Source organism: Maniola jurtina, chromosome 28 (assembly GCF_905333055.1).
Source record: "Maniola jurtina chromosome 28, ilManJurt1.1, whole genome shotgun sequence".
Taxonomy (NCBI): domain Eukaryota; kingdom Metazoa; phylum Arthropoda; class Insecta; order Lepidoptera; family Nymphalidae; genus Maniola; species Maniola jurtina.
In genome coordinates, this window is record NC_060056.1 from 664,697 (window position 1) to 716,924 (window position 52,228).

Consider the following 52,228-nt stretch of genomic DNA (forward strand, 5'->3'; position numbering starts at 1 on the left):
TTACATCGGGTAGATGATCATGAAATTAAAAAAATAAAGCGGAATGAAATGTAATAATTATCAAACTATGTGATCGCTATGTGATTTTGCATAGTTACTCAAGTCACATGTTACTTTAAAAATGTAGAAACACAATATATTATAATCTCTAAACTATACCAAAGCCATATAAGGCTAAATATACTATCCCTTTTATAATGCTTCTTGCGGAAAAGGATAGTACCTAATTTATTTAGATTTAGAAACTAGTTTAGAGATGGTGTACTACAAAAATAGCCACACTGGCATGTTATTCTAGGCTAATATAACTGTATCAGTTTGTCCGGTCTGACCTATCGTTTAAATATCCAAGATAGATTAACAGTTAGATAGATAGCAACAGGGCTCTCTCCGTCACTTACTCCATACAATCGTAGTTCCAATTTCATTTGAATATCAAGCCAACCAAACTAATATCTGTGCCTGTGGTGTTTTAGATTTTTCTAAAAATATGTAGTTTCAAAATTACAGGAGCTCAAAGATTTATATGTGAATTTTTAAGACCGCATAACTTTGAAACCGAATATTTTAACGGAAATCTGGAAAACCACAGGCATAGATATTAGTTTCTAGAATGTGTTTGCAATATTTCATGGACTTTGGTTGCTTAATATTCAAATGAAATTGGGACTACGATTGTGTGGAGTAAGTGACGGACAGAGCCCTGTTAATAAACGCTGAAATATTATGGTAAAATTGTTTTTCTGTCGCTTGGTATATTTCAATGTTGTAGTAGGTACGTTTATATTTATGAACTCAGAATTTTCTCCTCTTTCATTTGACACCCCACTCGATACAATAGCTACGTTTGTATGGAGCGAGTGACGGAGAGACCCCTCTTAATTCACACACATAAACAGACAAATTACCATACAAGAGACATCTTAGAATTCCTACCGGACCAACTAAAGTGTCACAAGTTAGTTTATTTTGGACTAAAGTTAGGAGTGGTGTGGAATTGCGGTGTGTGGGCGAAAATGTATCGAAAGGTGTGATTATTAATTTTCAATTTAAATCACACTAATATTATAAAGGCGAAAGTTTGTATGTGTGTGTGTGTGTGTGTGTGTATGTTTGTTACTCCTTCACGCAAAAACCACTGGACGGATTTGGCTGAAATTTGGAATGGAGATAGATAATATCCTGGATTAGCACATAGGATTACTTTTTATCCCGGAAAATAAAAGAGTTCCCACGGGATTTCAAAAAACCTAAATCCACGCAAGCGAAGTCGCGGGCATCGGCTAGTCTTTAATAATCGTAATCTATTAATTTAATTTGAATTGAATTTCTTTAAATTATATTAACTTTCGGAAGATGTGTTTGGATTTTTTTTTAATTTTAATCAAAAAATCGAATTTAAATTATTTTATTTAAATACATAATTATTTAATTACATAATTTAATAGATATCATGTTAATAAGTGAACACTTAATAGGCATATGTACTAATTAGAAATAAGTAGCTAAGTAAAAATGTAAACGCTGTTTGTGTTCCATTAAAGAGAAAAAAATTTTTTTTTGATCACTGTAGGTCTTTATAATGATGAATAATATGCTAGTTTTAATAAACATATTAATTTAACTTTAGTGAAATAAATTTTAAATTAAATCCATCAAAAACAATGTTTAATTGTTAATTCTATCATTTTAGTTAAAACTTTGAGTACAAGAGAAATAGCCACACTGGCATGTTATTCTAGGCTAATATAACTTTATCAGTTTGTCCTATCTAACCTATCGTTTAAATATCCAAGATAGATTGACAGTTAGGTAGTTATAGCTTAATTATTACACACACACAAACAGACAAATGACATACAATGGACATCTTAGAATACCTACCGGACCATCTAAAGTGTCACTACTTAGTTTGTTATTGACCAGATAAGAGTGGTGTGGTGCGACGACCAAAATGTATCGAAAGGTGTGATTATTAATTTTCAATTTAAATTAAAGTCAAAAACAAAGTCATAAATTGGGTACACTTTCTGATTGTCAAAAAATAATGTAGTGATGATAATTAATTACGTAAACTTAAAACTAAAGCTACGAGGGTTCCAAACGCGCTCAAGTCTGAGAAGAGCCCACAACAAATTCAGAAACCGACTTTGAAAAATGGAGTTGTGTTTTTCTATCTATGCATACCGGTATCTCCGAGATTTCTGAACCGATTTGGGTGTTTTTTTTTAATCGATAGAGGAGCTTTGTGACATTGTTCTACAAAAAATTTGGATTCCAACTTTTAAATCCTGATGCTGCAGGGGACCTGACCACCAAAGCTGATGGGATTTGTCTGTCTGTCGTGTTGTCAAGAAAACCTATAGGATACTTCCCGTTGACCTAGAGTCATGAAATTTGGCAGGTAGGTATGTCTTATAGTACAAAAAGGAAAAAATCTGAAAACCGTTGAATTTGTGGTAACAACACAAAAAAAAATTAAATGAGTTCATGAACAAATAATTAGTACATATTTTCAATTTTCAAAGCAAGATAACTAGCCCAAAAGGGGTATCATACATTTTGAAACAGTTTTTTATTTATTTTTGATTTATCATGCAAAATGTCGATAAAAATACCCGAGTACGGAACCCTCGGTGCGCGAGTCTAACTCACACTTTCCCGGTTTTTTTTTATTACCTCTTTTTATCATTATGTTTCAGGCACTAGTGATAGGTAGTATAACTAGTGTATCGTTCGGCAATGGCTTCATCCTGGGTCAGATGGCCAGCCTGGTCCAGTCTCTCCGGAGACGGGAGGAGGGCATAGTGCTGACTGATGCACAGATCTCTATAATTGGTGAGTTCCTTTCCTATTCCTCACTAGATGATGATCGCGACTTCGTCCGCATGGATTAGGTTTTTGAAAATCCCGTGGGAACTCTTTGATTTTCCGGGATAAAAGTTGCCTATGTAAATTTCCGGGACACAAGCTAACTCTGTATCTTTTATAATATCGGTTAAACGGATGGGCTTTTATGAATTCCGTTGAAACTCCTTGATTTTCCGGGATAAAAAGTTGCCTATGTCAATTTCCGCGACGCAAGCGAACTCATAAATCGGTTAAACTCCCGTGGGAACTCTTTGATTTTCCGCGATAAAAAGTAGCCTATGTCCCTTCCCCGGGATGTAAGCTAATTCTGTACCTTTCATTAAAATCGGCTAAATTGTTGGGTCGTGAAAAGCTAGCAGACAGACGGACACACTTTCGCATTTATAATATTAGTATGGATTAAAAGACAGTTTTTTTTTTAAATTAATTATCAAATATTGAATGTTTTACAATCTGCTTTTAACACAACAAAAAAAAAACCACTAAGGTTTACTAAAAAAACCAAATAAATCTAAACATTTATTCAAAGAACATAACTAAAACCCGACTACTACCAGCGAACTGCCTTCAGATATATAAGTACTAATAAAATTGTTTTTCTGTCGCTTGGTTTATCTTAACATTGTACTATTTTATAAACAGCATATTAGTCTGGCCATTCAACGAGGTAACGCAGCCAGCGTTCTGGGCACCCTGCCTCGTTACAGTGATTTGGATGATATTTTTGTTTTATAATTTTTATATTTAAGTATTTTTAACATTTGTGAAAATCTGTATTTTCATAATAATCATAATAAAATATTTTATAAACTCAGAATTTTAATCTCTTTCATTTGACCCCCACTTTTTTGATGTAACATATCCGTTAGGTAATTTTTTTTGTACAAAGTAGGTATAGCCTATGCCACCCGGCCCTTTACAATTTAGTTTAGGCGCTACGGTGAAACACACAGAATCTGGATACAAACATACATATAACATACTGCTAAAATCATAACCCTTCCTTTTAGCTTTGCCGGGGTAAAAAGAATAAACGGTGCGAAAACAGAATATTAAGAATACTATCGAAGATTATGTAAATGATAAAAAGCTTGGATTTAACTCGCTCCAGCAATACACGGCGCTTCAATTGCTTGTATACAGATTGTAAATGGAATACTTGAAAAGAGCAACCGCCGAGTTTCTTGCTGGTTCTTCTCGGTAGGAACGGCATTCCGAACCAGTGGTAGATTATTTTGACGATTCAAAAGCACTTGTAAAAGTTTAATTGAATAAAAATATTTTGAATTTAAAAATAAAACATAAGGTCACCTTTGAACTTGTCGGATTGGTCTCGACAGGTGATTAATTACAAATTATTTAATGTCCGCTAATGAAACAAGTATGTCGCGTATAATCAATCACGGATCCATTAATTTTACATTAATAATGTTAAACTTACACTGTCTATATCAATCAATTATTTACATAATGAATTATTGAATACGTGAACATTACACTGATAAACAAGTGTTTTAAAATTTATAACACCCCCGACAAGTGAAGGTTACAGTAACTAGAAAAAAGCTGATAGTTTTCAAACGGCTGAACCGATTTTCTTGGATTATAGCTAAGAACACTCTCGATGAAGCCACCTTTCGAACAAAAAAAAAAAACTACTAAATTAAAATCGGTTCATTAGTTTAGGAGCTACGATGCCACAGACAAATACACAGATACACACGTCAAACTTTATTTTCAACGACCTTTTGACATTTCATTCATCAAAATCGGCCCAGTAGTTTAGGCACTACGATGGAATACATAGAATCTGGATACACACATACATACATACCATCCATCCATCCATCCATCAGCCTGTAAGCGTCCACTGCTGGACATAGGCCTTTCCAAGAGCGCGCCACCAAACACGGTCCTCCGCCTTCCTCATCCACCCGCTCCCCGCCACCTTCTTCAGGTCATCGCTCCAGCGGGCAGGAGGTCGTCCCACACTGCGCTTACCGGTACGCGGTCTCTCCGGCCTGCCCATTCCCACTTCAGCTTGCTAATCCTTTGAGCTATGTCGGTCGCTTTTGTTCTTCTGCGAATTTCCTCGTTCCGGATTTTATCCCTGAGAGTAATACCCAACATAGCTCGCTCCATAAAAATCCATAAAATCTTCCGAAAATAATTCGAATGTTCCGAAAATAACCCTTCCTTTTGGCTTTGCCGTAGTCGGGTAAAACAATTGTTGAATGTTTCCAGCAAGCTCCCTATTGATCCTCAACATACTCGGCCTAGCGCTGGCGGCTGTGGTCTCCGACAAGATCGGGAGGAGGAGGTCCTTCTCCATCTTCTCCGTGCCCATGATGGCCAACTACATAGTGCTGTACTTCGCCTGGGACATGCCCACCTTCATGCTGTCCAGACTCCTAGCAGGTGAGGCAGAGACGAACCAACCAAGCTGTGACATATTATATTAAACTAGCGACCCGCCCCGGCTTCGCACGGGTGGACATTTATTTTTTCTATTTTCCGGGATAAAATATAGCCTGTACGGATTCGGAAGAATCCCTCTAAGTAATGGTAAAAGAAATTTTGAAATCGGTCCAGTAGTTTTTGACCCTATTCAATACAAACATACAAAAATACAAAGGTTTCCTCTTTATAATATTAGTATAGATGTATTATTGAAGCAGGCGTTATTTTGCGGAAGTCCATGATATACAAGGAACCAAAAGCTTAATTTGCTATAATCCGCCAAACCAAACCAACGAAATCTGTATGGTGCGCAGCACCACACAAATTCCAACACCACTCGACGCGCGTTTTGCCCCGACACCGGAGCATCCTCAGGAGATGTAGACCTTACAATGCCTGATTGCAAAGTCAACATTAGACATTGTAAGGTCTACATCTCCTGAGGATGCATCTGCGGTGTCGAGGCGAAACGCGCGTCGAGTGGTGTTGGAATCTGTGTGGAGCGTACCATATTCTCGTTCCAGATATTCATGTCGGTACAAATAGCGTCATCTAGTACACCACGGCACAATTTATTAACCCCCGACCCAAAAAGAGGGGTGTTATAAGTTTGACGTGTGTATCTGTGTATCTGTAATTTAGTTTTTTTGTTTGAAAGGTGGCTTGATCGAGAGTGTTCTTAGCTTTAATCTAAGACAATCGGTTCAGCCGTTTGAAAGTTATCAGCTCTTTTCTAGTTACTTTAACCTTCATTTGTCGGGGGTGTTGTAATTTTTTAATTTACACTTGTTTTAGTGTGTGCTCCGAATAATCACTTTTTCTTCTCTCTTACAGGTATCGGAACAGGAGGTCTCTTCGCTCTAAAATTATGCATAACATCAGAATACGCAGACCCTAAAACGAGGGCAATGTTTTTGAACATGATATCAACATTAGGGCCAGCTATAGGCAGTGCAGTTGCTCACGCTCTAGGAATTGCATTGCACTGGAGAACAGTCGCTCTGTTAGGAATATTGACGACACTTTCTGGAATAATCCTACCATTTTTCTGGGAAGAAAGCCCCCATTGGTTGGCCTCTAAAGGAAAGTTTGAAGAATGCGAGCAGGCCTTCAGGAAGCTACATGGGAGTACACCCAATACTGAAGCAGAACTCAGTTTGCTGCTCAAAGTCGAGAAAACAAAACTGCAGAAAGCAAAAGAAACGAATTCTATGAGAACGCTCAAAAAACTCATGATCGCTTGTAAAAAGAAATATTTCTGGGAATTGATGCTGCTAGGAGTCTTCATATCTGCTTTCTTAACAGCCGCTGGAAAGTTAGCGTTTATAACCCTCGCTGTTACCATTATACAAGAGATTACAGGTTCACATGATAATATATTTGTTTTTACAATGGTCGTTGATATTTGTGTTATAATAGGCGCGGCTGCTTCGTGTTTATTAATCAAAAAGTTATCAATGCGAAGCATGTTGTTCACCACGGGTATTATTGGCATCATAGTTTTAGTTAGTCTAAGTGCGTGTTTGTATTTTAAAACTGATTCGGTCTATTTTCAATGGGTTAACGTAGGGTTACTCAGTTTCTATTTCTTCATTGTTAAGTCTGGACCGTACCCTGTACTAGAATCTTTATTGGGTGAAATTTATCCTATAGAGTTGAAAGTTCACTTCTTTTTCTTTTCTGGTATTGTTTACATGAGTTCGTTATCTTTAATTGTACTTTTATTGCCAACTATGGTGGCTGCAATGGGTTACCACGGTTTATTCTTAACTAATGCAAGTATAATGTGTGTTAGTTTAGGTTACATTTGGCTTAGGTTACCAGAAACTAAGGGGCGGACGCTTCAAGAGATAGAAATCTTTTTCAAAACTAAAAACTTCCACGAAATTGATGAAGTTTTGGGGAATAAAGAAATTAAAGCTTTAATTTAATTTTTTAGGCTCTGTTTAGTAAAATACGTATCAGATATAAACTCAGAAATGATTTTTTGATACATATAATATGTGTTAAGCTTGTACCTACCTCTACCACAGTGAGCGACAGAATTTGTTTGATATTGTTTCTGTTTTAAAATAAAAACCGGCCAAGTGCGAGTCAGACTCGCGCACCGAGGGTTCCGTACTCGAGTATTTTTCCGACATTTTGCATGATAAATCAAAAACTATTATGCTTAAAAATACATAAAAATCTGTTTTAGAACGTACAAGTAAATCCCTTTCATATGATACCCCACTTGGTATGTTACTTTGAAAATTAAAACACATTATAATTTTCTTTTCTATGATGTAACCACAAATTCACGGGTTTCAGATTTATTTCTTTACTTGTGCTATAAGACCTACCTACCTGCCAAATTTCATGATTGTAGGTCAACGGGAAGTACCCTATAGGTTTCTTGACAGACAGACAGACAACAAAGTGATCCTATAAGGGTTCCGTTTTTCCTTTTGAGGTGCGGATCCCTAATAAGACTCGTAAAAATGAGAATAATGAAGAAATCTCGATTTCAAGAACAAGTTCAACAAATTCAAATTCAAAATATTTTTATTCAATTCAATTATACTTTGTTAAGTACTTTTGAATCGTCAAAAGCATCTACCACTGGTTCGGAATGCCGTTCCTACCGAGAAGAACCAGCAAGAAACTCGGCGGTTGCTCTTTTAATCATTTAGTTGTAAATCATCTTTGAGGAATTTCACTAGGCGTAGACCGTATATATTATTATGTACTTAAGTATAATAAATAGTTAAGTTAAACGTATGTGTAAATATTTGTGAACTTTAAAGTTTAAGTTTAATGTACTTAATTATATAAGATTTTACAAAATTCAAGCGTATTTCTGTTCTTATTTTAGACTAGATGCTCGCGATTTGATTAACCCCCTGCCCAAAAAGAGGGGTGTTATAAGTTTGACGTGTGTATCTGTGTATCTGTCTGTGGCATCCTAGCTCCTAAACTAATGAACCTGTGATGAATTTTTGTCTCTGTCATTTATATGGGATTACGTAACAGAGAGAGCTACATTAACTTCTTTCCGTGGAAGAGCATAGTTTATTCACACCCGTATCAGCGGGAGCCGGCGCCTCGACCACGCAATCATCACACCAATGGCGGTAGTAGTACCCGTTTTTCTGGTTGTTTGGATCAATATTTATAAATAAATAAACAACTCTCGCACGCGGGTTTGCGTGCGGTTGAAATAATGAGAAACAAAAGACCTTATTTACTTTACTTCATCATTATCATCATCAGCCTGTGGACGTCCACTGTTGGACATAGGCCTTCCCTATAGAGCGCCACCACACCCGGTCCTCAGCCTTCCTCATCCAGCCACTTCCCGCCAGCCGCTTTATATCGTCGGTCCATCGTGCTGGAGGGCGTCCCACACTACGCTTGCTCCACTTGCAATTTTTTTAAATTATGTAACCACAAATTCACGGTTTTTCAGATTTACTCCTTTGCGTGTGCTTTAAGACCTATCTACCTACCAAATTTCATGAATCTAGGTCAACGGGATCTACGTTTAGGTTTTCTTGACAGACAGACAGACAAACAGACAGATAGGCAGACAACAAAGTGATCCTATAAGGGTTCCTTTTTTCCTTTTGAGGTACGGAACACTAAAAAACAGTATATGCCAATATCTTTTTAACCCCCGACCCAAAAAGAGGTGTTATAAGTTTGACGTGTGTATCTGTGTATCTGTCTGTAGCATCGTAGCTCCTAAACTAATGAACCGATTTTAATTTAGATTTTTGTTTGAAAGGTGGCTTGATTGAGAGTGTTCTTAGCTATAATCCAAGAAAATCGGTTCAGCCGTTTGAAAGTTATCAGCTCTTTTCTAGTTACTGTAACCTTAACTTGTCGGGGGTGTTACAAATTTTTAATTTACACTTGTTATTTTGATTTTTTTAAAGAATTTTATGTACGGCCAGACGCTCACGCCATCAAGACGAATCTAATGACATGTCATTTACCAAAATCAGTTTTAAGTAATTGAGTAGTATATAATATACCTATTATATAATTAGTATTCGATAAGGAAGGTAGGTTAATGTAAATAGTTTATAGATCAGTAAAGTAAGTATAAGAGGTGATGCCCGCGACTTCGTCCGCGTGGATTTAGGTTTTTCAAAAATTCCGTAGGAAAGTTTTGATTTTCCTGGATAAAAAGTTGCCTACGTTCTTTCCTGAGTTGGGATGTAAGCTAACTTTGTACCAAATTTAAATAAACTTAAAACTAAAAATAAGTTAGTCACACACACTATCACACTTCACACTATCACACTTCACAATATCACACTTCACATCTATCATACCTCACACTATCACACTTCACACTATCACACTTCACACTATCACACTTCACACTATAACACTTCACATTAATATTATAAAGGCGAAAGTTTGTGTGTATGTGTGTGTGTGTATGTTTGTTACTCCTTCACGCAAAAACTACTGGACGGATTGGGCTGAAATTTAGAATGGAGATAGATTATACCCTGGATTAGCACATCGGCTACTTTTTATCCCGGAAAATCAAAAAGTTCCCACGGGATTTTATAAAAAACCTACATCCACGCGAACGAAGTCGCGGGCATCGGCTAGTTAAATATAAAACCTCCTCGAAACCACCGCAGCAAGGCATTGTACCCAAGATGCCGGCAGCATTACCCCTTTGGATTTACAAAATTGAAGCGTATTTTCTTTTCTTATAATTCTTTGACCGATTTGAATTTAGTATTTTTTTTGTTTGTAAGGTGGCTTGATCGAGAGTGTTCTTAGCTATAATCCAAGAAACTCAGTTCAGCCGTTTGAAAGTTATCAGCTCTTTTCTAGTTACTGTAACCTTCACTTGTCGGGGGTGTTATAAATTTTTAATTTACACTTGTAAGTATAGAGGTGACAGCCCTACTCTATGGCAGGTAATAGGTACCTAGTACCTACTAATATTACCGTGCGTAGTCGAAATTCAAAGTAAGATAACTATACCAAGTGGGGTATCATATGAAAGGGCTTTACCTGTAGGTACATTCTAAAACAGATTTTTATTTATTTTTAAGCATAATAGTTTTTGATTTACCGTGCAAAATGTCGGAAAAATACCCAAGTACGGAACCCTCAGTGCGCGAGTCTGACTCTCACTTGACCGGTTTTTTTTTGACAAGTGTAAATTAAAAATTAATAACACCCCCGACAAGTGAAGGTTACAGTAACTAGAAAAGAGCTGATAACTTTCAAACGGCTGAACCGATTTTCTTGGATTATAGCTAAGAACACTCTCAATCAAGCCACCTTTCAAACAAACAAAACTAAATTCAAATCGGTTCATTAGTTTAGGAGCTACGATGCCACAGACAGATACACACGTCAAACTTATAACACCCCTCTTTTTGGGTCGGGGGCTAAAAACACATTGTTTTTGATTGGTGGCAGACTCAATAATATTTTAGTCTCTGTCATTTGTATGGGATTACGTAACAGAGAGCACTATAATATTTTTTTCCGTCGATATAGTGTAGTGTATTGACAGTTGACACCCCTATCAGTCGGAGAAGAGACCCTGGGACCTCGCGATCATCACATTTTTGACCCTATATGACCCGTTTTTCTGGTTATTTACAAATAAACAAGCAACTGTTGCACGCGGATGTGCGTGCGGTTAAAGTATTGATAATTTTAGTGTTTTCTTTTTATTCAAATACAAGTTAGTCCTTGACTGCAATCTCACCTGGTGGTAAGTGATGATGCAGTCTAAGATGGAAGCGGGCTAACCTGGAAGAGGTATGGCAGTATTTATTAAACCCATAGGTACCCCTTTGGTTTCTACACGGCGTCGTACCGGAACGCCAAATTGCTTGGCGGCACGGCTTTGCCGGTAGGGTGGTAACTAGCCACGGCCGAAGCCTCCCACCAGACCAGACCAGTAATTTAGAAATTATAAAATTCCGGGAATGGAACCCGGGACCTCCCACTAATAAGAGCACAGCGCTTACCAGTGCGACAGGGAAGTTATCAGAAAGGTAGGTAATTTAATTATTTTATTTATTAACCCCCGACCCAAAAAGAGGGGTGTTACAAGTTTGACGTGTGTATCTGTGTATCTGTCTGTGGCTTCGTAGCTCCTAAACTAATGAACCGATTTTAATTTAGTTTTTTTTGTTTGAAAGGTGGCTTAATCGAGAGTGTTCTTAGCTATAATCCAAGAAAAGCGGTTCAACCGTTTGAAAGTTATCAGCTCTTTTCTAGTTATTACTGTAACCTTCACTTGTCGGGGGTGTTATACATTTTTAAATTACTGAATTTATGAATAAATAAATATATTACTAATGAAAATTTTTATAATTTTATTTCGTCATTATAATTCAGCATTGTGTTTATCAGATCAAAGTAGCATGGGTACGTGTCGTCATTATATACTAATTTTACCAAACACCCTGTATGCACTTTGTCTTCCACCTTTCGAGAATAGGCAAATTTTACTTTTAACTGGAGAGATGTCATGACCTAAATTATTGATTAACTAATTAAATAGTTCTAATGCTATTTGCTATTCATTTTGAGCACGAGTGAGATTCTTATCTAAATAGTAAATTACATAATCATCAGCAAATTGCGATATCTCGACACTCTGCAAAGACTGAATCTGTTGACATAATCTGTATAGTTGCCACATTAACAGGGCTCTCTCCGTCACTCGCTTCATACAATCGTAGTTCCAATTTCATTTGAATAATAAGCAACCAAAGTCCATGAAATGCAGACATATTCTAGAAACTAATTAGAGTCTGTGGTTTTCCAGATTTCTGTTAAAATATTCGGTTTCAAAGTAACGCGGTCTTAAAAATTTTCATACAAATCTTTGCGCCCCTGTCATTTTAAAACTACATATTTTTAGAAAAATCTAAATACCACAGACACAGATATTAGTTTCTAGAATATGTCTGCAAAATTTCATGGACTTTGGTTGCTTGATATTCAAATGAAATTGGAACTACGATTGTATGAAACGAGTGACGGAGAGAGCCCTGTTAAACAATAGCGGAGACAAGGGATCTCCCTGTGTTAATCCTAAACAAGTAGTTCTGCTTATTTTGGTGTTATTTTGGAATGGTTGGTATTTTGGTGATCTAAAACCAAATATTGAATTAAAAGTTCAATTAAGTTATTTTTAGGGTTCCGTACCTCAAAAGGAAAAACGGAACCCTTATAGGATCACTTCGTTGTCTGTCTATCTGTCCGTCTGTCTGTCAAGAAACCTATAGGGTACTTCCCGTTGATCTAGAATGATGAAATTTCTTGAAATGAAAGGTCTTATAGCACAAGTACAGGAATAAATCTGAAAACCGCGAATTTGTGATTACATCATTAAAAAAATAATTAAGTAATGTTTCAATTATTTGCGTGAAGGAGTAACAAACATACACACACACACATACAAACTTTCGCTTTTATAATATTAGTGTGATTACGTAACAGAGAGAGCTACATTAACTTCTTTCCGTGGAAGAGCATAGTTTATTGACACCCGTATCAGCCGGAGCGGAGGCTCTGGGACCACGCAACCATCACGTTATTGTACTCGTAGTACCCGTTTTTCTGGTTGTTTGGATCAATATTTATAAATAAATAAACAACTGTCGCACGCGGGTTTGCGTGCGGTTGAAGTAACGAGAAACAAAAGACTTACTTTACATCATCATGAGTCTGTGGACGTCCACTGCTGGACCTGGCCCTTCCCTATAGAGCGCCACCACACCCGGTCCTCAGCCTTCCCCATCCAGCCACTTCCCGCCAGCCGCTTTATATCGTCGGTCCATCGTGCTGGAGGGCGTCCCACACTACGCTTGCTCCACTTGCAATTTTTTTTAAATGATGTAACCACTTTACGGTTTTCAGATTTATTCCTTTACTAGCTGACGCCCGCGACTTCGTCCGCGTGGATTTAGGTTTTTCGAAATCCCGTGGGAACTCTTTGGTTTTCCGGGATAAAAAGTAGCCTATGTGCTAATCCAGGATATTATCTATCTCCATTCCGAATTTCAACCAAATCCGTCCAGTAGTATTTGCGTGAAAGAGTAACAAACATACACACACACACACATACAAACTTTCGCCTTTATAATACTACTAGTGTGACGTGTGCTAAAACACCTACCTACCTGCCAAACATGATTCTAGGTCAACGGGAACTACCCTATAGGTTTTCTTGACAGACACAACGGACGGACAGACAACAAAGTGATCCTATAATGTTTCCGGTTTTCCTTTTGAGATACGGAACCCTAAAACAGTATAATGGCAATATCTTTTAAATATCAAGAAGCTTTTCGGATGATGATCGCCAAACTTCGTTTCGCAGAAGAAGAAGAAGATGATGATGATAATGATCAAGGAGCAGACAGACAGTGCACCGTTATCCTTTATTTATATTGTGTAAATAATACCTGCAGTATAATATATGCAACAATATGAATATCTCGTTTTATCTGTCGACTCAGAGATTTAAGCAAAAGGTAGAGAAGCTATTTTTGGCCTTTTTTAGCCGCTTAAGGGGCATGAGACGGGTCTGCCCGCGAAATTCAAATTTAATTTGGTTTTTCGCAATTTGTAAACTAATACGACAACGTAGGCTTATGGCATTTAAATTGCGACAATGGCAGTATCATCCTCACAGGTTTATATAATAATCTTTACTTGAAAGGGTCCAGTTTAAAAAATAAATTCTAGTATCGACTAATTTGTGAGTTTTGTCGATACTAGAATTTATTTCGTAAACTGGACTCTTTCAAGTAAAGATTTTAATATAAACCTGTGAGGATGATACTGCCATTGTCGCAATTTAAATGCCATAAGCCTACGTTGTTGTATTAGTTTACAAATTGCGAAAAACCAAATTAAATTTGAATTTCCCGGGCATACCCGTCGCTTCCACCTTAAAAGAGCGGTTACGCACTGCATCCGATCCGAATCTGTGAAAATACGCTCCGAAGTATCTTAAAACTATTTGTATGGCAGCTCACGCACCAGCTCCGACTTCCGTCACCCGAGTTCTCTCCGTCATCCGTGAGAATATCTCGGATGTGCCTCGGATTCCAATCGGACGTGTGACGCAGATATGTCAAAGATGTCCACTGAATAGCTTGGATTTGGATCAGAGATCGGATTAGTGCGTAAGCAATATCTGAGTTTTTATATCTGTATTTTCACGGATTCGGATCAGCTCTAAGAGAGGTGTTGTCGTAGTGCGCTTCGAACGTAATTCATCACTTCTTTTATTTGAATACTAACTGAACTCAATGAAAGTAGGTAGGTAGGTTAGGTTAACTTATATCTGAAGCTTAAACAAGTTTTATTTCAAAAATGCAGAAAAATTACCCAATGGCCTTTTATTTTTGGCCAATATTTTTTTATTAGATTGTCTTATTTATCGTTTAAATATCTTAGCTTTTTGAATCACTAAAAAATCAAGTTAGTTTGTTTCTGATCAAAGCTAGGAGCGGTGCAGTGCGAGGAGTAAAATGTATCAAAGGGTATGTTTATTAAATTCAAATTCAAAATATTTTTATTCATTTGAACTTTTACAAGTAGAACTTTTGAATCGTCAAAAGCATCTACCACTGCACTGGTTCGGAATGCCTTCCCTACCGAGAAGAGCCAGCAAGAAACTCGGCTCGATTAATTATAATATATTTATTTAATTATAATATATTATAATATATTTATGTTTATTAATTTCGAATTCTTTTGGGAGTTTCTCTACGTCATTAAATGAGGAGAAGATCAGATAAGGCTACTTTTTGTCCCGGAAAATCAAAGAGTTCCCTCGGGACTTTTGAAAAACCTATTTCCCCGAAAGGCGGACATTATAGTTTTTTACAAGTAATTGAAAAAAAGTTTTTGTAAGCCTTTATTTTACAAACTAGCTGATGCCCGCGACTTCGTTCGCGTGGATGTGGGTTTTTTAAAATTCCCGTGGGAACTCTTTGATTTTCCGGGATAAAAAGTAGCCTATGTACTAATCCAGGGCATAATCTATCTCCATTCTAAATTTCAGCCTAATCCGTCCAGTAGTTTTTGCGTGAAAGAGTAACAAACATACACACACACACATACAAACTTTCTCCTTTATAATATTAGTGTGATTCTATGTATCTCGTTTAATGCATAATATATTGTGTTTAAAGATTCTTACTTAGATTTTATAGTTATAACCGGTTTTGTGTGATTTTTTGCTTAAAATTAAATAAAAATTAAAAAACCGGCCAAGTGCGAGTCAGGCTCGCTCACCGAGGGTTCCGTACTCGGGTAATTTTTCCGACATTTTGCGCGATAAATCAAAAAGTATTATGCATAAAAATAAATAAAAATCTGTTTTAGAATACACAGGTAAAGATCTTTCATATGATACCCCACTTGGTATAGTTATCTTACGTTGAAAATTGAAACACATTTTAATTTTTTTTCACAAATTCACGGTTTTCAGATTTATTCCTTTACTTGTGCTATAAGATATACTTACCTGCCTTTCATGATTCTAGGTCAACTATGTCCCTATAGGTTTTTTTGACAGACACGACGGACGGACAGACAGACAGACGGACAACAAAGTGATCCTATAAGGGTTCCGTTTTTCCTTTTGAGGTACGGAGCCCTAATAATTTAGAATTTGAATTTGTATGTTTCAGGCACTAGTGATAGGCAGTATAGCTAGTGTATCGTTCGGCAATGGCTTCATCCTGGGTCAGGTGGCCAGCCTGGTTCAGTCTCTCCGGAGACGCGAGGAGGGCATCCAACTGACTGACGGGCAGATCTCCATCATTGGTGAGTTCTGGAGAGAAACAATTTCATAGGTTCCTCTTTATAATCGCACTAGATGCAGTGACGGATTAAGATTACTTGGTGCCCTAAGCAATCCATGCCTATGGGCCCCCATATCATGTATGTCAACTAGAATCGGTCTTTAAACCTTTACCGCCTAAAAACATTAGTTTTTTGTAAAATAAGATGATGAGATGTAAAGTACTTTAGAAGTGGAGTAGTTATTTTTGTGCTTCTTCTGATGCCCCCTCAGACGTGATGCCCTAGGCAATTGCTTAATTTGATTAAGGGTTAATCCGTCACTGACTAGATGATACCAGCGACTTCGTCTGCGTGGATTTAGGTTTTTAAAAATCCCTAGGGATAAAAAGTAGCCTTTATCACTCTCCAAAAGTCACGTCAATCCGTTGTGATGTGACCATAGAATAGAATAGAATAGGTTTTTTTTCAAATATACTTTTACAAGTGATTTCGAATCGTCAAATAATTTACCATTGAAGGACAAACCAACAAATCAATAAACCAACGAACAAAAAATAGTGTAAATAGACAGACAGACAGACTGACAACAAAATATTTCATCCCCTATTCCGTGTGGATCCTATTGTTTTTAGGCGAAGAACACTAATCACTACATTATTCATGTCATCCAGTTTACTTAAGGGGCATGAGACGGGTCTGCCCACGAAATTCAAATTTAATTTGGTTTTTCGTAAACTTGTTTTGGTTCAATTTGTAAACTAATACGACAAAGTATGGCATTTTAATTGCGCCAATGGCAGTATCATCCTCACAGGTTTACATAAAAATTTTTACTTGAAAGGGTCCAGTTTAAGCCAGAGAAATTAGCTCTAGTATTGACTAATTTGGGAGTTATAGTCGATACTAGAGCTAATTTCTTAAACTGGACCCTTTCAAATAATTTTTTTTATATAAACCTGTGGAGATGATACTGCCACTGTCGGAATTAGAATGCCATTAAAGCCTACGTTGTCGTATTAAATTACAAATTGCGAAAAACCAAATTAAATTTGAATTTCGCGGGCAGACCCGTCTCTTAAACCTTAATGTTCAAGATTTTGGCAAGTGAAACTACATAAGTACTATTTTTTAACCCCCGACCCAAAAAGAGGGGTGTCATAAGCTTGACGTGTGTATATGTGTATCTGTATGTGACATCGTAGCTTCTAAACTAATGAACCGGTTTTAATTTAGTTTTTTTTTTCGTTTGAAAGGTGGCTTGATCGAGAGTGTTCTTAGCTATAATCCAAGGAAATCGGTTCAGCCGATTAAAAGTTATCAGCTCTTTTCTAGTTACTGTGACCTTCACTTGTCGGGGGTGTTATAAATTTTTTCACACCACTCGCTCCAGAATGCCTTATTACTGACCTGTTATTCTAAAGTAATACATGTCATTACATTCCTATGAATTATTTATTTATTATTAATTTACACTTGTTCTTTCCAGCGGGTTCCCTCATGATCTTCAACATACTTGGGATGGCGCTGGCGGCTGTGGTCTCCGACAAGGTTGGCAGGAAGTGGTCTTTCACCATCTTCTCCGTGCCTATGATGGCTAACTACATAGTGGCATACTTCGCGTGGGACATGCCCTCACTCATGCTGTCCAGACTTCTAGCCGGTAAGAGAAAGAAGCCAGGATTTCTTTTTCTTTTTACCCATTTTTAGGGTTCCTTACCTCAAGAGGAAAAACGAAACCTTTGTAGGATCACTTTGTCATCTGTCTGTCTGTCCGTCCGTCCGTCGTGTCTGTCAAGAAAACCTATAGGGTACTTCCCGTTGACCTAGAATCATGAAATTTGGCAGGTAGGTAAATCTTCTAGCACAAGTAAAGGAATAAATCCGAAAACCGTGAATTTGTGAAAAAAAAAATTAAAATGTGTTTAAATTTTCAAAGTAAGATAACTATACCAAGTGAGGTATCATATGAAAGACCTTTACGTGATATTCTTATAATATAAATGTATATACTTGCACCATCTACCTCTAATATCTATAGCTATATCCTTTGCACCATTTTGGTGCCTGGAAGAGATCGCTAGGTAGCGATAAGGCCGCCAAATTTTACCTACATGCCTATATTTTTTTGTGCTTTTTATGTGTTTTTTCTGTACTAATTTAATGGTGTACAATAAAAGTATATTCATTCATTCATTTATTCATTTTTTCTTTTCTTTTCAGGTATCGCCACAGGTGCACTCTTCGCTCTAAAATTATGTGTAACATCAGAATACGTAGGCCCTAAAACCAGAGCAATGTTCCTCAACATGATATCCACATTAGCGCCATCTATCGGCAGTGCTGCAGCTCACGCTCTAGGAATTGTATTTCACTGGAGAACAGTCGTTCTGTTTGGAATATTGACGACAATTTCTGGAATAATCCTACCATTTTTCTGGGAAGAAAGCCCCCATTGGTTAGCCTCTAAAGGAAAGTTTGAAGAATGCGAACAGGCCTTCAGGAAGCTACATGGAAGTACACCCAATACTGAAGCAGAACTTAGTTTGCTGCTCACAGTCGAAAAATCAAAGTTAGAAAAAGCGAAAAAAACGAATTCGATGGGAACCCTCAAAAAACTAATGATTGCTTGTAAAAAGAAATATTTCTGGGATTTGATGCTGCTTGGAGTCTTTATATCTGCTTTCATAGCATCAGCTGGAAAGTTAGCATTTAGTACTCTCGCTGTTACCATTATACAAGAAATGACAGGTTCACGTGATAATATATTTGGTTTTACAATGGTCGTTGATATTTGTGTTATATTAGGAGCGGCTGCATCGTGTTTATTAATCAAAAAGTTATCAATGCGAAGCATGTTATTCACCACGGGTATTATTGGCATCATAGTTTTAGTTAGTCTAAGCGCGTGTTTGTATTTTAAAACTAATTCAGTCTATTTTCAATGGGCTAACGTTTCGTTGCTCAGTTTCTATTTCTTCATCGTTAAATCCGGACCGTATCCTATATTAGAAGCTTTATTGGGTGAAATTTATCCTATAGAGTTGAAAGTACATTTCTTTTTCTTTTCCGGGATTATTTTGATGAGTTCATTGGCTTTAACTGTACTTTTGTTACAAGTGATGGTGGGTGCAATGGGTTACCATGGGTTATTTTTAACTAATGCTAGTATAATGGGCTTGAGTTTAAGTTACATTTGGCTTAGGTTACCAGAAACTAAGGGGCGCACGCTACAAGAAATAGAAATCTATTTCAAAACTAAAAACTTCCATGAAATCGATGCAGTTTTGAGCAATGAACAAGTTAAAGCTTTAATTTAATGTATTTTGCTCTGTTGATTTAGTTGAATTTAAATACTTAGGTACTGAGTATGCGCAAAAGAACATTATTTAATATCCTTCGTAACTCACAATATCTATGAAAAAACAAAAATTGATTTTTGTTAAACCTATTTGATTTTTGTGGTGTATTTATTCAATTACTATTTAAATATGTAGTAAAATGGTGCTATTTATAATATGTTCCCTAGCTTATGCTGGTGCTCTTTTCACCCGCCTTTTTTTGCTACCTTAGGGTTTATACAAATAAAAAGTGTAGGTACAATGGTATGTATACTTTGAATAAATGATTTGACTTTATGCCAGTAAAGAATAAGTCTGTTGCATGCCAACAGTTCTCATCCATTACCTACCTCAACACACTGTAATTTAAAATTCAATTGCTACAAAAAATAAAACGTTTAAGTGCGAATAGAAGGCACTTGTTCACAGGGTTCTGTATACGAATAAATGTTTTACCTTTGTTTCTCTCGGCTATTTTTATTCTAATCTAGTATAGGCTACGTTTAAACATACAGTGCAATATTAACTATATATTCAACATAATCCTTTTCTGCATGTTTTCCAGATCTGAGCCACGCATTTGATTAAGTGAATTATGATTACTCACTAATTTTTTTTTAAACCACACATTCTTATTTGTTTTTAATTGGTGTACAGTTCAAGTCGTTTTTTATATGAGGTTAAGGAATTTGTTCATTATTTTATCGCTCTAATTCTATTGCTAAGTTGTGGATATAGTGTAGTTGAAAATATATTTAAGTTATAGTTTTAATACATAATTTGTAATTGTTTACTGTCTCAAATAAAAAAATAAAAATAAAGATGTCCTCTGGAGCAAATTGCAAGCGGTGCAGGTCCCAAATGAGATAATAAGTCTGCTTGAGATACTGGTACGAGGTCAAATTAACCATGTTAGATGGGGCGACGAGACTTCTAGTGGGTATCTGCTAAATTGCAGGGTTCGCCAAGGTGGGCTTATCTCTCCGGACCTTTTCAACGTTTATATCAATGACCTGATACGTGAACTCAGGAGAACCAGGATCGGCTTCCATCTAGGATATGTATATATGTGTTAAAAATCTTAGCTATGCATATGATATGGTACTCGTGATCCCCTCCATGAGAAAACTACTTTCTCCATAATGTTCTCAAAGGTGTGTGAAGTCTGACAACCCCCTTTGATACTGGCTATAACTTTTTTCAAACTCTACTATGGCAGGGTAGTCATTTTTTTTTTAAATTTCAGCTTGATTTCATGAGATACGGATCCCTTAAAATAAGACTTCAGCCATAATATGTCTGGAATCTAGACGTTCATAAATATTTAGTATCTTAAGACCTACCTCAATGTCATACTGATATATTATCCGTTTTGATTTACTTATATGATTCGACTAGATGTTGTTTTGCCAGATCCTTTTTCCAATCCCATCAACTCCCATCGGCGGTGTTCCCACTAGATTACAACATGGGGTTATTCAAGGGGCGGACCAACAAATTCCTGAAAGACCCGCAACGCATCGGCGGTACCTCTGGTGCTGCAAAGTGCAAATGTTCATGGGCGGCGGTAATCACTTAACATCAGGTGACCAATCAGCTTGTTTGCAGACTATTTTTGGTTAGGTATATTTAAAAAACCGGTCAAATGCGAGTCAGACTCGCGCACCCAGGGTTACATACTCGGTTATTTTTTCGTAATGTTGCACGATAAATCAAAAACTAAACATAACAATAAATAAATATCTGTTTTAGAATGTACAGGTAAAGCCGTTTCATATGATACCCTACTTGGTATAGTTATCTTACTTTGAAAATTAAAACACATTTTAATTATTTTTTGTGATGTAACCACAAATTCACGGTTTTCGGATTTTTTATGGTTCCGTACCTCAAAAGGAAAAACGGAACCCTTACAGGATCACTTTATTGTCCGTCTGTCCGTGCGCCCGTCCGACGTGTCTGTCAAGAAAACTTATAGGGTGCTCCCGTTGACCTAGAATCATGAAATTTGGCAGGTAGGTAGGTCTTAGAGCACAAATAAAGGAATAAATCCGCAAAACCGTGAATTAGTGGTTACATCATTAAAATGTGTATAAATGAAAGGAACACAAGTGTAAATTAAAAATTTATAACACCCCCGACGATCCAAAGTATTTGAATTTTTCAAAACATCATTTTCAAATAAATAATTATGTATTTAGGCAACGTCCATCTTGACAGTTGACAGCTTGACATTTGTCTATTGACATAATATTATGAACATAACGGTTATCTAACCTTCTTTTCTAAAAGAAAACTAGAAAAGAGCTGATAACTCTTAAACGGCTGAACCAATTTTTTTAGATTATAGCTAAGAACACTCTCGATCAAGCCACCTTTCAAACAAAAAAAAACTAAATTAAAATCGGTTCATTCGTTTAGGCGCTACGATGCCACAGACAGATACACAGATACACAGATACACAGACACACAGATACACAGATACACACGTCAAACTTATAACACCCCTCTTTTTGGGTCGGGGGTTAAAAACTATACCAATTGCCCATATCATATGAAAGAGCTTTACCTGTACATTCTAAAACAGTTTTTTATTTATGCATAAAGCCGCATTTTCACTAGGGGACATTTGTTGCGCGACTCTGTCGCTCGACACGAAATTCACGTGTCCCGCGCCATGTCGCCCGACGTCGTCCGACGTCGCTTGGGACATTTACGTGTCGCGCAACTTGTCGCTAGTCGATGGTCTGCGAGCGTCGACGCGCGCGACCTTCGTGTCCCTCGACAATCGCCGGGCAGGCTTTGAGTGGTGAGAACGTGTGTCGCTTTGTGTTCCACTGCACTGAACAGCACTACTTCCTCGGGCGACATACTGATCACGACTGGCCAATGAGAACTAGTCATATGTCGCGGGATATTGTCCCACAACTTTTACAGAGACAACTACGTGAATGTCGAACGACAAGTATCTGCGACATGTCGCCTAGTGAAAATGCGCCTTAATAGTTTTGGATTTGTCGTGCAAAATGTCGAAAAAAATACCCGAGTACGAAACCCTCAGTGCGCGAGTCCGCCTCGGGCCGGTTTTTTTCTAACTTGTGCTACAGGACTTACCTACCTGGCTTTCATGATTTTGAGGAACTGGATGATGATGGCAAACCCGTGAATTTGTAGTTACATAACACAAAAAAATATTGTTCATTAACAAATAATTAGTATTTTAAACTTTCAAAGTTAACTTTACCAAGGGGGGTATCATATAAAAGGGAAATCAACCTGTATATATTCTGAAATAGATTTTCATTTGTTTTATGCATAATAGTTTTTGATTTATCGTGCGAAATTTCGAACTACTGTAGAACGGAACCCTCGGTACGCGGGTCTGACTCACACTTAGCTGGTTTTTTTAGGAAGGCACAAGACTCTAAAATTAAGATCGGTTATCTCGGCAATAGCCCAGTAGTTAGGATTTGGGTCTCCTATTCGAAGCGGTCGACTTCATCCGCTTGGATTTAGATTTTAGGTTTTCAAAAATCCTATGGGAACTCTTTGCTTTTCCGGGATAAAAAGTAGTCTATGTCCATACCTCGGATGTAAGCTAACTCTATACCAAATTTCATCACAACTGGTTAAGGCGCATGAGACGGGTCTGCCTGCGAAATTGATATTTAATTTGGTTTTTCGCAATTTGTGAACTAATACGACAACATAGGCTTATGGCATTTTCATTGCGACAATGGCAGTAGCATCCTCACAGGTTTATACAAAAATCTTTATCTTTACAAATTGCGAAAAATCAAACTAAATTTGAAATTCGCGGGCAGACCCGTCGCTTCCACCTTAAACTGTTTGGCTGCGAAAAGCTAACAGACAGACAGACAGACAGACACATCTTCGCATTTGTAATATTAGTATGGATTTCATTGGAAAAAATGTTGAATGGGTTTAGAATAAATAAAAATAATATCAAAATTGCAAGCCATATATTTTCATTTTCATAACTAAATATTCATCACATGTTTTATATTATAACATCTACAATATATGAATTCACTTTTACGTTATAAGTATTTCATACAAAACAAAATTTTATTTTTTCAAGATAATAACTTACCATAGTAAATTTGTAAGAAAATTTCAATTTTAATTCTAAATCGGAAAATCTTTATTGAACTTGATTGACGAAAATAAACACCCAAATACAAAAGCCGTTTTTTAAAACGTTCTCTCCCTTTTTTTTTACCGTAAAAGGAAATATTGTAAAATAAAGTCAAATTAAATAGCTAATAAGAAATGTGTTTTATTTCGTTTTAAAATACATTTAATTAGGACTGTGCTGATTTTATCTATGGTTCGGCTACATATTATCTACATAAAAAAAGGATAAATAGCTTATCATAACAATATAAGTTCTACATAATTTCTACAGCGAGAAAACTAAATAAATGCATTTAAGTCTACATGGTACAACAATTACATAGTTTTTTTGGTATTACAACATTTGTTTTGAATTTGGTTTTAGCGGAGAAAAAGAAACAAATGAGTAAATTTCACAAAATGACCTATTCTGTTGTACATAAATTTGTAATAAACTCATTATTAAATATTTTTGTCAAAATAAAATTCAACCAAACGTCAAAACCGGTTAAAAGGAATGGTAACAGACAAACACACTTCCACATTTATATATGAAAGACGTGGATTAAATAAGTTTTTCGTAAATTACGTTATTCATTATAATATCAATTACAACAATTTTACTGTCGTTTATAATTAAAATTTACAATGACGTATCCCAAATTTATGTACAACAAAATTAGTTCAATATTTATCACATACATACTATATCTATAAATGATTCATTCACGCATCACATATACCTTATCACTATCAATAATCCAAAACAAAATGCAGTCGTTTTTCATCAATCGAATGAATAGAATAACAAAGGAATTACTTAAAATTACAGTGCGATATTTTTACAGGACTTTAGTTTACACAACTATTTACACAATACCCCTTTTTCGCCAAAAATAAAACGTTCTTTTAACCTGTATCAATCGAAATGAGTGTCCTACATTAAATTGAAAGAAATTACAAAAAAAAAAAACTCACCAAAAATATACATTTTTTTTATTCATAATTTATAAAGAAAAAGTTTTTAGAACGCTTATATTTTTACGAGTGAAGGGATAAAGTTTGCGTACAATAGTAATCGAGTTGTAGTATGGTTTGAAACTGTCCAAAGTGAGATGATATAAATTAGAGTCATTTCAAAAAAATAAATAGTTTTGAGCGATTCCCTAAACTCATTCTGTGACCAAATTCGACGAGCTTGCAACTAAAATATTCTGTAACAATTCAGAATTTCTACACAATTTTAGTGAATTTCACAAAATCTGTAATAGTAAAATCAAATTAACATTTTCTCATTTGCATGAATTAACAGGGATTCCGCGGGAACTGCAAGTTTTCCAAAGTAATTTGTAAATTTTACAAAATTTTGTAATACATGAAAATTTTGAACGCCATATTAGCTAAAAACTACCTACCTATGAAAATATAAACTTTAAATTACAATAAATATTATTATTCTGTCAAAAAACGGCTTTAACAAATAAATCACATTTACTTTTTCTTGTTTTGTGTGCAATTAAGTTTTCAATCTATCTATCTATTTGTAATCCGTTAAGTTACTCAGAAGCTATACATTCTTGCCTAATAACAACGTTGATAACTTAATTATTATTAATTTAAACCGTTGTTGCTACCAAATGCAAAAAATTGGTTGTCTGTAAAGTCGGTTTACTGACGATAGTTGAACGTGACAACAAAGGCCGATTGTGCTTCTTTGTCGCTCGTTCCGCGCTCTCGCTTGCACTTCAAGCCTTACATGGAACGCCTCAGAGCGAGGTAACGCCGCATGAGTCATGTTTTTTCGTGCGTGCAGCCGGCTCTATCGAATTATAAGACGTTGTCACGTCAAAAAAAAAAAAACAAATCCAAAACTACGAGTTTACGAATCAAAGCCACAGAATGAGTCAGGGTATTTATCTAAAGTAAGGCATAAGTCGAATTCAGTTCAGTGTTTCCTAGGCAGTAAGTACAAGTTATACGTGTCTTTAGGCAGAGCCACACAGGCGGGTTTCTGTCTCAGATCCTCCACATCTACCGCTCCGACGTCAAACTCTTGAATGATATTCGCGAACATAACAAAGCTCATCGTTGTAACCAAAGTTTGACCTATACACGTCCTCTTACCGATGCTGAATGGTAAGAAATGTGGTATGTTCTTCTTAACCGAAACTATTTCCTTTTCGAAATCTGTTACTCTGTTAATGGGACCTGATCTTTCACTATCTGATTCCATTCCTGAATCACACTGGGAGTTGCGTCTAGCTCTAACTTTGGTACGTTCTAGAAACCTTGATGGATCGAATTTCTCCGGTTGGTTCCAGTATTTAGGTGAAGTATTCAATTCGTAATTGTTTATGAATACAATTGTGCCTTTTTCGACTCCGTATCCAGCGACGTTTGCGTTTTCCGTGGCTACATGCGGAACTATTGGGGACGATGCGTATCGCAGGCATTCCAATATTGTTGCTTCTGTGTACGGCATGGACATTCGATCTGTTAATGTCACAGCACGTTTACCTTTAGTAACACCATCAATTTCGGCTCTTATTTTCTTTCCAACTTCAGGGTCTCTAGCTACAGCTGTCAAACAGAGCATAACCAAGTTACCCACAGAAGAATGCCCACCTAGAAAGTCTTCAAGCATAAAAATTATCGTGTTTCTATCCACAGTTGGATCATCATACAGAACTCTTAATAAACCATCAAGGAAGTCCTTTTCTGGTCCCTCCATATCTAAGTTGATTTCTCTCTGCTCTACAATTCTTGATAGGATAAAAGAGCGGATTTCCTGAGACCAATTGGATAGCTTGTCCATATGTTTCTTATAAAACGGTGCTAACCAAGGAAGAAAATCAACGGCGTACCCTTGATTGATTTCCCAGAATATTTCATCGAAATGATCGACTACTTTTCGGAATTCTTGATCGTTTTCGGTATCGAAGCGTACATTGCACATGTAGTTCGAAAACATATTCATGGCTGTTGACATAAGCAAGGGTTTTATATCGATACTGTCCGTAGTTGATCGGGTGATGTTTCTCAGGGTTTGAACTAACTCTACTGCCTCGAAAGTGGCTACTGAGCCGATTTTGGTGAAGTTGTCAGTATGCTGCTTGGGCCCGCAGTGACGTCGCGCCAGATTTCGTCTGCGCAACTGCAGATTCGACCAATCGCATAAAGCCAGAGCTGTGGACAAAGAAAAAAAAATTAAAACATCTGAAACTACATCTGTTAAAGTGTGATTACGATATAACAACAACAAAGTAGGCTTATAGCACTTTAAATGCGCCACCAGTATCATTCTCACAGGTTTATTTAAAAATCTTTACTTGAAAGGGTGCAGTTTAAGAAATTAGTTATAGTATCGACTAATTTGCGAGTAACTCATGTCAAACTCATTATTTTGACTAATTTCTTAAATTGAACACTTTCAGGTAAAGATTTTTATGTAATTCTGTGAAAGTAATACTGCCATTTTCGGAATGCCATAAGCCTAGTTTGTCGTATTAGTTTATGAATTGCGAAAAACCAAATTAAATTTGTATTTCGCGGGCAGCTACGCCGTCTCATGCCTCTTAAGTGAGCGTTGTTACGTTTGATAAAAAGTTGCTGATTTAACTAGTAGGCACCATCCCATGGAAATTTATGATCCATAGAAATCAATGGTGCGTGATGGTGAATGCTATTTAATAGGCATGATCTAATAGGTAGGTAATGTTTTATCATATAAAACCTTAATAAACTTTTTTTTTTCTCTCTCTCTCTCGTCTGGCTTTATAAAGATTAGCCAATGTCAAGTTTGTAGTTATTTGTAACAAGTTAGTTAAACTATACAAGTATGGACCCCGTCTGTGCCGGCGCTCGCCGACACACGCACGGCACCCCCTGAGAGCGCTGTCCAGTCAATTTTAACAAAAAAAAATACTCCAAAAAGGCAGAGTACGCCGGCCAGCTAACACCAACACAGACGAAATTTTAATAAACTTTGTGATTGTAAATAATATGTGAGAATTAAAGGAAGACCCTACAACATGAACTACTAACCGATGCCCGCGACTTCGCCCGCGTGGATTTAGGTTTTTCAAAATCCCGTGGGAACTCTTTGATTTTCCGGGATAAAAAGTAGCCTATGTGCTAATCCAGGATATTATCTCCATTGCGAATTTCAGCCAAATCCGTCTAGTAGTTTTTGCGAGAAGGAGTAACAAACATACACACACACACACCTATAGGTTTTCCTGACAGACACGACGGACAGACAGACAGACAACAAAGTGATCCTATAAGGAAGTATGGTTGTATCTTTGTTTGTTACATATCAACGGTCAAAGCAGAGCTAGCGAACACTTGGATCACAAAAAATGTATACTGTACGTGCGTCAACAATTCATCATGCATGCAAGTTTATGCAGGACGCTTGTTTGTGCGTATCTCCCAGCCTGCATGCCATTAGCAACCGAAATAGATTTAATACACCATGCATCAGCAATAGACACGTTTTCGTACAGTTTCCAAGTTTGATAGATTTTATTCAATCAATCATTCATTCAATCAATCATTTATTTTGCTCTAAATGTAGGTTAACAATGGTATCACAATCATCCTTTTTTTACCCGACTGCGGCAAAGCCGAAAGGAAGGGTTATGATTTTAGCAGTCTATGTATGTATGTAAATGGATGTATGTATGTTTGTATCCGGATTCTGTGTGTTCCACCGTAGCGCTTTAACTACTGGGCCGATTTTGATGAATGAGGTGTCAATCGATTCTTTGTAAAGGTCCGGGTGACATGCACCCCCATTGCACTATTATTTTAAGATTAAAAAAAAAATCTTCTTTCCTCAATAAGCTCTAAACATTGATACCCCACATGCTAAAAAAATGCAAGAAAAAAATTCGGCTAATATTTCCCCCCTGAAAAATAATTCAATTAAGTTTCAAATTCAATATTTGGTTTTGGGTCAACGTTTCAAATACTAAAACAGATCTGAATCTCATTTCGTGTACGAACTAGATACCTGTGACTAGATAGACCGACGGACAGACAGACGGACAGACGGACAGACAGATGGACAGACGGACAGAAAGACAGACGGACAGATAGATAGACGGACAAACAGACAGCAGAGTGACATTAATAGGGGTCAGAATTTATTCTTTGGAACCCTAATAAACATTTGGGCCTTAACAATGACCTAACCTAGAAAGAAATTAGGCATTTCATATCCTCGAATCAGCATAATAAAATGAAAAGAGGCAATTTTAAAAACAATTACACATATAATACCTATTTACCACCGCTATCAAATTACAATTATGTAAACATTGGTGTTAGGTTACAGTTTTTTGGCTTACTAGATCTGCCTACTGAATAATTTATTTTACCTATATTCCAAAGCCTAATTTATCAACATTAAGTACCTAGTATCATATCTAAACTTGGTTTTTTTTAAATACGTACCTTTATTGCTATCTAGCTTAATATGACCCCAAATTCGTTCGCGTGGACTTCACGAATTACGAACCCCTATTTTACGCATTTAGGGGGGTTTTTTTTATATTTATTTAAGGGCTTTTATACCTTTTATATGTACATGTCAGCCCTATTATAATCAAATTAAATATAACAATACAACAAAATTCTTAACCTAACAAAATAAACAAACTATGTATTTACATTAATACAGTGCAATAAATTCAAAGTCTTTCTCACTACCCATAATTTGATTTAGTAAGCTGCATTTAGGGGTTGAATTTTCAAAAAATCTTTACTGACGTTTGCCTTCATCATAGCTATCTGCATGCCAAATATCAGCCCGATCCGTCCAGTAGTTTGAGCTGTGCGTTTGATAAATCAATCTGTCAATCGGTCAGTCAGTCAGTCAGCTTGTTTTTTATATACTAGCTTACGACCACGACTCCGTCCGCGTGGACTACACAAATACGAACCCCTATTTTACACCTTTATTCGTTGAATTGTCTAAAATCCGATCTTACCGGATGTCTACGTTATAATAGCTATCTGCATGCCAGTCAGTCAATCGGTCAGTCAGTCAGTCAGCTTGTTTTTTTATATATTTAGATTATGTACTAGCTTACGACCACGACTCCGTCCGCGTGGACTACACAAATACGAATCCCTATTTTACACCTTTATTCGTTGAATTGTCTAAAATCCGATCTTAGGGGATGTCTACGTTATAATAGCTATCTGCATGCCAGTCAGTCAATCGGTCAGTCAGTCAGTCAGCTTGTTTTTTTATATATTTAGATTATGTACTAGCTTACGACCACGACTCCGTCCGCGTGGACTACACAAATACGAACCCCTATTTTACACCTTTATTCGTTGAATTGTCTAAAATCCGATCTTACCGGATGTCTACGTTATAATAGCTATCTGCCTTATTCGTGTGCCTTTTTGTGTGTGTTCGGACGGACGGACAGACAACAAAGTGATCCTATAAGGGTTTCGTTTTTCCTTTTGAAAGGTTAGTATTATCGTGTTATAATATTATGTAGATAATAATATGAGCCTATGCAATGCGCTATTGCAAGCGTATTTTTACAGATTGCCCATAACCTCTCAAGTTACACTTGACACTTCAAATGGTATGTGGCTAAGTACATGTATGTTATAAGAGATAGGCGGATTATTTATATTCTTAGAGTTCCGTACCTCAAAAGGAGAACGGAACCCTTATAGGATCACTTTGTTGTCTGTCTGTCTGTCCGTCCGTCCGAACACACACAAAAAGGCATACGAAACGGTTGTAACTATAGCGTTTAAATATAAAAATAATAGATGAAGATCTAAGTAAATTATTGCAATCTTCATTTTGATTTTCCGAAACCAAAACATTTCTCTTGTTTCCCTGGGATGCAAGATGGGATGTATTTTTTTCGGCAAAATCGGTTAGACGGATGGGCTTATAATATAAGTCTAATGAATACAAGTGTAAATTAGAAATTTATAACACCCCCGACAAGTGAAGGTTACAGTAACTAGAAAAGAGCTGATAACTTTCAAACGGCTGAACCGATTTTCTTGGATTAACTTTCTTGGATTGAATTTGGATTCTAAGAACACTCTCGACCAAGCCACCTTTCAAACAAAAAAAAAAACTAATTTAAAATCGGTTCATTAGTTTAGGAGCTACGATGCCACAGACAGATACACACGTCAAACTTATAACATCCTTCTTTTTGGGTCGGGGGTTAAAAATTACAAAATATAGAGAAAATTCCTTGTCAAGGAAAAATCATGGGAAAATTAAAACCCGAGCAAAGCCACGAACTCTAAAGAGTTTAGCAGGTCAGGAGTATAGGATCAGGTTTCATAAACAATCATAAATTTTATTAATATAGGCCAGTTTTCTTTCTGTATTTCACCTTGCACTACGTAAAATATTACTCTAATTAATATACTCGATTGATTTATGCATAAGAGTGAAAATCAATATGCATGTAGAGTATTAAAATCTTGTGTTTTTGATACAGAATTTGATATGTGCGTAAATTTTTTACGAAAAAATTGAGTTTTTAAATGCTTTTTCGCGTAAATTTATTTTCGCCTAAGGTTTGCGGTTAAAAAAACCAAAAAACTGCAGTAAAAGTGTTTTTTTTAAAGCTGGAGTGTAATTTTAAGTGTTGTGAAAAAAGTTTTGTTAGGGGGTTTTTTTTTTAACAAAATGAAAGTGATGGGCATTTTTTATAGGGACTAACTTTTTTTTATTCTTACTATGAACTTATTTAGAATTAACATCGAAATGAAGAAATTCCACTTTGTGTTAAAATACCATAAACTAACTATGTAAGTATGACATTTTTTTCTGGTTTTTATATTATTTTAACACAAAAATTGAAATAAGATTTATCTTGAAGCAAATTGATCAAATTGTATTACTTTAGCTATGACAAAATTGTGAAAATTCAATAAACAAGGAAACATTAAAAACACGACTGTTCTGACATATTGAATTAAAAAAAATTGTATTACTTTAGTTTTGTGCATGTTGGGTTTATATTCCTTCATAAGTACTGTAATGGGCAACGGCCATACTGCGATGAATTTGTACATTGTATTATCATAATAATAAGTATGAAAGTTGTTGGTCTAGTAAAAAAAGTAGATACATAATCTATTTTCAGCACGTCTAAACACAGCTTAATTTAGCCGATATTTTACGAAATTCGATCTCCCATATTGCCAACCTCAGCGAAAAAATTTTGTTTATTATTTATTCATAAGCAAATAATTAATTATACATTCCGATATTGCTTATTCAGATCGAACCCGGGATTATTTTATTCAGACTGAAAAAATATTATTACGATCATTGAAAAACTTTTTTATGCTATGTTGTCGGCAAATAAAATGAAAAAGATGGTACGAAATGGTCTAGTCTTTTTTTTTCCTATTTTTTTTTTAATTTATAGACTAGTGCTTTTATTTTTAATAGACCTGCAGCTAGCAAGTGATGATGCAGCCTAAGATGGTACCTGCTTGCCTAGAAGATGCCTATTTCACTCTACATTAATACCTTACAATACAATAATTGAAGGGAGGTACTACTATTGTATTATTGACAAAAAATAGCTTCTTTAATGTGCCAGGAAAAAGAATTCTTACTAGTACTTATTTCATGTAGGAAAACTTGAGCCACTTATATGTCAGAACTCTACCACCGGTTCGGAAAGAAAATTCCACTGAGAAGAGCCGTCAAGATACTCAGCACTCAGATATAGATACACAATACATAAGTCATGTAACTAAAACTTATTTATTAGTAACTAGCGCCCCGCTTCGCACGGATAGCTTATTATATTTTTCGTAGAGACCTCTAATTTTTTGAAAAAAAAATATAGCTTATGTTACTCAAGAATAATGTACCTTTCTACTGGTGAAAGCATTTTTAAAATATGTTCAGTAGTTCTAGAGATTACCACCTACAATCAAACTTACAAACTTTACGTTTTTATAATATTTCGATATCGATTTTATTTTATAAAATCCCGCAAGAATTCTTTTTTTTGCGGGATAAAAAATAACATATGTGTTAGTTCAGAGTATAAGTTATCTCCATTCATAATTTCAGCCAAATCGGTTTATTCATTGTGGCGTGAAGAAGAAACAAACATTCAAACTTTCGCATTCAAAGAAAAACCCAAAGCATTTATATTCAAAATGAGTACCATTGTGCACTTTTTGAGTGCCAATTTTTGAAATTATAAAATGAATAATGTAATGGTGATAATTAATTGCGTAAACTTAAAACTAAAGCTACGAGGGTTCCAAACGCGCCCAGGTTTAAGAAGCTGACAACCCATTTATAAGAATAAGTAAGAGTCCGGTATCCTGTATTTTTATGCTGTGTAATAATTACCTACATAGTTAGCAATAAATATGTTTAAATAAATAAAAAGATTGTAAAAAACAGTAATAAATAGCAAGTGAATGTAACAAAAGTTCCCTGTATATTCATTCTATAAGTTAAATATTTTTTTTTAAAGGTAACAAAGAATACTTACAATTATTCCGGTCGCCAGCAAACAATTTGTGGAACCTCAAGAAATCTGGACGACCGCCGAAAAACTTTCCATTTTGATTCAAAACCTCCCTAATAAGCTCCAAACTGTTCACCACCAAACACTCAGAAGAACCCAATTTAATACTATAAATATCGCCATAACTCTGACTTAATTCCGTAAAGGACTGAAAAGGGGATTCAAATTTGCCTAACAAATGCATACTGCCTATAACAGGCAAAGCAATAGGTCCAGGGGCCTGTTTCAAATTTAGAACGGTGCCGTCGCCATATTTGGAAACCTTTTTCCATGTGACAGTTCGGCGAGAAAAAAGTTTGTATATAAATAGGGCACATAGAGTGATGAGTAAAAGCGCACTCATTTTTCTTAAGAGAAATTTGAAGAGTGGCAGCACTGGTGTTTGACAGGAGGTTTTGGCGGGAACTGGCGCGTTCGCCGGCCGGCACTGTGCCCAGCTGGGGCGCGGCGGCCATATTTATACCATATACGCAGCCATTTGCATTTTAGGCCAGGTGCAGATAGTCGGGACGCCTGAAACTGCCTGAAACACTGATATCGTACTAATACTAGTACTAGTACGCTGGACTTGCTATTCTGCTGATGAATTCCTTAGGGGCAAAGCTGCGTGGAAGCAATCGGCTGAGCTTTCAATTGCCCACAAGATCGGTCGTGGCTAGTTACCACCCTACCGGCAAAGCTGTGCCACCAAGCGTTTTTTAACCGACTTCCAAAAAAGGAGGAGGTTCTCAATTCATCGCAATATTTTTTTTAATTTTCTATTTTTTAGCGTTCCAGTACGATGCCGTGTAGAAACCAAATGGGTATGGGTTTAATAAAAACTGCCATACCCCGTCCAGGTTAGCTCGCTTTCATCTTAGACTGCATCATCACTTACCACCAGGTGAGATTGCAGTCAAGGGCTAACTTGAATCCCGTGGGAACTCTTTGATTTTAGGGGCAAAAAAATATCCTTACATACTGCAGCCTGAAAAAAAAAAAGTTACCTTTCTAACATACTTGTATATGTCCATATCTGTGGTCTGAAACGATTAGGAGTTGAAACGGTTTGTTATAAATCGGGTATGACTGTCGTCAAGCGCTAGTTTACCTACTTTACGTAAAAAGCCGGTCAAGTGCGAGTCAGACTCACGCACCGAGGGTTCTATACTTGAGCATTTTTTCAACATTTCGCTCGATAAATCAAAAACTATTATGCGTAATAACTCAAAATTTAAAAAACCCTCGACACAAAAACCTCTATAAGAAAACTAGAAAAGAGCTAAATAACTTTCTAACGGCTGAACCGATTTTCTTCGATCATAGCTAAGAACACTCTCGATCAAGCCACCTTTCAAACAAAAAAAAACTAAATTAAAATCAGTTCATTCGTTTAGGAGCTACGATGACACACATACACAGATACACACGTTAAACTCATAACACCCCTCTTTTTGGGTCGGGGGTTAAAAATAAATAAAAATCTGTTTTAAAATGTACAAATGCATTTCATAATGATACCCCAATTGGTATATCAATCTTACTTTGAAAGTTGAAAATACTAATTATTTGTTCAAGAACCCATTTTAATTTTTTACCCGTCTGCGGCAAAGCCAAAAAAAGTAAGATGATTGTGATTTTAACAGTCTATGTATGTATGTGTGTATGTGTGTTTGTCATTCTAAGAAGAGAACCTGTGTTCAGTAGATAGTGAGCCGGGATTCAAAGCTAATGACGTCAACATTATATTGAAAAATCGCCTCAAAGCACGTGTAAGGCAGAAATGTAAGTTTTGTATAGCGCCGCAGAATTCATAATAAGTGTAGAGGTGGAGAAAGAATAAATAAAATAAATAAATAAACATTCGTTTATTTGGGATTAGATAGCGCAAACAGAGAACACAGGATGAAACGCTGTAGATAACAATTAAATAAATTAAAAAAAATAAAACACAGCAACATACAACAAAAAAAGCGGCCAAGTGCGAGTCAGATTTTTCGTTCAGTTCCGTACCTACTCGGGTATTTTTTCCTACATTTTTCACGATAAATATAAAACTATTATACATAAAAATAAATAAAAATATGTTTTAGAATGTACAGGTAAAGCCCTTTCATATGATACCCCACTTGGTATAGTTATCTTACTTTGAAAATTGAAACACATTTTAATTTTTTTAAATGATGTAACCATAAATTCGCGATTTTCAGATTTATTCCTGTACCTGCTTAATTTAAAAAAATAATTCTATTATATTAAATATGGATTAATAACATCTCAGTTCTGTTTTACCCGTCGCCAACTGTAACATTTCTATTACTAATTTGGGATTCTATGGGTAAATGGAATAAGATACAAATTTGAAATTCGCCCGAATATTTTCGAACTCCTTTGACGTGGGTATACCTCATAATATTATAATAGTCTAAGAGCCAGCGCTTGCGAGACCTTCGTTATTTTATAAAAGCTGAAAGTATATGCGTATTATCCTCAACGCAGGGAAAAAACCGGTCAAGTGCGAGTCAGACTCACGAATCGAGGGTTCCGTACTCGGGTATTTTTAGCGACATTTTACACGATAAATCAAAAACTATTATGCATAAAATAAAAATAAAAATCTGTTTTAGAATAAACAAGTAAAGCCCTTTCATATGATACCCCCCTTGGTATAGTTATCTTACTTTGAAAATTGAAACACATTTTAAATTTTTTTCTGTGATGTAACCACAAATTCACGGTTTTCAGATTTGTGTTAGACTTGTGTTATCAAGACCCTACCTACCTGCCAAATTTCACGATTCTAAGTCAACGGGAAGTACCCTATAGGTTTTCTTGACAGACGGACGGACGGACAGACAGACAACAAAGTGATCCTATAAGGATTCCGTTTTTCCTTTTGAGGTACGGAACCATAACAACGATCAGCAAGTATGTAGTTTGGATTATGGTGGCTTTGAGAGATGTTGGTTTGGGAGATTTTGGATTGGACGTAAGATTTTTTACCTGTGATCTCCCAAAGCCACTATTATCCAAACTTCATAGTCATTAGTCGCTTATTTAATTTTAGAAAGAGAATTAGAAAGAGAGAGAGAATTAAAGAAACTTTCAGATTTTATAAAATAACGAAGGTCTTACACGCGCTGGCTCTCTTTCTCTACAATTTCTCTGTCTCTTTTTAGCCCCGATCCAAAAAGAGGGGTGTTATAAGTTTGACGTGTGTATCTGTGTATCTGTCTGTGGCATTGTAGCTCCTAAACGAATGGACCGATTTTAATTTTGTTTTTTTTGTTTGAAAGGTGGCTTGATCGAGAGTGTTCTTAGCTATAACCGAAGAAAATCAGTTCAGCCGTTTGAAAGTTATCAGCTCTTTTCTAGTTTTCTTATAGAGGTTTTTGTTTCAGGGGTTTTTTATCTATTACTAATAAATAAAATTGGAGTTTCTGTCTGTAATTTCGAAATAACTACCGCATATTAAGGTCATATGGTTATTTGAACGATACTATAACTGAATCACACGTTTTTAAAATTTTTGTCTGTCTGTCTGTCTGTCTATCTGTCTGTTTGAAAAGGCTAATCTTGGGAACGGCTGAACCGATTTTGACAGGATTTTCACAGACAAGTAGAGAATTGACCAGGGAGTAACATAGGCTACTTTTTTAACCGACTTTCAAAAAGGGAGATGTGTTTTTCTACCTATGTACACCGAAATCTCCGAGATTTCTGAACCGATTTGCGTCATTTCTTTTTTAATCGATAGAGGAACTTTGCGACATTGTTTCATAAAAAATTTGGAGTCCAACTCCTCAATCCTGATGCTGCAGGGGATCTGACCAATCCACGCGGGCGAAGCTGCGGGCATCAGCTAGTATTAAATATAAAAAAGGAAAAGCTGACTGACTGATCTATCAACGCAGTTTGAACGCAGTCCGAAACGAAACTTGCTGAACTTCTTTCTCTTCTTTCTTTTTTTTTTTTTTCTTTGAACGAAACTTTGGAACGGGCTGAAATTTGGCATGCAGATAGCTGTATGACGTAGGTACACATCCGCTAAGAAAGGATTTTAAAAAATTCATTCCTAAATACCCTAAGAGGTTAAAATAGAGGTTTGAAATTTTTGTGATCCACGCGGACGAAGTCACAGACATAGCTAGTTCAATATTTCGAATGAAATCAAGCCGACTGAGAGCTGTCATCGAAAATGCTGTTTTTAACCCCTGACCAAAAAAGAGGGGTGTTATAAGTTTGACGTGTGTATCTGTGTATCTGTGTGTCTGTGTATCTGTGTGTCTGTGTGTCTGTGTATCTGTGTATCTGTCTGTGGCATCGTAACGCCTAAACGAATGAACCGATTTTAATTTACTTTTTTTTGTTTGAAAGGTGGCTTGATCGAGTGTTCTTAGCTATAATCCAAAAAAATTGGTTCAGCCGTTTAAAAGTTATCAGCTCTTTTCTAGTTTTCTTGTAGAAAAGAAGGTTAGATAACCATTAGGTTCATAATATTTAAGTGTCAATTGACAAATGTCAAGCTGTCAAGATGGACGTTGCCTAGATATACATGAATATTTATTTGAAAATTATGTTTTGGAAAACTCAGATACTTTGGATCGTAGGCGCGGAATAGTCCAAGAAAATCGGTTCAGCCTTTTGAAAGTTATCAGCTCTTTTCTAGTTACTGTAACCTTCACTTGTCGGGGGTGTTGAAAATTTTTAATTTACACTTGTTTTCTTTTAAACTATAACACACGTGTAAATTAAAAATTTAAGAACACTCTCGATCAAGCCACCGAGCTACGATGCCACAGACAGATACACAGATACAGTATGTATGTATATATTAGTAAATTGAATACTTGAAAAGAGCAACCGCCGAGTTTCTTGCTGGTTCTTCTCGGTAGGAACGGTATTCCGAACGTGGTAGATTATTTTGACGATTCAAAAGTACTTGTAAAAGTTTAATTGAATAAAAATACAGTCAAACCTGGATAAGCGAGAGTTCAAGGGAGCACAATCTCATTCTCGTTTAAATAGAGGTTTCTCACTAACCCGAATTCTCGCTAATGCAGGTACATGGGTAGCGTTTCTCTCTTATAGGGGTACGCATATATATAATATATATAATATATATATATATAATATATATAATATATGCGTATAATAGGTGGATTCTGGTAAATTAAACTCCCTCTGAATTTCATTTCGCGATTTTCCGAGTTGTCTCACTTATCCAGTTCTCACTTATCCAGGTTTGACTGTATTTTAATAATAATAATAATAATAATAAATAGGCTTTATTGCTTACTTATTGCTAGTGACAAACATACATAATTGTTATAAGTAAATTAAATCTATAAAAAAAAAACTAACAATAGCAATTTTGAATTTGAATACACACGTCAAACTTATAACACCCCTCTTTTTAGGTCGGGGGTTAAAAGTGAACGAAGTCGCGGGCATCAGCTAGTCTATACTAATATTATAAAGAGGAAACCTTTGTATTTTTGTATTTTTGTATGTTTGTATTGAATAGGCTCAAAAACTACTGGACCGATTTCAAAATTTCTTTTACCATTACTTAGAGGGATTCTTCCGAATCCGTATAGGCTATATTTTTTCCCGGAAAATAGATAGGATTTTTCGTGGTAGTGAAAATTGTGGAGTAAGGCGTCGAAAAAACTGCCGTACGTTAACGATTCTCGCGAACGCTGCCTAAATGGTTAGAGATGTATGGTTGACTTCTATAGAAAAGTTGTAGAACTTAATAATGCCTACAAAAAAGTCCGCGATAGTATAAACCAAACATTTATATTTTAGCCATTATAACCACTTTTCCATGGAATAAAAGTAAATGTCCACCCGTGCGAAGCCGGGGCGGGTCGCTAGTGGTTAGATAAAGAGATTGAGGTTAGCTTACAGTTCTCAGAACTTTACTGTAAACAGCAGATTTTCCCCGTTGAACGGCGTTTTTCCTCGAAATTTCCGGACAAATCTACCAAATTGAATTTCATGAATCGTTTATTAGTTCCAATTTTTTGGTTGTGCTCCACTTTTCAAATGTAGGTTAGAGCGGGTGGGGTATACATGCTGACCTGCTCTATTACTCGTGTACAAACTTACCAATGGTACCAACTTAAAAAGGCAAATGCCCATTTATAATAATAATAGTATAGAAACTGTATACTTAGATGAAATAGGATAAAGTAGGTATGTTGTGAAGAAAACAAAGATATTATAGGTATTATATGTATATGTAAGTATGCTCCTCAAAAAAGCTTATTATACAATCGAAGATTATGTAAATGACAAAAAAGCTTGGATCTGACTCGCTCCAGCAATACACGGCGCTGCAATTGCTTGTATACAGTATGGCATGTTATTGTAAATTGAATACTTGAAAATAGCAACCGCCGAGTTTCTTGCTGGTTCTTCTCGATAGGAACGGCATTCCGAACCAGTGGTAGATAATTTTGACGATTCGAAAGCACTTGTAAAAGTTTACTTGAATAAAAATAATTTGAATTTGAATTTGAAAATTAATGTCTCTAAAATAAATAAGAACTTTTAGATTTACAATCTATATACTACATTATACATAGTATATACAAGTATAAATTAAAAATTTATAACACCCCCGACAAGTGAAGGTTACAGTAACTAGGAAAGAGCTGATAACTTTCAAACGGCTGAACTGATTTTCTTGAATAGCTAAGAACACTCTCGATCAAGCCACCTTTCAAACAAAAAAAAACACTAAATTAAAATCGGTTCATTAGTTAAGGAGCTACGATGTCACATACAGATACACAGATACACACGTCAAACTTATAACACCCCTCTTTTTGGGTCGGGAGTTAATAAAAGGAAAAGCTGACTGACTGATCTATCAATACACGGTTCAGACTATTTGACGGATCGAGCTGAAATTTGTCATGCAGATTACTTACTTCTTAACAGGGTTCTCTCCGTCACTTACTCCATACAATCGTAGTTCCAATTTCATTTGAATATTAAGAAACCAACGTCCATGAAATTTTGCAGACATTCTAGAAACTAATATCTGTGACTGTGGTTTTCCAGATTTCTGTTAAAATATTCGGTTTCAAAGTTATAGGTATAGTTTTAGGTTTTGATTCTCTTGCCTTGACAGACAGACAGACAGAAAACGGAGTGATCCTATAAGAGTTCCTTCTGGAGATATAACCGATATAACCCTAAAAACCTAAATCCACGCGGTCAAAGTATCGTAAATAAACTAATCCTTGAATATTATATCTTGTAGTAGTCCAAAGTTCATGATGTCCTTGAAGGAAACCCAAAAATTTCCAACGACCTTTTATGTTCTGCGTATTGGCTTGGCCTTCCAAATAAGAACTATTAAATGACCCGCCAATTTGGCAGTATCATCTTCACAGGTTTACATAAAAATCTTTACTTGAAAGTGTTAAACTGGACCCTTTCAAGTAAAGATTTTTATAAAAACATGTGGAGATGGTACCGCCACTGGCGCAATTAGAATGCCATAAGCCTCCTTTGTGGTATTAGTTAACAAATTGTGAAAAACCAAATTAAATTTGATTTCGCGGGCAGATTCGTGATCCGCGAAATTCAAATTTTACTTGGTTTTTCGCAATTTGTAAACTAATACGAAAACGTAGGCTTATGATATTTTAATTGCGGCAATGGCAGTATCATCCTCACAGGTTTATATAAAAATCTTTACTTTAAAGGGTCCAGTTTAAGAAGTTAGTTCTAGTATCGACTAGTTTGTGAGTTATAGTCGATACTAGGACTAACATCTTAAACTGGACCCTTTCAAGTAGAGATTTTTATATAAACACTAGCTGATGCCCGCAGCTTCGCCCGCGTGGATTGGTCAGATCCCCTGCAGCATCAGGATTGAGGAGTTGGACTCCAAATTTTTTATAAAACAATGTCGCAAAGTTCCTCTATCGATTAAAAAAGAAATGACGCAAATCGGTTCAGAAATCTCGGAGATTTCGGTGTACATAGGTAGAAAAACACAACTCCCTTTTTAAAAGTCGCTTAAAAAAGTAGCCTATTTTACGCCCTGGTCAATCCTCTACTTGCCTGTGAAAGTCCCGTCAAAATCGGTTCAGCCGTTACAAAGATTAGCCTTTTCAAACAGACAGACAGACAGACAGACAGACAGACAGACAGACAGACAGACAGACAGACAGACAGACAGACAGACAAAAATTTTAAAAACGTGTGATTCAGTTATGGTATCGTTCAAATAACCATATGAGCTTAATATGAGGTAGTTATTTCGAAATTACAGACAGACACTCCAATTTTATTTATTATATATATTATATATATATATATATATATATATATATATTATATATATATATATATATATATATATATATATATATATATATATATATATATATATATATATATATAGATATAGATGTGGAGATGATACTGCCATTGGCGCAATTAGATTGCCATAAGCCTACTTTGTGGCATTCAAAATTCAAAATTCAAAATATTTTTATTCAATTAGACTTTTACAAGTTCTTTTGAATCGTCAAAAGCATCTACCACTGGTTCGGAATGCCTTTCCTACCGAGAAGAACCAGCAAGAAACTCGGCGGTTGCACTTTTCAAAGATTTGATATACAATATTATGCCATGTATGAAAGCAATTGAAGTCCCGCGCATTGCTGGAGCGAGTTGCAGGTCAAATCCACGCTCTTTTATCATTTACATAATCTTCGATAGTATAATATGCTTTTCTCAGGAGCATATTTTTGATAGATTTTTTGAACCTGTGTAAAGGCAAGTACAAAATTGGCTGAGGAATTTTGTTATAAAAGATTACAAAAAAAAGAGAAGATTAAAAGATTAGTTCACAAATCGTGAAAAACCAAATTAAATTTGATTTTCGCCCGACCCGTCTCATGCACCATAAGGCCCTTAGTTAGCGACCATGTCTCGGATCGATAAACCGTTAAAGATTCAATGATAGTTCCCCATGAAATTCTGATAATAAGCCTTGGCCTGGTTGGAGTACTTGCCACCAGCCCGCTACGTCTGACTACGTGACGAAATTCACGTCATTTCACTAACTTACGTGTGTGCTTAGGTATGAGGTTTCCCTTCCAAATGCTCGGGAATTGCTACATTACTGAAAAAACAGAAAAAACCGGCCAAGTATGATCAGACTCACGCACCGAGGGTTCCGTACTACAAAAGAAAAAAACCGGCCAATTACGAGGCAGACTCGCGCACTGAGGGTTCGATACTCGGGTATTTTTCCAACATTTTGCACGAAAATCAAAAACTATCATATATAAAAATAAATAAAAATCTGTTTTAGGATGTACAAAGAAAGCCCTTTCATATGATACCCCACTTGGTATAGTTATTTTATGTTGAAAATTGAAACACATTTTAATTTTTTAATGATGTAACCACAGATTCGCGGTTTTCAGATTTATTCCTGTACATGTGCTATAAGACCTACCTACCTGCATGATTACGGACGTACGGACCGACGGACGGTCAGACAGACAGACAGACAGAGAACAAAATGATCCTATAAGGGTTCCGTTTTTCCTTCTGAGGTACGGAACCCTAATGAGAAGCAAACTACGTTTGTATGTAGAGCGCTGAGGAGGTGTTAGATAAACTTCTCTTAAGGTTAAAACTTAAGCTTTATTGACTGTGCAAGCTTAATCATAACGTAGCCTCGATAGCTCAACGGTTGAGGAGCGGACTGAATTCCGAAAGGTCGGCGGTTCAAACCCCACCCGTTGCACTATTGTCGTACACTCGTACCCATTCCTGGCACAAGCTTAACGCTAAATTGGAGGGGAAAGGGGTGTATTAGTCACGATTAGCATGGCTTATATTCTTTAAAAAAAATTAACCGTCTGTCATGCAGCTGGGCCTAATAACGGATGCCTAAAAAATTTGTCTAGACTATTATAAAATCTAAACCTGAACAAAACAACAGTCTGTCATCATTTCCCAGAAGCGGATTTGGGTTGCATTGTTTATGTTAATACGCACTTGATATTATGTTACATTCACTTGCCGCTAGATAGACTGACTTTGTCTGTATATCTATATCTTTATATTACTAGAGTTCCGTACCTCAAAAGGAAAAATGGAACCTTTATAATATGATCACTTTGTTGTCTGTCTGTCTGTCTGTCGTGTCTGTCCCGTTTACCTAGAATCATGAAATTCTGAACTTCTTGAATGATGAAATTCGGACTGAATTCCGAAAGGTCGGCGGTTCAAACCCCACCCGTTGCACTATTGTCGTACCCACTCCTGGCACAAGCTTTACGCTTAATTGGAGGGGAAAGGGGAGTATTAGTCATAGAGCATGGCTAATATTCTTTAAAAAAAAATTTGCTGGTGATTAGCAACGTTAGTTTGTCGATTGTTACTACCTGTGGTACTGTCGTTTACCACTAACTTTCCTCCTCCCCTAAGAGGGTTGGATAAGGGATGCCAACGTCTCGTCGGCATCCTTCAATACGGAACCCTAAAAAAAAATTAACACTGCACACTGCACTCGCGTTGATGTCTTTTATATGCAGGCCTTGTATTTTGGGCGAAAATTGAAATTTGTATAGAAGCAGGCGTTACTTTGCGGAATTCACTCTCATAGCCCGAAGGGACTGAAATCCGACACAACCGGAGCGATATCAGGCGAAAGACCGACGGCTTTACGTGCACTTCAAGGAAAGGGGGTTACACACCACCAACTTCCTAACTCCAGGCTATTTTTTTTTTATAAAAAAAATCCGATGAATTGAGAACCTCCTTCTTTTTTGAAGTCGGTTAAAACATAGCAAACTAACGGGCAGGCGGGTCATCTGATGTTAAGTGATTACCGCCGCCCATCAACATTTGCAGCACCAGAGGCATCAGAGGCCGGCAACCGCCGATGCGTTGCGCAGACTTGGGCGCGTTTGGAACCCTCGTAGCTTTAGTTTTAAGTTTACGTAAATAATTATCACTAATATAATATTATCATCTTTTTTATTGAGTAAATATTAGAATAAAACTTAAAGCTAGCCTTATCTAATATTATACAAATCATCTCCGCGTGGAATGGTGCCAAGAATACTGGCTGCATTTCCACGCTGGACAGCCAGGCTGATCCGTTGCGCAAAAAATGAGCCATATCATCTTACAAATATATCAATTCTGACCATCCAAAGTTGTACAATCCATACTAATCCATACTAATATTATAAATGCGAAAGTGTGTCTGTCTGTCTGTCTGCTACCTTCACGGCCCAACAGTTTAACCGATTCTGACGAAATTTGGTACAGGGTTAGCTTATATCCCGGGGACGGACATAGGCTACTTTTTATCCCGGAAAATCAAAGAGTTCCTACGGGATTCCCAAAAACCCATCCGCTTAACCGAGTTGTATGAAATTTGGAACCGAGGTAGCTTGCGTCCCTGTAATTGACATAGGCAACTTTTCATCCCGGAAAACCAAACAGTTCCCACGGGATCTTTAAAACCCTAAATCCACGCGGACGAAGTCGCGGGCATCCTCTAGTAGTACATACCTACTTTGAATAATGATTTTGAGTTTGAGTTTGAACTCGTATCATATGAATGGGTGTCTGAGATGTTTTTATATTATTTTGCCGCCAAAATAATGCGGGATCCATAATCGCCGAGTTTTTTCACATGTCTACATAAGAGAAGGTCGGAATTTGTTTAGCATTCTTATTCTGTTATTTATTCGTCATGGATGGTTTCCGTGTGGCAATAGGGTTGGTAATTCTGAAAAAAGGACACGTATTATTTTTACCCGACTGCGGCAAAGACAAAAGGAAGGGTTATGATTTTAGCAGTCTATGTATGTATGTATGTATGTTTGTGTGTATGTATGTTTGTATCCTAATTCTGTGTGTTCCACCGTAGTGTCTAAACTACTGCACCGATATTGATGAATGAGGTGTCAATTGATTCGTTGTAAGGGTTCGGGAGACATAGGCTATATTTAATATGCAAAAAATTGACCTAATGGATGTTACTTCAAACAAAGTGGTGGTCTCAAAAATTTTTTGTCTGATAGATTGATCGTCTTAATAAACGCTGAAATATTATAGTAAAATTGTTCTTCTGTCGTTTGGTATATTTTAATGTTGTAGTACATTTACATTTATGAACTCAGAATTTTTTCTGACTCAATACAATATCAAAAAAAAATTTTGGAGACCCCCCACTGTTTTCACGTAATATCCGTTAGGTAAATTTTTTTCGTATAAGATATATATAGCCTATGTCGGACTTTTACGACGAATCGATTGACACCTCATTCATCAAAATCGACCCAGTAGTTTAGGCGCTATGGTGGAACACACAGAATCTGGATACAAACATACACACACACATACATACATACATAGACTGCTAAAATCATAACCCTTCTTTTTGGCTTTGCCGCAGTCGGGTAAAAAGTGGAATTTGAATTTGAACTATTCGAAGTTGCGTCCCTAGAAGACGATACCTATATTTTTTGGGCGATATTGTTCTGAATAAATTGGGTCATATGCGGTCAGAACGCAAAAACAGCACCAGATTTCTTCCGGATGTGAAAAAATGGGTGTATTCCACTACTTTTTAACCCCCGACCCAAAAAGAGGGGTGTTATAAGTTTTACGTGTGTATCTGTGTGTCTGTGTATCTGTCTGTGGCATCGTAGCGCCTAAACGAATGAACCGATTTTAATTTAGTTTTTTTTTGTTTGAAAGGTCCCTTGATCGAGAGTGTTCTTCGAATCTAAAAAAATTGGTTCAGCCGTTTAAGAGTTATCAGCTCTTTTCTAGTTTTCTTGCAGAAAAGAAGGTTAGATAACCGTTAGGTTCATAATATTATGTCAATTGACAAATGTCAAGCTGTCAAGATGGACGTTGCCTAAATACATAATTATTTATTTGAAAATGATGTTTTGGAAAACTCAGATACTTTGGATCGTCGGGGGTGTTATAAATTTTTAATTTACACTTGTATATTAAACTTTTAATTCCTTAATTCAGAAATTTCAAACTCAAACTCAGTTTTAGGTAAAACTGAGTTTGAGAGACGGACCTGCCCGCGGAATTCAAATTTAATTTGGTTTTTCGCAATTTTTAAACTAATACGACAACGTAAGCTTATGGTATTTTAATTGCGACAATGGCAGTAGCATTCTCACAGGTTTATATAAAAATCTTTACTTGAAAGGGTCCAGTTTAAGAAATTAATTCTAGTATCGACTATTCTCACAAATTAGTCGATACTAGAATTAATTTCTTAAACTGGACTCTTTCAAGTAAAGATTTTTATATAAATCTGTGAGGATGATACTGCCATGGCGCAATTAAAGTTAAGCCTACGTTGTCGTATTAGTTTACAAATTGCGAAAGACCAAATTAAATTTGAATTTCGCGGGCAGACCCGTCGTATCCACCTTAAGGATTGAATTTTCAAAAATCCTTTCTTAGTGGATATCTCGTCATAATAGCTATCTGCATGTCAAATTTCAGCCCGATTACCTAGTCCAGTAGTTTGAGCTGTGCGTTCATAGATAAGTCAGTCAGTCATCGCAAAGACTGGTGGGAGGCTTCGGCCGTGGCTAGTTACCACCCTACCGGCAAAGCAGTGCCGTCAAGTTCCGGTACATTGCCGTGTAGAAACCCATCAGGGGTACGGGTTAAACTAAACTTCCATACCCATTTCTTAGTTAGCCCGCTTCCATCTTAGATTGCATCATCACTTACCACCAGGTGAGATCGCAGCCAAGGATTAACTTGGGAAACCTTAGTAAATTTTTAAAGTTCACTTTTGTTATATTTTATCTCCGAAAGCCACGATGATCCAAACTTCATAGTCGCTGATCGTTCCTCCTTGTGTTGGGGACAATGCGCAGAGAAACGTAAATTGAATTTTAGAAAAAAAATACGTAGCTCCTAAACTAATGGACCGATTTCAATTTAGTTTCTTTTTGTTTTGAAGGTGGCTTAATCGAGAGAGTTCTTTGCTATAATCCAAGAAAATCGGTTCAGCCGTTTAGAAGTTATCAGCTCTTTACTAGTTACTGTAACCTTCACTTGTCGGGGGTGTTATATAAAGGAGATTGGCGAATTCCATAGAGTTTCAGACCCAAACTAACAGAACCGTGAGCCTCAAGCCCACGTTCACGAATCAAACTTCTCATGCTTGTTCTAGTAAACCTATCTAACAAAAAACTTCATCAAAGTCTATCAAATAAAGTTGGGAGAAAAGAGATATTCACTTGTATTGCCATGTAACGGTTATTTATAATGTGTGCTTGTGAATAATTACTTTTTTTATCCCCATCTTCTAAAAGTATCAGGTTTACACAGAAAAATACTCTGAAAAATATTATTAAAATTAAATGATTTCTGAATCTGAACGGTTGGGTCCAAATTCGCCAACCTCCTTTTCAATTTACACTTGTCAATAAAAAAGGCTTACATCGCGTCGCCTACAGTAGCACAGTAGCAAATTAAGCTGTTAGTTCCTTGTATATCAAAAGTACTTGTAAAAGTGTTGAATGAAAAAAATTCTATTTCTGTTTCAGCTTTTATTGAGGGCATTCTAAGAATGTCAGAAAAACATCGACGGAAAATATTCTAATCGTAACCTATATACCACTCACGGCCACTTGAACAAAGGAGTTAGGAAAACAGGCGCCATCTTGATTCAGTTATTGAAGTACAATAAAAACTTCTACAGCCGCGTTGATTCTCTTATATAAACAGGTCCTAATGCCAGTGTGAACTTATGGTATCCAGTTGTGGGGCTGTACCAGAAAAAGTAATCACACTAACTAATATTATAAAGGTGAAAGTTTGTATGTGTGTGTGTGTGTGTGTGTATGTTTGTTACTCCTTCACGCAAAAACTACTGGATGGATTTGGCTGAAATTGGGAATGAAGATAGATAATATCCTGGATTAGCAGTCACATAGGCTACTTTTATCCCGGAAAATCTAAGAGTTCCCACGGGATTTAGAAAAACCTGAATCCACGCGGACGAAGTCGCGGGTGTCAGCTAGTATTCAAATATAATACAGCGATTCCAAAATAAAGTACTCAGGGGTATCATCAATGCACCCTGGTACGTCAGAACCCTAACACACTAATATTATAAAGGTGAAAGTTTGTATGTGTGTGTATGTGTGTGTGTGTGTTTGTTACTCTTTCACGCAATAACTACTGGACGGATTTGGCTGAAATTCAGAATGAAAATAGATAATATACTGAATTAGCACATAGGCTACTTTTTATCCCGGAAAATTCAAAGAGTTCCCGCGGGATTTTCAAAAACCAAAATCCACGCGGACGAAGTCGCGGGCATCAGCTAGTAGGTGATATTTTTGAAAATAACGCAGCCAAATTCACGGCCAGGTGTTTCGCAACGGGCAAAAAGTTGGTATAATATTAATAGATTCAAATCCGATGGCGGCTGACGCACGCGCTACATGCATATTGTATTGGGGTTTGTGCACGTTCGGATACACGCAACCAAATAAACATGTTTTTTTTTATTCGAAATCCATACTTCCATACTAATATTATAAATGCGAAAGTGTGTCTGTCTGTCTGTCTGCTACGTTTTCACAGCCCAACCACTGAACCGATTTTGACGAAATTTGGTACAGAGTTAGCTATGTTCTGGGGACGGACATAGGCTACTTTTTATCCCGGAAAATCAAAGAGTTTGTATGTTGGTACCGAGGTAGCTTGCGTCCCTGTAATTGACATAGGCGTTTTATCCCGGAAAATCAAACAGTTCCCACGGGATGTTTAAAAACCTAAATTCACGCGGACGAAGTCACGGGCATCCTCTAGTTCAAAATATTTTTATTCAGTGAGGAACTTTCCAGCGACCGTTTCAGAAAATTATCATAGATGTCTCTGAATGCATAGCTCGCCGCGAAAGGCAGAAAAATAGAGTTTGTGCCTTTTAGATTGATTTTTTAACCCCCGACCATGTGGCATCGTAGCACTTAAATCAATGAACCGATTTTAATTTAGTTTTTTTTGTTTGAAAGGTGGCTTGATCGAGAGTGTTCTTAGTTATAATTCAAAAGAATTGGTCCAGCCGTTTAAGAGTTATCAGTTTTTTTCCAGTTTTCTTGTAGAAAAGACGGTTAACTAACCGTTAGGTTCATAATATTATGTCGATTGACAAATGTCAAGCTGTCAAGATGGACGTTGCCCAGAAACATTATTATTTATTTGAAAATGATGTTTTGGAAAACTCAGATACTTTGGATCGTAGGCGCGGAATACCTATCTATAATCCAAGAAAATCAGTTCAGCCGTTGAAAGTTATCAGCTCTTTTCTAGTTACCTACTGTAACCTTCACTTGTCGGGGGTGTTATAAATTTTTAATTTACACTTGTCGTATAAAATGTAGCCTATGTCACCCGGGCCATAATAACGAGTCGATTGAGATCTCATTCATCAAAATCGACTCAATAGTTTAGTCTCTATGGTGGAACACACATAAAAACATACATACATAGACTGCTAAAATCATAACCCTTCTTTTTGGCTGTGCCATAGTCAGGTAAAAAGATGGAGAAGGGACAAGGTCGAACACCAATCTTTTTTTTTTCTCTCGTCTGGCTTTACACAGATTAGCCAATGTCAGGTTTGTAGTTATTTACAAGTTAGGGAAAAGCAAGAAATTTTCACGTCCGCTTTTCTTCTTTACGTTCTAGAATCTTGGGGCCACCAAGACCAATCATACAACATTGAAATATATATACATACATATATGTATATACATAGTAATATTGTTTATCAAATCTTTGAAAAGAGCAACCGCCGAGTTTCTTGCTGGTTCTTCTCGGTAGGAAAGGCATTCCGAACCAGTGGTAGATGCTTTTGACGATTCAAAAGAACTTGTAAAAGTCTAATTGATTAAAAATATTTTGAATTTGAAGAAAAATTATTATTATGTTGTATTTGAAAAAAAATACTCTATTTCGGTACAAGTATCCGAACGTACAAAACAAAATGGCGCTTCGTAACGGTCAACCATAAATTTAGATGCGGCCAACACAAAGAGAGCTACTGTACATAACAGCTTAGTTGAATATAAGAACACTCGGCTAAAGCTTACCTTTACATTTGAATAATATAAATCCCGTTGGCCAAAGATACTCGTATCCAGATAGGAAAAGCTCCTTTTACTAACCCTTAAACGTTCCGACCCAAAAAGAGGGGTGTTATAAGCTTGACGTGTGTATCTGTGTATCTGTCTGTGGCATCGTAGCTCCTAAACTGATGAACCGATTTTAATTTAGTTTTTTTTGTTTGAAAGGTGGCTGATCGAGAGTGTTCTTAGCTATAATCCATGAAAATCGGTTCAGCCGTTTGGATCTTATCAGCTCTTTTCTAGTTACTGTAACCTTCACTTGTCGGGGGTGTTATAAATTTTTAATTTACACTTGTAAATACAAAAACCGGTCAGAGTGAGTCTCTCAGTGAGAGTCAGACTTAACATTAGTTTAGGAGTTATGATGCCACAGACAGATACACAGATACACACGTCAAACTTATAACACCCCTCTTTTTGGGTCGGGGGTTAAAAATGAGAAACTTTTTTTAGAAAAGTAGGCATTCCTGTATATTTTTTGCGATTTTATTCAAGGCTTCCTTTGAATGGTTACAGTTTTTGTGCCATTTTCGTACCATAACAACTTAATTCAACACAATCATAAATGTATGGTGTTATAGAGAGAGCCAGCGCGTGACAGACCTTCGTTATTTTATAAAAGCTGAAAGTTTCTCTGCGTATTGTCCCCAACACAGGGAGGAACGATCAGCGACTAAGCGAGGAACGATCAGCGACTAAGCGAGGAACGATCAGCGACTGTCAAGTTTGGATCATGGTGGCTTTGGAAGATAACAGGTAATAAAGGTGTAAATCTTACGTCAAAGTATCATGGCGCCTTCGTCTGTGTTAGCGTTTGCTGGCGCGCGTGTTGTGACTTTTTGGAGTGTTTTTTTGTTAGAAGTGGCCGGTTTTTGTGTTCAGCTGGTGTGTATTGGTGGTGGAACTGACTGGGAAGCGCTCTAAAGGGGCGCCGCGTGTGTGTCGGCGAGCGCCGGCACAGACGAAGTCCATACATATAGTTTCCCTAACTTGTAAATAACAACAAACTTGAGATTGGCTAATCAGTGTATAGCCAGACGAGAGAAAAAAAAATCATGGCCACCCCCTGACAGACGCCTGTAAAGTTTAAGGGTGTGTATTAAACTTTTAAACTTTAAGGGCGTCTGGGGTTGGGGATTTTGTGCCAGTTCCCACGGGATTTTCGGAACCCTAAATCCACGGGATTTTTGAAAACCTAAATCCACGTGGATGCAGCTGTCGGCATAAGTTTACTTAGTACTTTTGACACTCCGGCTGGTATCAGCGCATTGCAATTTTTTTTTTTTTAATGGCAAAATTCAAGGAAATCACATCTGCAATCACAAGTCCAGTGTACCTTTTTGTTTAGAGGTCCAGGTCACTGATTACCTATTAAACCTTAATTCTTCTTGATAGTGTAATAAATAGACACAAAATGCTATGACATAGATCATAAATTTTTATGTTACACATTACACGCATACATGGTTTTAAGAAGTATAAAATGCGTCAGAATAATCATTACAACTACGGACTAACAAAAACGGAGACAGAAGATTGTACTGATGATACCATAAAAAACTACGAAAACAAGTCTAAATTAAAAATTTATATCACCCCCGACATGTGAAGGTTACAGTAACTAGAAAAGAGCTGATAACTTTCAAACGGCTGAACCGATTTTCTTGAATTATAGCTAAGAACACTCTCGATCAAGCCACCTTTCAAATAAAAAAAACTAAATTAAAATCGGTTCATTAGTTTAGGAGCTACGATGCCACAGACAGATACACAGATACACACGTCAAACTTATAACACCCCTCTTTTTGGGTCGGGGGTTAAAAAACAAAAAAAGTTACACAATACATCACAATAATCACGCTAATATAATAAAGGCGAAAGTTTGT

The 52,228-nt window shown here is 36.5% G+C and overlaps 3 protein-coding genes across 5 annotated transcripts; 2 read left to right on the top strand and 1 right to left on the bottom strand.

Moving 5' to 3' along the window:
- The first annotated feature begins 944 nt into the window (after positions 1-944).
- LOC123879498 (sugar transporter ERD6-like 9) lies at positions 945-7,505 on the top strand. 3 transcript variants are annotated; one of them, XM_045927235.1, is made up of 4 exons: positions 945-1,028; positions 2,703-2,838; positions 5,116-5,289; positions 6,166-7,504. In XM_045927235.1, the coding sequence occupies exons 1-4, from the start codon at positions 1,017-1,019 to the stop codon at positions 7,260-7,262; spliced, it is 1,419 nt and encodes a 472-aa protein (XP_045783191.1). In that variant the 5' UTR covers positions 945-1,016; the 3' UTR covers positions 7,263-7,504. The 3 variants fall into 3 exon arrangements, with proteins under 3 accessions (XP_045783191.1, XP_045783190.1, XP_045783192.1); XM_045927234.1 differs by lacking the exon at positions 945-1,028 and adding an exon at positions 1,762-1,966; XM_045927236.1 differs by lacking the exon at positions 945-1,028 and having other exon boundaries at positions 2,743-2,838; positions 5,086-5,289; positions 6,166-7,505.
- Positions 7,506-14,755: 7,250 nt separating this feature from the next.
- Positions 14,756-19,855, top strand: LOC123879499 (sugar transporter ERD6-like 9). The gene is made up of 4 exons (XM_045927237.1): positions 14,756-14,864; positions 16,020-16,155; positions 17,621-17,794; positions 18,355-19,855. The coding sequence occupies exons 1-4, from the start codon at positions 14,853-14,855 to the stop codon at positions 19,449-19,451; spliced, it is 1,419 nt and encodes a 472-aa protein (XP_045783193.1). The 5' UTR covers positions 14,756-14,852; the 3' UTR covers positions 19,452-19,855.
- Positions 19,856-25,489: 5,634 nt separating this feature from the next.
- On the bottom strand, positions 25,490-33,631 carry LOC123879492 (cytochrome P450 307a1-like). Its single transcript, XM_045927224.1, is given in 3 exon segments — positions 25,490-26,796; positions 33,141-33,535; positions 33,537-33,631. Coding segments are annotated over 3 exon segments (1,731 nt in total). The 3' UTR covers positions 25,490-25,555.
- Positions 33,632-52,228: the final 18,597 nt, after the last annotated feature.

Coding starts and splice junctions, on each gene's coding strand:
- LOC123879498 (XM_045927235.1), top strand. Junction 2,839..5,115: donor TGCACAGATCTCTATAATTG/GTGAGTTCCTTT, acceptor GAATGTTTCCAG/CAAGCTCCCTATTGATCCTC. Junction 5,290..6,165: donor GCTGTCCAGACTCCTAGCAG/GTGAGGCAGAGA, acceptor TCTCTCTTACAG/GTATCGGAACAGGAGGTCTC.
- LOC123879499 (XM_045927237.1), top strand. Junction 16,156..17,620: donor CGGGCAGATCTCCATCATTG/GTGAGTTCTGGA, acceptor TGTTCTTTCCAG/CGGGTTCCCTCATGATCTTC. Junction 17,795..18,354: donor GCTGTCCAGACTTCTAGCCG/GTAAGAGAAAGA, acceptor TTTTCTTTTCAG/GTATCGCCACAGGTGCACTC.